General features: G+C 37.6%; 4 protein-coding genes across 15 annotated transcripts in view; 3 read left to right on the forward strand and 1 right to left on the reverse strand.

Annotated features, from left to right (window-relative positions):
• The window catches only part of LOC104103090 (translation machinery-associated protein 22-like), a 6655-nt gene extending 2667 nt beyond the window's left edge, over positions 1-3988 (forward strand). Inside the window, exons 3-7 of the mRNA XM_009610967.4 lie at positions 1028-1089; positions 2381-2462; positions 2586-2653; positions 2726-2809; positions 3604-3988. Coding sequence (XP_009609262.1) covers positions 1028-1089; positions 2381-2462; positions 2586-2653; positions 2726-2809; positions 3604-3660 — 353 coding nt within the window. The 3' untranslated portion in view covers positions 3661-3988. The remainder of the gene's footprint in view (positions 1-1027; positions 1090-2380; positions 2463-2585; positions 2654-2725; positions 2810-3603) is intronic.
• Positions 3989-36971: 32983 nt separating this feature from the next.
• LOC104097491 (cytokinin dehydrogenase 3-like) lies at positions 36972-42153 on the forward strand. The gene is made up of 5 exons (XM_009604060.4): positions 36972-37612; positions 39273-39400; positions 39519-39779; positions 40085-40353; positions 41775-42153. Exons 1-5 carry the CDS (start codon positions 36982-36984, stop codon positions 42061-42063), a joined length of 1578 nt encoding a protein of 525 aa, XP_009602355.1. The 5' UTR covers positions 36972-36981; the 3' UTR covers positions 42064-42153.
• A 518-nt stretch (positions 42154-42671) lies between these two features.
• Positions 42672-48267, forward strand: LOC104097490 (CRM-domain containing factor CFM3, chloroplastic/mitochondrial). 5 transcript variants are annotated; one of them, XR_011409442.1, is made up of 11 exons: positions 42672-43668; positions 44229-44685; positions 44779-44909; positions 45316-45666; positions 45743-45899; positions 45973-46265; positions 46371-46430; positions 46533-46619; positions 47053-47227; positions 47272-47806; positions 47935-48267. XR_011409442.1 is itself a non-coding variant. In XM_033656465.2 (9 exons), the coding sequence occupies exons 1-9, from the start codon at positions 42739-42741 to the stop codon at positions 47077-47079; spliced, it is 2493 nt and encodes an 830-aa protein (XP_033512356.1). In that variant the 5' UTR covers positions 42672-42738; the 3' UTR covers positions 47080-48267. The 5 variants fall into 5 exon arrangements, 1 of the variants encoding a protein (XP_033512356.1); XR_011409441.1 differs by having other exon boundaries at positions 47272-48267; XR_686553.4 differs by lacking the exon at positions 47272-47806 and having other exon boundaries at positions 47053-47135.
• A 2791-nt stretch (positions 48268-51058) lies between these two features.
• LOC104097489 (uncharacterized) lies at positions 51059-56785 on the reverse strand. 8 transcript variants are annotated; one of them, XM_070181211.1, is made up of 9 exons: positions 56752-56785; positions 56524-56593; positions 56005-56123; positions 55262-55344; positions 54817-54938; positions 53844-54008; positions 52995-53088; positions 51469-51667; positions 51059-51383 (listed from the first exon to the last, which is right to left on the reverse strand). In XM_070181211.1, the coding sequence occupies exons 2-8, from the start codon at positions 56537-56539 to the stop codon at positions 51481-51483; spliced, it is 786 nt and encodes a 261-aa protein (XP_070037312.1). In that variant the 5' UTR covers positions 56540-56593; positions 56752-56785; the 3' UTR covers positions 51059-51383; positions 51469-51480. The 8 variants fall into 8 exon arrangements, with proteins under 8 accessions (XP_070037312.1, XP_070037313.1, XP_070037311.1 ...); XM_070181212.1 differs by having other exon boundaries at positions 51059-51370; positions 56005-56120; positions 56752-56769; XM_070181210.1 differs by having other exon boundaries at positions 51059-51370; positions 56752-56769.
• Positions 56786-71846: the final 15061 nt, after the last annotated feature.

Genomic DNA, 71846 nt, shown 5'->3' on the forward strand with positions numbered 1-71846 from the left:
AGTGCTTTACTGGAGAAACTTCAAAGGGGTTTAACCACCCATAACCATTCCAAATCTTTTATCGAAAACGAATTATGGTCATTGCTATCAAGTTGAACTGGTTTGCTGGAGAAGTCAGAACACGAGCCGGTGGAGTTGAGGTTGTGAGTAGTGGTTAGAAATCAGTGATGCCCCAGAATTAGGGTGCATGTGTGAGATAGAGAGGGCCGAGAAAAGAGTGATTGAAGATGAAGGTGAAGGTAGGAGGAGATCAATGGTGAGATCAAAGGGTTTTGTTTCGTTGATCCAAGTATGTTTGTCACATTGTGAACTATGGTAAATCCTGTGTTCTAAGTTACCTGCAAAACATGAAAAACACGTTGGGGCCCTTTCTAAGCTGACTCCATAGTTTTACGAGTTTTTCCTGGAAATTCTCCTCCTTTTAGTCACTAAACAAGTTTTCCCTTTTTGTTCCCTTTCTCTGAAAATTGAGACAAAAATAGAACAATCTTGTCAACCAAGTTACCAAGCACTTCCCAAGTATTAAGAGCTTCAGATATGAGAAGCTTTTTTTTTTTAAGCAGGCTGGAAGCTTCTTTAAAGCACTGGAGCTTGCAAATAACTTTAAACATAGCCCCTAGATCATAAGTGTTAAAGGGAGAGGAACTGATATTCATCAGGGGGGAGAAAAGAGAAGAGGGATTGATGCATATGATTGTAAAGAGACATTGATTTCCTTTTTTCACATTAAAATTTTGTCTACTGCTTTGAGTTGAAAATTGTATGTTCTCGTTATTGAGCTGTGCTTGCTGGTTTATAAGTTACTATGTTCCATTTTCTTCTTGTTGTCTTTCTTGTTTCTTTTCCCTTTCTGGTATCTACTTAGAAAACCCTTTTGAACAGAGAACTCTAGGTTTGATTTTTCTATTTTGTTTAATCTGCCTTCTGATTTTTTTTTTTTTTTTTTTGAGAACGGTAACAAAAATCTGCCTTCTGAATTTGTATCTTCAAATTGTGCTTATCCTCTTTCTTCTCTTTGTTGGATCAGGTTCTTCAGCATCTAAACCAGAAGAAGTCAAACGCCTTCCTGGCGGAAAGATAAAAAAGAAAGTAAGAACTTTCAAGGACTTTTGTTGTTATCTGAAGCATGCAAATCTCTCTTTTAAAGTTTCTATTCCCCCCCGCGTCCAAATGATAAAACAAGCCATGGTACAAATTTTGTGTGGCTCTTGGAATTCCTCTTGTTAATTCCCTTTCCTATAAAATTTTGTATTACATCCCCGTCAGCTTCCTTCCCAGGTTATGCTAATTAGCGTCCTTATTGTTATACTTTTACTTACATATTGTGAATGTTGACGATGCTAATTAAAAGGTTAAACTCTTTTTCATCATGAAATATTAAGTTGCAATCATCTGTTTATTCTTCATTGTGTCATTTTCCTTGGATAATATTTTACCTGGTTGAACTTACTGGCTGGAACTATTGTGTTTCGTGAAGGTTTTTTTTCCTTGTCAGTAACCTTTCTTGTCTGAAGGCTGTGTATGAGGACTAAATAAAGCACTAAACAACGGAAAGCAATAGAGCTTATAAGAATCACTTTTACCCACAAAAATCCCTGTGAACTGGTACTCAGCAACTGCCAAAGACACTCTTTAGGCTAGCTGACAAAAATTCTCGTTAACTAGTATCCCCGTGAACTTACTCTTTAGGCTAGTGTTTCTCTTTGCACACTCAGTTTGCTGTTGTAGGCATTAGGCTAGAGTTTCATTTCATGGATGAAAATTATTAGTACCAGATAAGTGAGTTGAAATTGTTTGACTTAATGTATCGATCTTTTTTGGTCCTCTAAAGCGAGCATTTGATCTTTCAACTATAGTTATTAAACCTGTCGGAGAACCTGGAATGGAAGTGGTTGTCAAGGGTCCTCTGTTCTGGAACCCTCGGTGTAAAGATAAAAAACGTATGATCTTGAGGCTTTAGAGGAAATAAAGGTGTCACGTGGATAGAGCAAATGGCTGCTCCTTTTGGGTTTCTTTTCTTTCTATGTTCCTTTTCTTTTTGGTGATTGAGAATTTGAAATAGATATGTGGATATCTTAATGGAATAGAGTAGGTTTCCTAAAAGGTTTCTTATCTCAGATGCTTGAATCGATTTGGGCAACTAACTTAAGCAATGCAAAAGTCAGCTAATAAATTCAGGTACGATTTCAGAAGTGATAGCATGACTGAAAATCATTTGGCATGATGTAGTTTGCCATACAAATACGGTAGAAACAGCGAGTGACATATCTACAAGTGATACACAATGTTTCAACTTCCTACAATCAGCCTTTAACTGTGCCCAGGACCAGAGCTCCTAAACTAATCTACGATTGATGATAAGTTGTTGATTATTTTGTAGGACAAGCAAGAAATTATTATTGAAAAGGTGACACGGAACAAGCGGAAAAGTATCACTACCATCAAAGGCCTCGAACTCTTTGGTGAGCAAATACCTATATTTTAATCTGTATTATGTTGCATGATCTGTGCTCTTCTTTCTTTAGGTCCTTTTCAACTTCCAAGTTGCTGCAGTTCTTAGCTTGGCTAATTTTTTTACATTTAAGGTGTTAAACTAAGCGATGCTTCCAAAAAGCTTGGTAAAAAGTTTGCTACTGGAGCTTCTGTGGTGAAGGTGTGTTGAGTTATGGTTTTTATTTTCTCTGGTACATTTTTGCTGTATGCCTGACCTGCATTCACCCTTCAGGGCCCAACTGAGAAGGAGCAGATTGACGTTCAAGGAGACATATTTTACGACATTGTGGACTTTATTACAGAAACCTGGCGCGATGTAATGTTAATTTCTCTCTTATACTTAGTTTTTTGTCTTTAAATGTGTAGCTGGTTCTTTAATACTATTACAGAAAATTATGGCTGATTTTATAGCTGTATTTTTATAATTACCAGAGTGAGTCAAATTTCTCTCTTTATCTAAGAAAGGAACTGCAGTTGACAGAGATCAGGTCCCCCTATGTGGTCAAAAGGCAAAATTTTGATCTACTTGAGCCAAACCATGGACTTCTGAAGTTTAAATTATGCTTTAGAATTTGTCCTTTCATCTAAAACAGCTTATAAACTTCTGTTTTGTTGCTACTATATGTTGTCAAAGACTAGTGAGTTATAATTTTGAAATTTATTTTCCATTTCTTGTGTCCCCTCTATAGTCTGATAAGAGCTTAATCAGATCTGGAATTTATTCTATATTTGAGGTTTTGGTCCGTGTCTGTGCCTACATTATAGTAGCCTCAGGACTTCACATGTTTGGTATTGCTCTGAGCGTCCCCTCAAGTGTTAGATAAGAACTTAACCAGATTGAGATGAAATAACTGAGAGGCTAACCGGAACTTCCTCTTTCCTGCTATTTCTATTTTTGGAGCCTGTGGCTACTTTCTTTCAGAAGTATACTTTCTTTCATTGAACATCTACATTAAATGGATACCGAATTGTGCGTGGGGGAATATAGTGTTATTTAGGTTAGTTAGGTAGTTTAATTGAAAAGGTTAAAAATATTATATTAGTAAATACCCTTGTCTTACCCAATTTGTTAAGATGTTTGCTGAAGCTATTTTTCTTTGCGGTTCTCAGGTTCCAGAATCTGCAATATTCTTCATAGAAGATGGGAAAAAGGTTCCCGCTGCATAAGCTTGGGAGACTGGTTAGTCTTGTTTTCAGCAAGGTGTTTTATTTATTCTACATGCTCATAGCCAATCGACTAAATTTTGGGGTGAAATTTGTTTGGAGCTATTGAGGCTCCTAACCCGTCCAACACTTTTCCCTACAGCAACTAAGGAAACCCAAAAACAGAATGGGATTTTGCAGTTTAGATATGGTTTGGTTTGCAGCATATCTGCTTGTACGGTTGCTGCAATACTATTTTGTTTCTGAATTTGGACAAAGTGAAATTTTGTATTACACTGTAGTTAGTGATAGTTTCTCTCTTATAATTGAACGGCGTTGGTATTTCTTTTTATATCAATATTTGTGGATTAAATTCTAAGTTGGTTATCAGCGAGAAAAATAAATCTACAGCAATTGGGATAGAGTAATATGAAACAGCTTATTGCATCATCAATAAATTTCATACTTCTATATAAAAAAAAGTTCCTATTTTTGGAAGACTCTTCTCCAAATTTTTGAAATTAGCCCAACCTCTCTCTCTTCACTCTCCACCTCGTCGTGACATCCTTTCCAGAATAGTACCTGTAAAATTGTACCAAACTTGATCGATTGATACAAGTGAAATAGAGGTGGTCTTTACACATCCTAGTTGTCGTCCCAAAAAGACACTTCATTAGAAGATAAGTGTCTTTGCATTGTAATGTTCTACGAACTTTATCTAGTACATTTTATAGATGATATTGTACAAGTGAATGCTAGTCCTTTCGTTAAAATGACTTTAACATTTTATTTCATGAGGCACGCCTTTGCACTAGTTAGCCTGAGATAACAATCTGTAAACAATGGTACTATTTTAATTTCCTTAATGGACGGGTGAGTTCTTGGTATTGTTATTATAGCTATAACTTTGGAATCGAATGACTATTAAATGTGCTTTAACTACAAAACTGCGTTCAAATAATCGACTAGTAAATACGTCCTGAACATAATGTGAAGATGGTGAAAGGCAGTAGAAACAAATTCCTAGAGACTTTTTGTTTAAACGAATTGGTTAGCGACTATTTAGATTAATTCTTCTCCTTAAATTTTTGCACTCGTGTAGAAATTCAATTAATAACATTAATAACAAGATTATTTGACAGAATTATAAGTAAATACAACTAAGCATGGACAAATGATTGTTATATCATTTATTAGACGGCATATGTAACTTTGAAATAAAAAAAATTAATATCTTCTTAATTTGTACTAGTACCTTTTAAATATTTTGAATTGTTAATTATTATGTTATAATACTTTTACGTAATTTTTAAATATATAGTTTTTATTTTAAAAAACTTAAAGATTTTATTCCGAATTAATGATCAAAATTAAGAAGTTTGACTTTTAAAATTTGAAAAATATCATCTTTTTTGGGACATATGGAGTACAACGTCTTTATTCCTTTCCTTTATATTTTTAAGCTGGAATAGATAAAGAATATGAAAATTAAGGATAAAGCTGTTTTGAAATATTCGGTTTACCTCCCTTTGACTATTAAAGTTGGTATTGATTATAAAGTAACGATTGATATTTTTTTCTATTCATGCTAAAACAAATATATGCTATTTTATAAAATCATAAAGCACATGAGCTATAAAATTTAGAAGAAAGAAAAAGTGGCATGATATTTAATTCGGTGAATGAAGAGGTTGAAGAAAAGGGTTAGATGAAATTAAGAATTTGGCTATTAATAAGTAGGTCCCACAGGTAAGAGCTGCAATCCCTATGTGTTAAAAGGAAATGCAATTGGGGACCGCTTGTTCTGCCAGATTTTTACGCGTGTCTATAGAATTGAGCAAAAACAGTGTTGTGATAATGTCCAGCACAGAAATGGTACACGTACAGAAGTACAACAATTCTATACAGTAGTAAAGTAATAATAGTAGTATTTTCAGCTTATTCCAAAAATAACAAACTTTTTTTATTATTTTTTTATTTTATCATTTTAGCCGATCTAATTCTGAATTTAAATTTGAATATTTGACCAATTCTATTAGGCTTCTAAAAAATCTCCCGAATTTAAAAAAATCTTTCCTTTTTCTTTCATATTCCCAAACGTTATGTACTTCCTCCCATCTCTCTCTTTAATTTTTACACTGTTAAATACCATCATTATCTCATATATATAAATATTTATATACACACTATTATTAAATACACATTTTATACATACAATGACTGAAAATTTTTATGAATGACTGTATTATATTGTATGTGTATATCATAAATACGTCATATATATATATATATATATATATATATATATATATATATATATATATATATATATATATATACCATTAAGATACTATGAATATATACTAGTAATGTATATTCATATATAACATTACTATCATCATGTATTCACTAATTATACAACACAATGTATTATTAAAGTTAATATATTATAAGTATAACAATTAGATTTAAAAGCGGTTACATGAAAGAGAAACGAGAGCATCTTGAGGTAATGCATTAAATGAGGAGAGAAAGTTGTGGGAATGATTGTTCCTGTGTTATAGGTTTGTGTTAGAAATATAATTAATTAGCTGTCATGTTTGTTAATTACTTATTATTACTAGGACTCTATAAAAGTTTCTTAAATATTGACTAAATATGTTTTTTCCTCCAAAATGGATCCCAATAAGAACCCCCAATAAGTCATGTCATTTGGGGTAAAATTTGCATGCTAAGATTAAATAGTTTTCGAAAGAATAGCTGTATCATTCCCTTTTTATTTTTATATATAAATTAAAAATAGAAGTGTGTCACATAATTCATGAGTACTAATCACTAGGCGATAAAGTTGAATTTAACAGCGAAACAGAAACAATCCAAAAGAAAGCAAAAAAGAACCACATATATATTTTGGGGTCAGTTTTCACTTGTGAGGGAGAATGATGGTGTTGGTAGCCGCTACGTACCTTACCTCCACAAAAAAAGGAATCACAGCCAATCTTTCAAAACCAACAACAATAGTACTCCTATGTTTTGATTGTACTTGTCGAGTCAAAATTAAAAATTTGTGGGTTCTAAATTATGTCACAATTCATATTAATTACTGTGTTTCTAACTAAATATTTATACGTTCTGATAATTTTTTTAATATAAGTGTAGGGTTAAAGCAAAATTACGCTATTAAATTTATGTAAACCCTGTTTACCCGAAAAATCGGATATAGTTGAATTTATAAGTAGGTCTAAGGATATGTGATATAACCTGACATAAATCGTACGTAGAAGTGGAAATGTTTGGATTCTTGGCTATAGAAATGAGATATAAATTATTGAACTAGAAGAATGAGTATGTTGAGTAAAAAAGCTTAAGAGATTTACTCTTCAACAAATAGAAGTAGTCTTGTCTTACAATGTGTCCGCCTGTGTTTAAAAAATTCCCCTCTTTATAGTAGAGGGATCTTACTATTATTTACAATAAAAAACATATATAGTGGAGAACCCATGATGAATTGTCCATTCCTCGATTCCTGCCAAGATTCTCTCCCATAGTGCGGTTGCAATGGCTCCTGTCTACGAGCTCGATACTGGCTCGAGCTTGATGATGACTCGAGCTTGATACTGTCTCGAGCTCGATACTGGCTCGAGCTCGGTATTGGGTCGAGCCCTCAGCCTTGAGTTCGAGTTCGACATTCGGGGTGAGTGTCAATCGGCCTGTGCATTTCCGACAAGCTTCTCTTTGCCTTGCGGTTCAATTTGGTCATGTGCTTGACAATGATACCGAGCCGATTTCTCGACCGGTCTCGGAGCTCGAGGCTTGTATGCACTATCCTCGGAACTCGTCTCGATCTCTCACTTCGATTGCTTACCATTCGAACTCGATCAAACGTACGAAAGCCGAAACTTATTTCGACCGTATACAGATAGTCCCCTCGTTTCTCAGGAAGAATGTGATGAGAAGTGATATGATTTTCGACGGCTCGATCGGATTATAAGCTGACGTTCTCACTGGGCTCGATCGTGACGTATGTGATAGCTATCCCGTCGATTTAGTCTTTCAAGGTATTTAATGCACGTCAGGCGGTGGTCGGTCACCGCTGATACTGAACCACCACGGCATAAACCTTTAAATAGCCCTTCCATTTATCATTTACTACTTTTACTTCTTCAATCTCCCAATTTTTCTTACTCTTTCTGCCGCTATTTCGCCGCTTGTAGAGCCACTTTCATCAGCGTTTGGCACCATCAACCTTTCATCTTCCTTCGCTTTTCTTTCTCTTACATAAATGGCGAAAACTTTGAAAACTGTACCTCAGAAGGAGAAAGCTTCTTCTTCACGGCCGTCCGGCGATAAGGCGCCGGTGGAGCCACCTCCCCATGAGTATGTTCCTGGCCCGTGTACTCTAAAGATCGATTTTAAGGTTGAGAATCCTTCGTCTGTTCTGGGTCGATGTGAGCATGTGTCGATGTACATGTGCTCGATAACAGAGGGTCATCTCGAGGTTGTGAGGAAAGACTGCAACTGGGGTTCCGAGGTTGTGTTACAAATTTCCTCTCCCGAAGAGAGCGTCATCACTCATGTGGAGGGGTTTTTGAGTGTTTACACTTACCCTTTCACGTTGGGTCCCGTCGACCCAGTGATCATTGATTTTTGCAAGAGATATCAGGTCACCCTCGGTTAAATTCATCCTTCTCTATGGCGTATAGTAACCTTACTTCGCTTATTCTCCAACAAGGCCGGGGGGCTGGATTTTTTCCTGAATCGCTTCATACGATTGTATCGGCCTCAAATCTTTCGAGGACTAATCAGTCTTCATCGTCGGGCATCGAAGGCTTTGATGTCGAGCATCGACGAAGACAAGGATCGGGGTTGGATGGGCCGTTATATCCGGGTGAGGACCCGTGACCTCATTCTGGAAGAGAAGATGTCGTTCCCCGAGGAATGGAATTTTGCCCGTAAGTGGTTTTCATACGTCGTTGCTTTTTGCATCTTTCTCCGATTTTATCTGATGTCTTTCTCCGATATACAGCTGCCCCTTGGATGCCACAAGCGGTACCCGACCTCGAGGATTGGGTTCGGAGGTTAGCCTCGACTTCCTCTTATGCCGAACGCACTTGGCGTGATTTGGCAAAAGGTAGATGGGAGGCCAAGAATCACGGTAAGGGTCAGTTCTTGTGTTCTTCGAAATATTTTTTATGCTCCATTCATTACCGATTTCCTTTCATGCAGGTATGACCAAAGATGCTGTTTTGAGGCCTTCGAGTGGTGAGGAAGGAACCAAGTCCCCGGTCCCGGAACCGGGGAAAGATAAGAAGCGAAAAGCTATCTCTCGATCAGAGGACCCTAAGCCCAAAACTCGAAGGGTGAGGAGGAAGGCAATCTCTCTTTCGATGGACTCGGTCCAACGACTGAGAGAAGAAGAAGAAGAAGAAGAAGAAGAAGAAGAAGAAGAAGAAGAAGAAGAAGATGATGCCTCGGCTATGGTGATCCGATCTGCGAAAGCTATCGAGGTCCTCAGACCTTCTGAGCCAATGGCGGCTATACCGGTCGGGGTCGGTTCCGGTACCCCGAGTCTCGATCAGAGCATCCCGAGCGATTCGCTTGGGACTATGACAGTGGGTCATTTGCCTTCTCTTCCAACCTTTTCTGAGGAGGCGTTAAAGGAAGCTCGAGAATTGAAGACCCCCAATATGGGCGGAGGCTCTAGTGTAGGGGACCCTTTTCGGGATTTCTTGACTGGAGTCGATGATGCCTCTGACATTGGTGACGCTTCCCTTCTCCTAGAAGAGGCCCAACATTTCATTTCTCGGGTAATGATTTTACTGTGCTTGGTTTCTTCGTTCTTTTCCAAACTTGACTTGTGTTTTTTCCCTACTGTGCAGGCCATTAGCAGGTTTCGAGTCGACCTCAACCAGTGTGAGGTCGAGCTTCAGAAGGTCTCGGGGGAGAGAGATGCTCTTCGGCTTCTTTGCAGCCAAAAGGACGAGGCTATAAAGGACCTCCAAGCAGATTTGGCTAAGGCTCGTGAAGAAAAGATCGAGCTAGATAAGCAGGTGAGCCTCGTTCTGTTAGAGCATGGGTTTGACCCAACTGTGGAATCTAACCCTTCGTTATCTCATCTGCAGCAAAAGGTGGAAAATATCGGGTTGCTTCAGGAAGAAGTCGATCAAATCAAGGCCGAGTGTAACCAGTGGAAGGAGACTATCGACCGCCTGGCTGCAGAAAAAGAAACTATCTTGGCCAAATTATTATCGGCCGATGTTCATCTTCGAAGCGTCAAGCAAAAGGGTTCGACTCAGGCCAAGAGGATCGAGGACCTTGAAACACGGCTTGCTGAGGCTAAGGCGGAGGTTAAGTCGTCGAAAGTCATGGCGGACAACTCCATTGCCGTGTATCGGGCTGAGGCCGAGGCTGCTCAAATAGAGGCAAGAGAGGCAGCGGATACTGCCAACACTCGAGCACATTGGGTTGCCGAACTTTCTAAATGTCGGTCTCGGAGGGAGACCCTCGAGGAAATACACGCTCGAGGTATCGACCTTGCTGAAGAGATAAAAAGGGCTAAAGAGCTCGAAGCTGAAGCTGAAGCCTTGGCTTCCAATGACGATGATGATGATGAAGGTAGCAAGAGCGGGTCCAAATATGGGGGGGGGAGGGGGGAGAGCCCGGTGGAGAAGAGACCGCTCTCGATGATAATCCATAAGCTTAGCCCTTTTATGTTGCATTCAAATGTAAACCACCCTTGTATATCTATGGAAATATCCTTTTCTTTTATTGCCTTGCTTCGTGAAGATTTCATTCATGCCTTGCGGATGTTTTTATGAGGATTTAGGTGACTTCATCGAATTTGGCCTTCGTAGCCTTTATGGCCGAGTGAGTATTCGCTCGAGCTCGAAATAAAAGTAGCTCACAGTCTTAGTGGTCGAGTGAGTATTCGCTCGAGCTCGAAATAAAAGTAGCTCACAGGCTTAGTAGTCGAGTGAATGTTTGAACTCGAAGCAAGATAGCCTATAGGCTTTGATAATTAAATGAGTGATTGCTCGAACTCGAAGTAAGATAACCCTTAGGTTTTAATAATTGAGTGAGTGACTGTTTCGAACTCGGACTCAGAATATCTTAGCCCGTAAGCTTTTTATGACCGAGTGAGTGATTGCTCGAACTCGAAGTAAGATAGCCCTTAGGTTTTAATTTGAGTGAGTGATTGTTTCGAACTCGAACTCAGAATATCTTAGCCCGCAGGCCTTTTATGACCGAGTGAGTGATTGCTCGAACTCGAAGTAAGATAGCCCTTAGGCTTTAATTTGAGTGGGTGATTGTTTCGAACTCGAACTCAGAATATCTTGGCCCGTAGGCCTTTTATGACCGAGCGAGTGATTGCTCGAACTCGAAGTAAGATATCCCTTAGGCTTTAATTTGAGTGAGTGATTGTTTCGAACTCGAACTCAGAATATCCTAGCCCGTAGGCCTTTTATGACCGAAAGAGTGATTACTCGAACTCGAAGTAAGATAGACCTTAGGCTTTAATTTGATCGAGTGATTATTTCAAACTCGAACTCAGAATATCTTAGCCCGTAGGCTTTTTATGGTGGTTGGCCTTTAAGCCTGTTTGAATCATGAAGCAGGAAAATCTTTTCAAAGTGTGAGATATCTGAAAAAGAAGTTCTCCTTTATAAGTCATTACACATGTGTTTGTACCTTGTGCCAGAGTCCGAGCGAAACTACGTGGGCATGGTTCGTTTTGACAATTTGGCCCTTACACTTTTCTCTATCGAGTCCCTGTTTGTCATGAATTTGATATGGAACAACTTTCTTGTGCTGGACTTTGATTTATTCTCTTGGTAGCCCCCCAGTATTCGAGGTTGATTATGAAGGAGCCTCAGATACTATTGATTTGTCCCCGGATAGCACATAGTTGTTGTCTCGTTAAAAACCTTGTCGGAAAAACCCATTCAGGATAAAAGCCGAACTTGAGGGAAAAAGAGTACAACCTGTGCTTTGAAACCAGAGGTCTTGATGTTTTTCGTCGAATTCCTGCAATGATTTAGTGTCGAATGCACGTATATAGACGATATAGGAGAAATCATACCTTAACAGTAATATCGTTTGAGAAGCGATATGTTCCAATTGTTTGGTAACGGTTTTTCGTCTGTTGCTCCAAGTTTATAAGACCTTTTCCCGACTATATCGAGGACTTGATAGGGTCCTTCCCAATTTGGGCCGAGTTTCCCTTCATTAGGATCTCGAGTGTTAACGGTGACCTTCCTTAGGACCAAGTCCCCGGCCTTGAAATGGCGGAGGTTGGTTCTTCTGTTGTAGTACCTTTCGATTCGTTGTTTTTGTGCAGCCATTTGAACCAGTGCCGCCTCTCGTTTTTCATCTAATAGTTCGAGGCTAGTATTCATTGCCTCGTAGTTCGATTCTTCCGATGTATGTCGGAACCTTGCGCTTGGTTCCCCAACTTCGACCGGAATTAGGGCTTCGGATCCATACACTAGGGAAAATGGGGTTGCTCTTGTACTGGATTTAGATGTTGTCCGATATGCCCAAAGGACTTCGGGCAAAATTTCTCTCCACTTTCCTTTAGCTTCGTTCAATCTTTTCTTTATGTTTTGGATGATAATCTTGTTCGTTGATTCGGCCTGTCCGTTCCCGCTAGGATGATATGGTGTAGACAGTATTCTTTTTATTTTATGGTCTTCGAGGAATTTCGTCACTCTGCCACCGATAAACTGTCTACCATTGTCGCATGTTATCTCTGCTGGTATCCCAAATTGACACACGATGTGGTCCCAGATGAAATCTATAACCTCTTTTTCTCTCACCTTTTCGAACACCTGTGCTTCAACCCATTTAGAGAAATAGTCAGTCATAAACAAAATGAATTTAGCTTTACCTGGGGCCGATGGTAGAGGGCCGATGATATCCATTCCCTATTTCATGAATGGCCATAGAGAAATGACCGAATGGAGCTGCTCTCCGGGTTGGTGGATCATCGGTGAAAACCTTTGACATTTATCACATTTTCGAACGAACTCCTTAATATCCTTCTCCATGCTATCCCAGTAGTACCCTGCTCTGATGATTTTGCGAATTAATGGTTCTGCGCCGGAGTGGTTTCCACAAGTGCCTTCATGAACTTCTCGTAAAACATAATCGGTGTCTCCTGGTCCCAAACATACCGCCAGTGGCCCGTCGAACATCCTTCTGTATAATGTTTCATCTTCAACCAGCGTGAATCGAACAACCTTGGTTCGTAGAACCCTCGATTCTTTAGGGTTCGATGGGAGTTTTCCGTTCTTTAAATATTCAATATACTTATTCCTCCAATCCTAGATTAAGCTCGTGGAATTTATTACGGCATGTCCATCCTCAATTACAGATCTCGAGAGTTGAATGACAGTCCCCGAGTCGATCTTATCTTCCTCGACCGACGACCCCAAATTTGCGAGTGCGTCGGCCTCACAGTTTTGTTTTCGAGGCACATGTTGTAGGGTCCATTCTTTGAAACGGTGTAGAGTTACCTGTAATTTGTCCAAATACCTTTGTATCCTATCTTCCCGAACCTTGAAAGTTTTGTTTACTTGGTTCACCACTAGTAAAGAGTCACATTTGGCTTCAATGACTTCTGCTCCCAGGTTTCTAGCTAGCTCGAGACCTGCAATCATGGCCTCGTACTCGGCCTCATTGTTAGTTAATCTAGTGGTTTTGATGGATTTTCTAATAATGCCACATGTGGGAGGTTTCAGTACGATGCCAAGCCCGGACCCCTTCACATTTGAAGCACCATCCGTGTAGAGGGTCCAAACCCCTGACGACGTACCCGATTTTAACAAGAGTTCCTTTTCAACTTCGGGTACGAGGGTTGGTGTGAAATCGGCCACGAAGTCTGTTAAAATTTGGGAATTGATGGTCGTACGGGGTTGATATTCGATATCGTACCCAGTGAGTTAGACGACCCATTTGGCCAATCGACCCGATAGTTTGGGCTTGTGCAAAATATTGCGAAGTGGGTAAGTGGTCAAAACGCATATAGGGTGACATTTAAAGTATGGTCTTAAATTTTCTAGAGGCGCTTATTAGCGCAAGTGCTAATTTCTCTAAGTGAGGGTATCTAGCCTCTGCTTCCCCTAAGGTCCAACTTACGTAATAAATAGGAAACTGTGTACCTTGCTCTTCTCGAATTAGGACGCCACTTAGCGCGATCTTCGATACCGCCAAGTATAAGTACAACTTCTCATTTGCCCTCGGGGTGTGAAGTAGTGGTGGGCTCGATAGGTGCCGCTTCAATTGTTCTAGTGCTTGTTGGCATTCCGGGGTCCAGGCGAAATCGTTCTTTCTTTTGAGTGGGGAGAAGAATTTGTGGCTTCGATCTGATGACCTCGAAATAAATCGGCCTAAGGCAGCTATCCGCCCGGTTAGCCTTTGCACTGCTTTCACACTATCCACGACGGTGATGTCTTCCATGGCCTTAATTTTGTCGGGTTTGATCTCGATTCCCCGATTCGATACCATGAAACCAAGGAACTTGCCCGATCCAAACCCGAAAGCACATATCTCGGGGTTGAGCTTCATGTTGTATTCCCTTAAGATCTTGAACGTTTCCTGCAAATGAGTCAAATGGTCCTCTGCGCACAGGGACTTAACTAGCATGTCATCAATGTAAACTTCCATCGACTTACCTATTTGTTCTTCGAACATTTTATTCACTAGGCACTGGTAAGTAGCTCCTGCATTTTTTAGCCCAAATGGCATTACATTATAGCAATAGGTTCCGTACTTGGTGATAAATGAAGTCTTTTCCTGGTCCTCCGGGTTCATTCGAATTTGATTGTACCCAGAGTAAGCATCGAGAAAAGTAAGGATCTCGTGGCCGGCTGTGGCATCGATCATGCGATCGATGCTAGGCAGTGAAAAAGAATTTTTGAGGCATGCTTTGTTTAGATCTTTATAATCTATGCACATTCTAAATTTGTTCCCCTTTTTAGGTACTACAACTACGTTGGCTAACCACTCGGGATATTTTACCTCCCGAATTGATCCTATTTTGAAAAGTTTAGTTATCTCATCCTTTACAAATGCGTGTTTTACCTCGGACTGAGGTCTTCTTTTTTGCTTCACCGATTTGAACCTAGGGTCCAAGCTCAGCTGGTGCGTCGTTATTGATGGTGGGATCCCTGCCATGTCTAAATGGGACCAAGCAAAACAGTCTATGTTATCAATAAGAATCGAATGAGCTTTTCCCTGAGTTCGGGGGTCAATCCCATTCCTAGGTATACCTTTTTCTCGGGCAGATATTTGATTAATATAACTTGCTCCAGTTCTTCGATCGTAGATTTGGTGGTGTCGGAGTCTACGGGGATGATGAAAGCTCGAGGTGTCAGAAACTCTTCCTCGTCATCCTCTATTTCCTGTTCCACCGGTTCGGTTGAGACTAGTGGCTGTGATTGCTATTTGGTTTCTCGTCTATCTTTAGTGCTCAATCTTTCCGAGACCGATAGCATTTGGCATCGGTGTTACCTCATCGATTGCAAACATTTCCTTCGCAGCATGTTGCTCCCCGCGTACTGTTTTCATGCCGTCCGACATAGGAAATTTCATTACTTGGTGGAGGGTCGAAGACACCGCCTTCATGTTGTGGATCCAAGGTCTTCCGAGTAGGGAATTATACCTCATATCCCCTTCGATTACGTGGAATTTGGAATTTTGGATGGTTCCAGCTACATTCACTGGTAGAGTAATCTCCCCTTCAGTCGTTTCACTGGCCATATTGAAACCGTTCAAGACCCGAGCTGCAGGCACGACTTGATTCTGCAAACTGAGCTGCTCCACTACCCAAGATCGGATGATATTCGCAGAGCTACCTGAATCCACTAAAACACGCTTAACTTGAGCTTTATTTAGTAGGATAGAAATTACCAAAGCATCGTTGTGAGGTTGAGAGATGCCCCCGGCTTCTTCAATTTCGAATGATAAAGTGCCCTCGGGTACATAACTTCGAGTTCGTTTTTCCCCTGTGGTCGGTATCTTGTTGTACTTGAGCTCGGGCCCTTGCGGAGTATCGACTCCACCGATGATCATATAGATGATATGCAGAGGTTTCTCTTGTTTATCCTTTTTGTTGGCGTCCCTTTCTCTGAAGTGATTCCTGGCTCGGTCGCTGAGGAACTCTCGAAGGTGGCCCTCATTGAATAGGCGGGCTACCTCTTCTCTCAATTGTCTGCAATCATCGGTCCTGTGGCCATGCGTGCCATGATATTTGCACATCGAGTTCGGGTTTCTTTGGGAAGGGTCAGTTTGCATGGGTCTGGGCCACCTAGTATCTTTGATTCTTCCGATCGCCGATACAATGACCGATGCGTCGACGCTGAAATTGTACTCCGATAGCTGAGGTGCCTCTATAGGATCGCCATATTTATCAAAGCCACTCTTGCTCATAAGCCCCCGAGAATTTTGTCCTGGATCACTCCTTCGATTGTTCCGAGCGGAATTGTGCGCTGGGCCATTGTTCATTCGATCTACGACGTACGGTTGATATCAGTCTTTGTTCGACCTTCGTTCTCTGTCGATATCCCTCTGGTTTTTAATAGCTGCCCTGTTCCGGTGCACGGATCCGGAAGGAGCTCCCAACTGGTCGTCTTCGACCTTGATTTTTGACTAATATCGATTGTGTACATCCGCCCAAGTCATTGCTGGATACTCGATCAAATTTTGCTTCAGCCGACGTGATGCTATTGAACTTTGTTCGTTCAACCCTTGGGTGAAAGCTTGGACGGCCCAGTCGTCTGTGACCGGTGGCAATTCCATGCGTTCCATTTGAAATCGGGACACGAACTCCCTCAGCATTTCATTACCGCTTTGCTTTACTTTGAAGAGGCCTGATTTCCTTGTTGCAACCTTTATGGCACCAGCATGTGCCTTTACAAACGAATCCGCTAACATGGCAAAATAATCGATGGAATTTGGGGGCAAATTATGATACCAAATCATCGCTCCCTTCGAGAGGGTCTCTCCGAATTTCTTCAATAACACAGATTCGATCTCGTCGTCTTCCAAATCGTTACCCTTGATGGCACACGTGTAAGAGGTGACGTGTTCGTTGGGATCAGTCGTACTGTTATATTTGGGAATTTCGGGCATACAGAATTTTTTAAGGATTGGTTTTGGGGCTGCACTCGAGGGAAAAAGCTTTTGGATGAATTTCTTCGAATCCAGCCCTTTTATCATTGGTAGGGCTCCCGGGATCTGATCGACCTTGGAATTATATGTTTTTACTTTTTTATCGTTGGCTTTGACTCGTTTTGTGAGCTCCTCGAGCAATTTGGTAATTTCGGGAGTAGTCCCCGATTCTTGCTCGTTTGACTTCACTATGGATGGCTCTGTTCTGTGGGTGATTTCCCGGAGCGGATCGGGCTTCGGCCTGCTTTGTACTTGAGTTTGGCTCTGTAACTGAGATATCGCTATTTGCTAGGCTTGTAACATCTCGAAGATCATCCGTAAGCTGACTCCAATATCCTCCACGTTATGGGTGTCTCGAACTATGAATCGAGTACCGTCCTGAATGCTCTTTTCTGGTTCGGAACATTGGTTCGCCTCAAGAGCCACTTGTGAATTGACATCTAATGGTACTCCGACTCGAATTTCAGGTACTCCGACTCGAGCTTCAGTGACATCGTTTAGTGGCCTTCCGGCCCTGGGTATCAAGTTGTTGGTTTCATCCTGAATGTCGGCTTCGTGGTCGATAGGCAAAGCCATGAATCGAGGGTTTTCTATTGCTGATTCAGAGTTGTAAACTGGTGCGTATTGCGGATTTGTATCAAACAACCACCGTTATCCTTAGCCCCATGGTGGGTGCCAAACGGTTTACCCAAAAAATCGGATATAGTTGAATTTATAAGTAGTTCTAAGGATATGTGATATAGCCTGACATAAATCGTACGTAGAAGTGGAAATGTTTGGATTCTTGGCTATAGAAATGAGATATAAATTATTGAACTAGAAGAATGAGTATGTTGAGTAAAAAAGCTTAAGGGATTTACTCTTCAACAAATAGAAGTAGTGTTGTCTTACAATGTGTCTGCCTGTGTTTACAAGGATTCCCCCCTTTATAGTGGAGGGATCTTACTATTATTTATAATAAAAAATATATATAGTGGAGAACCCATGATGAATTGTCCCTTCTTCGATTCCTGCCAAGATTCTCTCCCCTAGTGCGGTTGCAACGGATCCTGTCTGCGAGCTCGATACCGGCTCGAGCTCGATGCTGACTTGAGCTCGATACTGGCTCGAGCTCGGTATTGGGTCGAGCCCTTGGCCTTGAGTTCGAGTTCGACATTCGGGGTGAGTGTCAATCGGCCTGTGCATTTCCGACAAGCTTCTCTTTGACTTGCGATTCGATTTGGTCATGGGCTTGACAATGTTACCGAGCCGATTCTTCGACCGGTCTCGGAGCTCGAGGCTTGTATGCACTATCCTCGGAACTCGTCTCGAGCTCTCACTTCGATCTCTTAACATTCGAACTCGATCAAACATACGAAGGCCGAAACCTATTTGACCAATTCTATTAGGCTTCTAAAAAATCTCCCGAATTTAAAAAAAATCTTTCCTTTTTCTTTCGTATTCCCATACGTTTTGTACTTCCTCCCATCTCTCTCTTTAATTTTTACACTGTTAAATACCATCATTATCTCATATATATAAATATTTATAACTTGTATATATATTTATATACACACTATTATTAAATACACATTTTATACATACAATGACCGAAAGTTTTTATGAATGACTGTATTATATTGTATGTGTATATCATAAATATGTCATACATGATAGTATTATATATATATATATATATATATATATATATATATATATATATATATATATATATATTCATATATAACATTACTATTCATCATGTATTTACTAATTATACAACACAATGTATTATTAAAGTTAATATATTATAAGTATAACAATTAGATTTAATAGCGGTTATATGAAAGAGAAACGAGAGCATCTTGGGGTAATGCATTAAATGAGGAGAGAAAGTTGTGGGAATAATTGTTCCTGTGTTATAGGTTTGTGTTAGAAATATAATTAATTAGCTGCCATGTTTATTAATTACTTATTATTGCTAGAACTCTGTAAAAATTTCTTAAATATTGACTAAATATGTTTTTTCCTCCAAAATGGATCCCAATAAGAACCCCCAATAAGTCATGTCATTTGGGGTAAAATTAGCATGCTAAGATTAAATAGTTTTCAAAAGAATAGCTGTATCATTCCCTTTTTATTTTTATATATAAATTAAAAATAGAAGTGTGTCACATAATTCATGAGTACTAATCACTAGACGATAAAGTTTAATTTAACAGCGAAACAGAAACAATCCAAAAGAAAGCAAAAAAGAACCACACATATATTTTGGGGTTAGTTTTCACTTGTGAGGGAGAATGATGGTGTTGGTGGCCGCTACGTACCTTACCTCCACAAAAAAAGAATCACAGTCAATCTTTCAAAACCAACAACAATAGTACTCCTATGTTTTGATTGTACTTGTCGAGTCAAAATTTAAAATTTGTGGGTTCTAAATTATCTCACAATTCATATTAATTACTGTATTTCTAACTAAATATTTATACGTTCTAATGATTTTTTTAAATATAAGTGTAGGGTTAAAAGCAAAATTACGCTATTAAATTTATGTAAATCCGTAACTAATACACTGTCACCCCAACCCACAGCATCTGCCGACAAGCTGTGTGATATGAAAGCCTGTTTCTTAACACACATCCAAATTTGGCTTCTTCTTCAGCCATATTTCAGCCTTTAGGGTCTAGGGATGCCTACTTTTGTAATATACACTATTCAAGATCTCTAATTTTCTTCAAAATTTTAAAAGTTGCTCGAAATTCTTCTATTATTCAAAATAGCTAACTAATATGTTCGATTATATTACTAATTATTTGCCTTTTTCCTCATTTAAAATTTTGATCTATTATACAAGTGAGTCATATAAGATCGATTAAAAAGAGAAAAGTATGATTATATTAAAATGTTACATAATGCAAGAAGTCATAGTTTAAAATTGAAAGTGGAGTTTGATTTTTCATATAAAGTTGGAGAAGAAGAATAATACATTCACTTTACCAAGTCTCCTGTTCTTTTCCTTTTTCTTTAATTGCTACAATAAGCACGTGTGTTAAAGAGAATATCTAGGACTTCTGTTGACATATGAATATTTATAATAATGATGGTACATACAATGATAATATTCTGGAGGTATCTGATTGTATTTGTTTGGTGCATTAAAGTTATCACTCAGCATATTGAGTACTTTTAATTAGTTGGCCGACCACAACCAACGTTCAGCACAATAAATTAAGAAAAGATATCTTTCAATCGTAATCATGGAGTTTAAAAGAGAAAAATATTTAAAAATTGTGTGATTTAAAATAAGTTAGAGACGTATTATATCGTCTTTTTAAAGAACAAAAAGTTTAAAGTTAAATTATTTTTAAATATAATTTTTGTTATTCTTTTTGATAGGATAAAAAAGAAAAACGTGCCTCCTGTAATAAGACAGAGGATGTAATTCCTATAATATTTATATATGACTATATTCTATATATTCTTAAGAAGAGAAAAACCTTTTCCCCTTCAACGTAGTTTTTAACAATCAGAATTTTCTTTTAACTTTGAACTGTGGAAATTTTCACAATTCCTGTCCTAGACATTCTCTATGTTGTTGTTTACCCGAAAAACAGATAACAATTAAATTTATACACGGTTCTAAGGATAAGTAGTATAATTTGGTACAAATTAAAAAAATATATAAATGAATATCAAAATTAACCGTAAAAGAAATAAATGCAAAGCAAACGGATCAATTAGCTTTAGCTTTCGAGTTAGATTACTCTCGAACCAAGTGAAAATTATGCTATGTATGAATATAGTAACAAGTTATTGAGAGCTGAAATAATGCAGTGTATTGCCTTTTCTTCTATTAATCTGAATGTCCTCCTTACAAATGATCAGACCCCCATTTATATAGTAGGTAAGTCAACAACAACAACAATGACCCAGTGAAATCCCACTAGTGGGGTCTGAGGAGGGTAGTGTGTACGCAGACCTTACCCCTACCCCGAGGGAGTAGAGAGACTGTTTCTGAAAGACCCTCGGCTCAAGAAGACGAAAAGAGACAATATCAGTATCACCAATAGAAACCATATAAAAAATAACATCATGAAAATAAGAAAGTAGATGCAAAGCAAAAGCGATAGACAATACATAGACCCGACATTATGGAAAATAAAAGCGTAGTAAGACACAACCTTGCCACTAGTTGACATCGACAAAACACTACCAGACTAGCCTCACAAAGGTACGAAGTAAGGGAGACTCAACTATGTACCTCCTAACCTACAACTCTAATACTCGACCTCCACAACTTCCTATCAAGAGCCATGTCCTCGAAAATCTGAAGCCTCACCATGTCCTACCTGATCACCTCTCCCCAATACTTCTTAGGCCGTCCTCTACCCCTTCTCATGCCCTCTAAAGCCAGCCGCTCACACTTCCTTACCGGGGCATCTGGGCTTCTCCTTTGTACGTGTCCGAACCATCTGAGTCGCGCTTCCCGCATCTTGTCATCAATGGGAGCCACGCCCACCTTCTCCCGAATATCTTCATTCCTAATATTATCCATCCTAGTGTATCCGCACATCCACCTCAACATCCTCATTTCTTATACTTTCATCTTCTGGATATGTGAGTTTTTAACATGCCAACACTCAACTCCATACACCATGGACGGTCTAACTACCGCTTTGTAAAACTTACCTTTGAGTATCGGCGGCACTCTCTTATCACACAAGACTCCAGATACTAACCTCCACTTTATCCACCCCACCCCAATACGGTGTGTGACATCCTCGTCAATCTCCTCTTCCCTCTGGATAATCGACCCAAGGTACTTGAATTTGCCACTACTTGGTATGACCTCTGATTCAATCCTCACTTCCACGCCCACTTCCCTCGGCTCAGTGCTGAACTTACACTCCAAGTATTCCATTTTTGTCCTGCTCAGCTTGAAACCCTTAGACTCAAGGGATTGTCTCTGGACCTCTAACCTCTCGTTAACACTGGTTCGCGACTCATCAATCAAAATTATGTTATCGGCGAATAACATACACCATGGCACCTCCCCTTGAATATGATGTGTTAACACGTCCATCACAGGGCAAATAAGAACGGGCTGAGTGCAGAATCTTGGTGTAACCCCAAAACAACTGGAAACTGCTCAGAGTCTCCTCCTATAGTCCTAACCCGAGTCTTAGCCCCATCATACATGTCCTTAATTACCCAAATATAGGCAGTCGGCATGCCTTTTGCCTCTAAGCATCTCCAGAGAACTTCTCTAGGAACCTTGTCGTACGCTTTCTCTATATCAATAAACACTATGTGCAGATCCTTCTTCCTCTCCCTGTACCGTTCCACCAACCTCCTAATAAGGTGTATAGCTTCCGTAGTAGAACGACCCGGCATGAACCCGAACTCGTTGTCGGATATAGACACTGTCCTCCCCACCCTCGCTTCAACCACCCTCTCCCAAACTTTCGTGGTATGACTCAGTAATTTGATACCCTATAATTGTTACAATTCTGGATATCACCTTTGTTCTTATACAACGAAACCACCGTACTCCACCTCCACTCTTCCGGCATCCTCTTCGTCCTAAAAATAATATTAAATAGTCCAGTCAGCCACTCCAAGCTTGCTCTACCCACACACTTCCAAAATTCAATCGGAATTTCGTCTGGCCCTGTCGCTCTACCCCTACTCATCTTACGCATAACTCCCACGACCTCCTCAACCTCGATGCGCCTGCAATCTCCAAAGTCACGGTGACTCTCGAAATGCTCCAGTTCACCTAGCACAATATCTCGATCCCTTTTTTCATTCAGAAGTTCATGAAAGTAAGTCTGCCATATCCTCTTAATCTGAGCATCTTCCATCAATACTCTACCATCTTTGTCTTTGATGCATCTCACTTGGTCAAAATCCTGGGCCTTCCTCTCTCTCGTCTTTGCCAGCTGGAATAACTTCTTCTCTCCGCGTTTTTCCCCCAGTTCCTCGTACATACGACCATAGGCTACAGTTTTAGCCTCCGTGACCGCCAGCTTTGCCTCCGTGGCCAAAATAGGTAAGTCATATTCTTAATATAATTTTTTAAATACAGCAAGGAATCTCGTGATAGATTAATTAATTGGTCTCTCATTGATATGCGCCGTGATTTCCGCCGAGATTCTCGTCCAATTGCGGATATTCCGGCTTTCTTTTTTTTATCGCGATATTACACCCTGTGCGTCCCAAGGTGACGTATAATGAATATAAGACTTGTTAATCATGATTTAATTGAGTTTAAAGTCATAATATGACTATATATGATGTTTGGATAAAACATATAAAGTTTGAGAAAAATCGGATTAAAGTTGCGGAAAAACCAACTAAAGATTTTTCCTGTAACAGAGCTTTTTGAGAAATAAATTTTGTGTGCTATATGAAGTCTTTTTGGGACATATTATATACCAAATTGAAGTTTTTGGAATGTAGTTTCCAATGCTCTTAACCGTTTGTTCAAACGACATACGGATAAAAAGATATAAGCGTCGGAATATGAGCGAATGAGAGGGTGCCAAGCTAGCATCTTTTGACTTTTCAAAAGTTGATATATATGTCTTAACTCGTCTCTCTCTTCATTTATACATAGAACCTGACCAAAGAACACCATAAAAATATTCCTTGAGCTCTCTAATAGTTCTTCAAATAATACTAACATCCCGGGTACGAAATCGAGAAGTGATAACATCAGAACGATCCCTACGACGTAAGTATCGCTATATCGCCTTTTTTTTTTTGTAGTTTGAGTTTTGGAATGTATTTAATAGTTAATAAAAATTTCTAATTTCTGTATTTAAGCTTTAAAATATCAAAAAAAATTGATAAATTCATTTTCTAATAGTTAGACCTCACGGGACGGTGATCGGAAGCCGTGAGTTCGTGTAATTTGACTTGTAGTGGAGTGTTTTGTGGGATGTTTTGTGTTTCTTTTGGTCTATATATTGTGCTACTGATTTATGGATTTTGAAAGGATAAAAAGGGCATGGAGAAACTCCACATGTGGTAGGGTAGTAGGTTGGTCGCTCGTAGTTGTAGTTACAGGCTAATTGATAACTTGTTGATTTGGTGTATTATGGTATATTTAGGGGTTTTGTTGTATTGAAGGTCCCGGATTTTAATTAGGTTGGTTTTGAGTTGCTGATTGTATTATGTTTGTATCTCGCCTATAGTAGGCTTGAGGGAGCAGTAAAACCATGGGAAGTGCTGCCCGTTTTATTTTAGAATCGAATTATCGTTTGAGATACGTAATATACTACCGCCATCTAAATTGTACACGTATTTCTTTGTTATAGGGTTGATGTTATTCATCTATTGACTCGATTAGTGGCCGCACAGGGTCGATGTCAGGAGGTAGGTATCGGTCATGCAGATAGGGCCATCAGTGCGAGGGTTCGCGATTTCATTAATTTGGACCCTCCTGTATTCACCGGAGCAGATCCAAACGAGGACCCTCAGGTATTTATCGATAGGATGCAGAGGACTTTGAGGGTAATGAAGGCCACTGTGACTGAGTCAGTTGAGCTAGCTTGCTATAGACTTCGGGATGTTGCAATTAATTGGTATGAGTCTTGGGAGTTGTCCAGAGGTGAGGATGATCTTCCAGCAATATGGCAGGAGTTTACAGAGTCTTGTTTTCGTAATTATTTGCCACCAAAGCTTAGACGGGCTAGAGTTGATATGTTCTTGACCCTTCGACAGGGTAATATGAGTGTTCGGGAGTACAACCTTCAGTTTGATTCTTTGGCTAGGTATGCTCCCACTATTGTAGCTAAGATGGAGGATCAGGTTCACCGATTCATGATGGGGTTGGAGCCGCACCTGCTCAATAACTGTATGTCGGTCTAACTTCATCCAGGCATTGATATTTCTCGTATTCAGGCATACGCTCAGGGTGTAGAGGAGTGTAGGCAGAAGCAGAGTGCCGATCGTGAGCATGATAGGGGCCAGAGTAAGAGAGTGAGATCTTCAAGTTCTTCTAGTGAGTTTCGAGGTGGTCAGAGACAGTAGTACCCGAGGTATTCAGTCCAGCCATCGGCTAGTGCACCCCCTCAGTTTGCCGGTAGGAGATTTGATCGTTCCCCATATTCAGGGCCCAGTCAGAGTTTCAGGGCCTCTAGTTCTCAGTATAGGGGTGAGTCAAGTCAGATGAGGCCACCCTTTCCACGATGTGCTCAGTGTGGTAAGCAGCATGTCGGGCAGTGCCTTGTAGGGTTGGGTGTTTGTTATACTTGTGGTTATCCAGGCCACGTTATGAGAGATTGTCCGACGAGAAGTGGTGCAGGTTTAGTTCAGCCAGCTAGATCTGTAGCCAGTTCGTCATCATCAGTACGCCCCCTTGGGCAAGGTTCACATGCACCAGCTGGTCGTGGTAGAGGCAGAAGTGGAGCATCTAGCTCGAGCTGTCCTCAGAACCGTATCTATGCCTTAGCGGGTCAACATGATCATGAGTCATCACCTGATGTTGTTACAGGTATCTTATCAGTCTCCTCATCTGATGTATATGTATTGATTGATCTAGGTTCCACCTTATCATACGTCACTCCGTTGGTTGCTAATAAGTTTGGGATAGAACCTGAGTTGATTGAACCTTTTGAGGTGTCTACACCTATTGGGGATCCAGTAATAGCTAGACGGGTATATAAAAACCGTATAGTAGTAGTTCATAGTCGTTCTACAGTAACAGATCCGATTGAAGTTAGATATGGTGGGATTTGATATTATAATGGGTATGGATTGGTTTGCTTCTTGTTATGCTAATGTTGATTGTAGATCAAAGATGGTTCGGTTCCAGTTTCCAGGGGATCCAATTCTAGAGTGGAAAGGTAATACTGCATCGCCGAGAGGTAGGTTTATTTCCTATCTCAAGGCAAGAAAGATGATCAGAAAGGGCTATATTTATCACTTAGTTCGGGTATAGGATGTGAAAGCAGAGTCACCGACCCTTTAATCTATCCTGGTGGTTAATGAGTTTCTTGATATCTTTTCCGATGAGCTTCCAGGCCTTCCGCCAGAGCGGGAGATTGAGTTTGCTATTGACACATTACCAGATACTCAGCCGAGATCTATTCTTCCTTATAGAATAGCACCTGCAGAGCTAAGAGAATTGAAAGAACAACTGAGGGATTTGCGTGAAGAAGGCTTTATCAGACATAGTACATCACCGTGGGGAGCACCTGTGTTATTTGTGAGAAAGAAGGATGGTTCCTTGCGGATGTGTATTGATTACAGATAGTTGAATAAGGCTACGATCAAGAATAAGTACCCGCTCCCGAGGATTGATGATTTATTTGATCAGTTGCAGGGTGCCAGGTGTATCTCGAGATAGACTTGAGGTCGGGGTACCATCAGGTAAGGTTTAGAGAGAAAGATATTTCGAAGACAACATTCAGGACCATATACGGGCACTTTGAATTTCATGTTATGTCGTTCGGCTTGACCAATGCCCCAGCGGTATTCATGGACTTGATGAACCGTGTGTTCATGCCCTTTCTAGATCTGTTCGTGATTGTATTTATAGATAATATTTTGGTTTATTCTCGTTCAGAGGTTGAGCATGCAGATCATTTGCGTACTGTGCTCAGAGATCTACAAGAAAGGAAGTTGTATGCAAAATTCTCTAAATGTGAATTCTGGTTGAATTATGTAGCCTTCCTTGGTCATATTATTTCGGGTGAGGGTATCTGGGTCGATACATAGAAGATTGAGGCAGTGAAGACTTGGCCTAGACCCACGACACCGACAGAGGCTCGTAGCTTCCTGGGTTTGGCAGGTTATTACAGGAGGTTTGTAGAGGGAGTTTCTTCCCTTTCAGCACCATTGACAAAGTTGACTCAGAAGGCAACCAAGTTTCAGTGGACTGATGCTTGTGAGCGGAGTTTCCAGGCATTGAAGGACAGATTGACTTCAGCACCAGTTCTAACACTTCCAGAAGGGAACAATGGTTATGCTATCTATTGTGACGCTTCGGGCGTTGGATTGGGTTGTATATTGATGTAACATGGTAAGGTTATCGCTTATGCTTCTAGACAACTAAGAAACCACGAGAAGAATTACCCGACCCATGATTTAGAGTTAGCCGCAGTGATTTATGCACTAAAGATGTGGAGGCACTATTTGTGTGGCATTCATGTTGATATCTATACAGACCATAAGAGCCTTCAGTATATATTCAAGCAAAAGGAATTGAATTTACGTCAGAGGCGATGGTTGGAGCTACTAAAAGACTATGATGTTGATATTTTAAACCATCCAGGAAAGGCGAATGTAGTAGCCGACGCCCTCAGCCGTAGATCTATGGGTAGATTATCATATTTACAGCCATAGAAGAGTGAGATAGCTTGTGAGATTCATCAGCTAGCTAATCTTGGAGTTCGATTATTAGATTCAAGTGGTACCGGAGTTACTATTCAGGACACGGCAACATCCTCTCTAGTAACTGAAGTGAAGGAATGTCAGTATGAAGATCCTGTGCTAGCTCACTACAGAGATACAACCCCTCAAAAGGAGAAGACACCATTGGAGATTACAGGAGATGGAGTCCTCAGATATCGAGGTCGATTATGTGTTCCTAATATAGCAAGGTTGCGCTAGCAGGTTATGGTAGAAGCTCACTATTCTCGTTATTCTATTCATCCAGGAGCAACGAAGATGTATCATGATATCAGGGGAATATACTGGTGGGACGGAATGAAGAAGGATATAGCAGAGTTTGTTGCTCAGTGCCCTAATTGTCAGCAGGTTAAGATTGAGCATCAGAAACACGGTGGATTATTGCAAGCTATAGAGATTCCAACTTGGAAATGGAAAATGATTAACATGGATTTCATCATAGGCTTACCTCGTACCCAGCGTAAGTTTGATTCTATATGGGTTATTATTGATAGACCTACAAAATCAGTCCATTTTCTGCCTGTCGGGACTACGTATTCAACAGAGAATTATGCAATGATTTACATTAAGGAGATAGTACGACTTCATGGTGTCCCTATATCTATTATCTCAGATAGAGGTGCTCAGTTTACAACTAATTTTTGGAGGTCCTTCCAAAAATGATTGGGGACTCAGGTGAGTCTTAGTACAACATTTCATCCCCAGATAGACGGTCAGGCTGAGCGTACTATTCATACACTGGAAGATATGTTACGGGGACTCAGGAAGATATGTTCAGGGGTAGCTGGGATGATCATCTTCCACTTATTGAGTTCGCATATAATAATATTTATCATTCCAGCATTCAGATGGCTCCATACGAAGCTCTTTATGGACGAAAGTGTAGGTCACCTATCGGATGGTTCTAGGTTGGGGAAACTAAGTTAGTAGGACCAGAGTTGGTAGAACAGGCAGTTGAGAAGATTAAGCTTATACGGGAAAGGCTATTAGCATCTCATAGTCATCAGAAATCATATGCAGATAATCGATGACGAGACTTGGAGTTTCAGGTAGATGACTGGGTATTCCTAGAGGTATCACTAATGAAAGGCATTATGAGATTCGGTAAGAAAGGAAAGCTTATCCCTCGGTACATTGGACCTTATAAGATCATACGCTGAGTAGGCCAAGTAGCATATGAGTTAGACTTGCCTTCCAACTTGGAGTTAGTACATCCAGTTTTTCACGTTTCTATGCTCCGCAAGTGTATTGAAGATCCTTCTAGAGTCATTACAGTTGACGATGTTCAGGTCAGAGAGCAACTATCATATGAGGAAGCTCCCATTGCTATACTAGATAGACAAGTTCGAAGATTGTGAACTAAGGACATAGCTTCAGTTAAAGTACTTTGGAGGAATAATAATGTGGAGGAGATGACTTGGAAAGCTGAAGAAGACATGGAGTCTAGGTATCCTCACATGTTTCCGCTTCTGGAGGAGGATCGGACTGAGACATCATAGCCTTAGGTACGCATATGGTACTTGATTCTTATGTTAGTTATTGTCATTGGTCGTGTGAGACCATTGGTGTTATTGTTGATTGTGGCCCTGTGTGGCTTTATATTGTTGGGTTTTCTGTCTGACAGGTTGATAGTGGCACCATTACAGAGGAGACTCCACCAAAATGTCTATAAATATCTCGGAGTTTAATATTCGAGGACGAATATTTCTAGGGGGAGGGGGGAGGAGATTGTTACACCCTGTGTGTCCCAAGGTGACATATAATGAATATGAGACTTTTTAATCATGATTTAAATGCGTTTAAAGTCATAATATGACTATATATGATGTTTGGATAAAACATATAAAGTTTGGGAAAAAACGGATTAAAGTTGCAGAAAAAACAACTAAGGATTTGCCCTGTAACAGAGGTTTTTGAGAAATAAATTTCGTGTACTATATGAGGTCTTTTGGGGACATATTATATACCAAATTAAAGGTCTTGGAATGTAGTTTCCAATGCTCTTAACCGTTTGTTCATACGACATCCAGATAAAATGATATAAGCATCGGAAGATGGGCGAATGAGAGGGTGCCAAGCTATCACCTTTTGACTTTCCAAAAGTTGATATATATATGTCTTAACTCGTCTCTCTCTTCATTTCTACATAGAACCTGACCATAGAACACCATAAAAACATTCCTTGAGCTCTCTAATAGTTCTTCAAATAATACTAACATCCTGGGTACGAAATCGAGAAGTGATAACATCAGAATGATCCCTACTACGTAAGTATCGCTATATCGCCTCTCTTTTTCTTTGTAATTTGAGTTTTGAAATGTATTTAATAGTTAATAAAAAATTTTAATTTCTGTATTTAATCTTTAAAATATCACGAAAAATTGATAAATTTGTTTTCTAATAGTTAGACCTCATGGAACGGTGATCGGAAGCCGTGAGTTCGAGTTATTTGACTTGTAGTGGACTGTTTTGTGGGTTGTTTCGTGTTGCTTTTGGGCTGTTTATTGTGCTTCTGATTTATGGAGTATGGAAGGATAAAAAGGGTGTGGAGAAACACCACATGTGGTAGGGTAGCAGGTTGGTCGCTCGTCATTGTAGTTGCATACTAATTGATAACTTGTTGATTGGGTGTATTATGGTATATTTGGGGGTTTTGTTGTATTGAAGGTCCCGAATTGTAATTAGGTTGGTTTAGAGTTGCTGATTGTATTATGTTTGTATCTCGCCTATTGTAGGCTTGAGGGAGCAGTAAAATCAGGGAAAATGCTGCCCGTTTTATTTTAGAATCGAGTTATCATTTGAGATACGTAATATACTACCGTCATCTAAATTGTACACGTATTTCTTTGTTATAGGGTTGGCGCGCTAGTTGTCATAAGCTTGTTGTTGAGTTGCATTGACGACTTGAGGTATGTTAAGGCTATCCCTTCTTTCTTTTTGGCATGATCCAAATGATACAAATGAAACACGCAAAATATCCAACTTTCATAAATGAATCTATTCATAGAAATACTAGGGGTGTCTATATTCTTGATTCCCCATGTGAATTATTATAATATCCTTTGTTCATGGGTCTAAGAAAAATACGTATTTGATAAAGTTTGTCCGAAAGGCATATTGATTTTATGATATTTGAGAAATCTTATTAACGTATTTCTTATGCATTTCATGCATTTATACATGTACATTGACCCATGACCAGAAGGCGTTATATACGCGTATATTATATGTATATGGGATATGAAAAAAGGTTACGGCGTTATATACGCACCACCACCTGGTCAGCTGGTATACGTTGATAATTTGCCCACAGCGGCCGAGATGATATGATGGGATGCCCTCAGAGACTTGATGATGTTATGTACACCTATACCTATGCATGATATGACATTTACACGCACGTGCATGATATTATAAATGTTTCAGGATTCACAAAGTTATTTAGACTCACAGGTGGAATTTTTTACTCCATGTTTCATCTATGTCCTTTATGTACTGATTTTCATACCTTACATACTCAGTACATTATTCGTACTGACATCCCTTTTTGCCCGGGGACGCTGCGTTTCATGCCCGCAGGTGCAGGTAGAAAGGCTGACGGTCCCCCTTCTTAGGATCCTTGATCAGCGAGAGTTGGCGTGCTCCATTTGATCCGGAGCTGCTTTGAGTTTTGGTACGATGTGTTTGCATACATATATGGGTACGACGGGGCGCAGTCCCGTCCTTTATACAGTTGTATACTCTATTAGAGGTCTGTAGACAGTCATGTATAGTTATATAGTATGTGGCCTTGTCGACTCGCCCTACCGTATTCTGTATATATATATATATATATATATATATATATATATATATATATATATATATATATATATATATTCAATTATGTTCTTTTGGGCATGTTTTCTCACGTAGGTTGTTCATATGAATTAGTAGTTTATTTCCAGATGTTATGCATGACTTACACTTATTTCATGTTTATATCTTAGACGAATGCTTGGGGGTGTTCGATAGGTAGAACTCGGGCATTCGTCACGGCCCATCGGTTTGGGTCGTGAAACGCGACCTCGATCGGTCTCTATTTTGCTTGACCTCGATCTTGATCGGTCTCTATTTTGCTCGACCTCGATCTTGGCCGATCTTCGATCTTGATCGGTCTCTGGGTCTCGAGCTCAGTAACCTAACTTCGCATCATGACTCGATATTATACAAAGTTGAACATTGGTCTATATATCATGTTCCAATCTCGATTAGTCATACGAAGGGCAAACTCGATTTTGACCGTATACAGTTGTCCTTATGTATTAATTACCAACCCCATTTAAATTTATTGTTGTTATAAATAGAGATTTTGAGTTGATTCAAAGTATAAATAGAAAATTCCTATTATAATAAATTTTGTTATAAAATCTTATACTATATATACTGCATATGAATGGTTATTTTTAACATGATAAATTAAGTATTTGAGTTGCAGCCTCTCTTTTAGAATTCTCATGCAAAACCTACGGATGACCATTAATTATTTACCAGTAGAAGAATCTAGTAGTCGTGGAGGCGTTTAGGACCATGCACTCCCAATGATATTCCCATAAAGATATGTATAGTGTCTTTGAGGCAAATATATAGCTCGATTTGAAACTTACGGATTCGGGATTCTAGTTATTTTATGTTGCTAGTTCTAAATTAATAACTTATATATATTTAGTGAATTTTTTAAGACAAATACAAAATTTAATAAATCCGTAAGCAGACGGATATATGTCCATCCTCAAATCATATGGAGTACTTCAATAATTAAATGAAAGTACTCCAATTTTTAATGGATTTTTTACTTATTTATATTATTTTTGAAATTTATTTACCTTCGATATTGAAGTTTTAACTTAATTACAAGTTGATATAAGCTTTACAATTATATATAAAATAATATATTAAAATCTAATTTTTCCCTGTTTTTTCTCCCTCTTCTCCCCTCTCATTCCACCCAACTCATTTCCACATACGTATAGATATGCGAGAGTAGAAAATACTGTATTGAAAAGAAAAGAACACTTGAAAAAAAAAAATTACTGCGACGGTGTAGTGCACATACATGATTTTCAAACTAATCAAGTTCATTTTAATATTTTGCAAATTAAGATTTTCTGATTTTTTTAAATAGTCCACTTTATTTTAAAAAAGAAGAACATTGTTGAAGATGAGAGTGAAAGCTTTGTAGCTTTGAATTCGAAAATCAATTTTTGCAAAATTGTTATTTGTTTGGATTGAGTGTTATTGTAAATAATTGAGAATATCCTTTAGAGTTGATATCTTAATTTTGAGAGAATTTGGTGAAGATTCGAGGTGATTTTGGTTAGAGTTTTCAGATTGAAACTCGAAGAAGAAGACATAAACTAATTATATATATTTTGTATGTCGGGTGTAGAAACGACCCGGCATACAAAAATATATACAACTAACATAATTGTATACAATATAAATTATACGTAAATTATAATTTTTGACCGAATTCTGTATAAAAAATTTGTATTTAAGTTATAGATAAATTATAAATTTTTACCAAATTTTGTATATAGTTTGTAAAAAAAAAACTTTAGTTACTTTCTATAAATAAAAAAACTTAAATAAATCGGGTAAATAAGTTTTAAATTTCGTATATATACGAAAAAGTCCCATTTTCAATTACATACTCTTAATTTGCACGGGTCCTGTTACCCCTCTGGACTATTTTAAAATAGAGAATGTACCCATGGATAGGGGTGTATATGGACCGGGTTGGTTCGATTTTTTATCAAAACCAAATCAAACCAACTATATCGGTTTGGATTGGTTCGGTTTTGTCGGGTTTTTCGGGTTTTTTGTTACTTAAATACTATTTCAATCTTACTTTGTTAAATATTTGATAAGTAAATATATATTTAGTAAAAGTATAAAAAATTGACAAACATATTATCGATTAAAATATTCTTATGGGAGAATTCTATTAGTAATACATAATAGTTATTTTTTTAGTCGTCTGACAATAATTTTTCGTTGATGTACACTTTCAGGTTAACCGAATTTAGTAATTAAACATAAAAATCAATATAATACATAAATATTAATAATCAATTCACATTCGAAAAAGATATAAGAATTTAATAAATTTTAACATATGATATGAATATGGAAGAACAAAGACATAGATGCATTTCAGTAACACTTGATAAGAAAGTAATGATACAACCCATTATTTAAGGTCAATAAATATGGAACACTTCATATTCTATTAAAATTTATATTCCGCAAGAGAATCCCAAATATTTCTAGACATTTTTTAAAGAAAATTCTATATAAAATCTTAAAAGTATATATAAAAATTATATTTTTATTTGTCGGGTTGGTTCGGATTTTTTTACTCAATACCAAACCAAATTAAACCAAACCAAGTCAGATTTTTTAATCGGTTTGGTGCGGTTTTTCGGTTCGGTTTGTACACCCCTACCCATGGATGATGAGATGACCCCGAGAGTTCAAATTTTGCAAAGAAAGACTTTGGATACTAGCGAGGTTAAACGCATCATAATATTTGTGTGACTATAAAAACTTGTCATTAATAATAAAATAAAATAAATTATTTTGAAATTTAGAAAGTTTGTCATTCCTTTAAAACAATACAATAATAACTATGCAGGCACTACTAGAAAACTAGCATATTTCGTCCAAGGCATACCGACCGAAATCGATCGAAAATTGCTAAATTGGTCGCAAAAGTCAACAAAAATATTTCTGACAACGGAAATAGTGGTCCCACAGCAAAAAAATAAAAATTCCGACCAATTTCGGTAGGAAATTGGTCAATATTTGGCCAACACCTCGTCATACTTGTATATAATGTACAAAAATAATTTCTTATTAAATTTTTTCTAAATTTCCGACCGAATTCGGTCGGAAATTTTGAAATTATTATTTCCCGCCCAAGGCAATTGGTTTTTAATATAACAAAAATTATATATATTTAATTAACCAACCGGAATAAGTTATAATTAAATATTTCCGACCGACTTCGGTCGGTAAAATAATTTTAAAATAATTAAAATATAACTTTAATAATATTATCGACCGAAGTCGGTCGGTTTTTGTCACCCTTTATATAAATAGCTTTTAAATAAACAATATTTAATATATATATATATATATATATATATATATATATATATATATATATATATATATATATATAGCTTATATATTATATACTATACTATATATACACGAATGCTTGATCGGTGGATCAATTAAAAATTCAATTATGTTCGATTAAAACTTACTATAATTGAATTAAATTGTATTAATACACCTTAATATAATTGGATACAACTCAATATAATTGGATCAATTGAAAATTTAATTTTATATATATATATATATATATATATATATATATATATATATATATATATATATACACACACACACATCTTTATGTAGCTAATGTTATATCGAATATAGCTTATATATATAAACTATACTATATATACACGAATGCTTGATCGGTGGATCAATTGAAAATTCAATTATGTTCGATTAAAACTTACTATAATTGAATTAAATTGTATTAATATAACTTAATATAATTGGATACAACTCAATATAATTGGATCAATTAAAAATTTAATTATGTTCGATTAAACTTATAATAGTTTTGAAGGGGAGCCTTGGTGTAACTGGTAAAGTTGTTGCCATGTGATATATATATTGAATATAGCTTATAGCTTATATACCAATTACTTAACCAATGTACGATATATTTAATTCTGGTTAGTTAATATATTTTTTTATATAAAATAATTAATGTGTTATTTCAGGATTATAAATGAAATTTTAGAAAAAATAACTAAGCATATTTTTACATTAAAATGTAATCTTAATTTTATTCACTTGAAATAATTTTTTATTGATTTATGGAATCCTTATTTAATGCACTCTTTTTTTCATAAAAAAGAAAAGAAATAAACAAATAATAAAATGGATAGATTAGTAAATAAATATTCCATGGGAAGAAAAGTAGTGGGTTTTTCCATGGGAAAATAATTTTTTATTAAAACATTTCAAAAATTCCGACCGATTTCGATCGGAAATTGGGAAATACTCTTGTCTCACATCAGCTGAAGATGTGAGCTTTTACATCTTATAAATTGAGTTTTGATGCATAGAGTCCAACAGTTGTGGACTAACAAAAAAATAAGCAAATATAGGACGGGTCGTAGTTAGTGCTTAGTAATAAGATTTAATATTCTATATTTAGAATTAGAATTCAATAAAATAATAATGATAATATATACTAATACTAATTAGTAATATAGTAATAAAATATAATATTGTGGTGCTATCATATCTCGGGCTGGGGAGTATACATGCGATACAAAAAAATATATATCTGGAATATTTCTAAAATTATTATATATTTAAAATTCCGACCGATTTCGGTCGGTATTTTAAAAATTAAATAAATAAAAATTAATTAATACCGACCGATTTCGGTCGGTATTTTGAAAAATAATAAAAAAATTAATTAATTCCGACCGATTTCAGTCGGTATTTTGAAAATTAAATAAAAAAAATTAATTAATACCGACCGATTTCGGTCAGTAAATGAAGTTTGACTGTTAGTCAACGCATTGAAATTTCGGTCGGAAATTTCCCTTAGCGACCATCATTTTTCCGACTAATTAAAAGCGATCGGAAATTGATCGCTTTTTCTCAATTTTCGACCAATTTCGGTCGGTTTTCTTGGACGAAATTAGCCAGTTTTTTAGTAGTGAGGTCTCAGTTCCCAACAATGTCGGGTCTGTGATATGAATCGTCACTTCTTTCTTTAAACTCAACTCATATCATTATTATTTTTTCTCTATTATTTTTTCAAAAATGGACTTAAAAAATATTGCCGTATTACTTTCAGTTAAATAGCTAAATACAGATTCTTCTACTCTTCATCATTCAAAGATATTTACAGGACAGTTAAGATTGTACCAAACAGAACAGTTATTTCCAAATATGGTGTGTTATGTACTTAATTGTGATTGTGATATTCTTCATTCATATAAAAAAACAAAAGTTTAACGCCAAACCTTTTCCATCTAACAGTAGTGGATATTGATCAAAGTAGAAATAACACAGCCGACAAGAAATGTTTTTCAAAGAAAAAAGCATACAAAAAAACTAAAACAGTGGGTGGCCTTTGAGAATGTTGTGGACGAGAAGGTGAAATTTTGATCTCATCTCCATCGCATAGAAAGTAATGACATTTTGTGAACATAAAGTTCAAAAATATCAGAAAATTCATGTCCTTTAATATCTTGACGATTGAAAATTTCTCCCTCATCAAAGATTCCCATCGTGTACTGCTAGCTACTCCCTCCGTCCCAAATTAGTTGTCATATTGTGTTTCTTAAGAGTCAATTTGATTGTTCTTCAAAGTTAAATTAGATTACATCAACTCATCAATTTTAAAACTATAATTTAGATATTCAAAAAATTATATGAAAAGTAGTATATGTTGTAATTTCCCTCATATCAATATGAGAAACAGTATATTTTAAAATGTTGATAAAATTTGACTTTCAAGAAGTGAAATATGACAACTAATTTGGGAAAGAGGAAGTACTAATATTCCAATCTCTCTATATATACAGCTTCTTGTTCCTAGCTAGCTTCACAACAACCAACTTATTACTCCTATTTAATTCTCCTTTTTTTCCCCACTTTCTCTTATAGTCAGTCTAATTAATATAAATGGCTAAACTTTATTCCCTAGGTTACTTAGTTATTTTCTTCACTATTAGCCGTTTAGTGTCCATCATAGGTAAACCTTCAATTACAAATGAAGTTCTTTCCCACCTTGATATTGCAACAAGACTTAGTGTAAATATTTCAGATGCCACTATAGCAACTTCCACTGATTTTGGAAAACTTGTTCAAGAAATCCCAGCTGCAGTTCTTTACCCTTCCTCCATTCATGACATTGTTAAGCTCATAAACTACTCCAACAATGGCGCCATTTCTGCCCCTATTGGCGTCGCGGCGAGAGGACATGGCCATTCAGTGAGGGGACAAGCCATGTCACCAAATGGGGTTGTGGTGGTCATGAGTTCTTTGAATAATAATAATAATAATAATAATAATAATGGAAAAATTAGGGTTTTTTGGGAGAGTAGTTTAGGGTTTTATTATGCAGATGTGGGAGGTGAGCAGCTTTGGATTGATGTTTTGCATGCCACTTTAGAGCATGGACTTGCACCTGTCTCTTGGACTGATTATTTATATCTCTCCGTTGGAGGAACTCTCTCTAATGCTGGAATTAGTGGCCAAACTTTCAAATATGGTCCTCAGATTAGTAATGTTCTTGAAATGGATGTTATCACAGGTAAATATAGGCAGTAATTACATCTAGATAATTAAATAGTTAAGGGCTCTTGATAGTAAGGTGTGAAGGTCGATTATTAGGGTTGTAGGTTAGGGGGGAGTCGAAGCGTTTCTATGTTGTGCCGGGGGCGGGGCTAGGCTGGTAATGTTTCGCCTTGGGGTTGTTAGTGGTTTATGTAGTTTCCACACTATTTTCTATGACATTATTACTGGTTATTGTTATTGTTTTTCATCTATTTTATGTTTCTTACTATGTTGATATTATTTTTCTCGCTTCTGTTGCTGTCACCGACCCATTGTCTATTGTTTTTTTCTTCTTTTTGAGCCGAGGGTCTTTCGGAAACAGCCTACCCCAGAGGGGTAGGGATAAGGACTGGGTACACTCTACCCTTCCCAGACCGTACTTGTGGAATTTTGCTGGGTTATTGTGGGTTTCCAATAATGTCTTAACACCTACTCCTTCTGTTCTAATTTATGTGAATCCGTTTGACTGAACCGAAGTTTTAAGGAAAAAAATGAAGATTTTTGAATTTTGTGGTCCTAAATAAGTGAGAATATTTGTATGGCTATAAATCTTTCGAAACTTGTGATAAAAGTAGTATTTGTATAGTTATAAAAGTTTCTCATTAAGAGTATAATTAGAAGTTTAAGCTAAATTGTTTCCAAATTTAGGAATGAGTTATTTTTTTTTAAACGGACCAAAAGAGAAATAGGTTCACATAAAGGGGAACAGAGGGAGTGGTAATTATTTGTGTGAATTTAGGAATTGATTGATTCAAGTTTTTTATTTACATATTTATAAATTATGTGAAAAGTATCATTCTCTTCAATATTTCCTTTTACTTGTTCAGAATACATTATGCAATGCTCTTAAGAAAAATATTAACAATTATTTATTTTACTAAATTACCCTTATTAATGGTAATTATTCTATTCTTTGAAAATCTGAATTTGACTACTAGTACTCCAATAAGTCTCGAAAATAGTTACTTAATGAAAATGATATATAAATTTCGAAAAATAATTAATTCTCTTTTGATTTTCTGCAATGCACAAGTAAATCGAAAAATCTATTTTCAGTATAAGTTAACATAATTAATAATTTAAATAAAAAATATTTGATTTCCCAAATAGTAATATTGTGACATAACTTGTAGCAGTATTCTTTTCTTTTAAAATTACCTTTTTCCTTTTACATTATGTTTTGGGTAATTTCACTTTCCTATTTAGGGTGTCCCGTATATATATTTGTTTGTTTTGAAAAAGTCAAAATCCAGTTATCAGTTTTCATTTTGTTTTCCATGTAAAAGATGTGTGTAGCATCCAATGATCGGATGTGATGCTTCTGAGAAACCCAGTTTTTTTTTCCCCGGAAGATCTTGTAGGTAGGAAAAATAATGTACTGCCTTATTATAATCTGTCAGAGGTAATGTGAGTTTAGGTTATATACTTATATATATAAGGGAAGTATGTATAAAGAATTTTTTTTGCGTCAGCCAAATAATATTTCTAGGTGAATATCCTTCAAATACGAAATTTAGAATAATGAAAATAAGATATGTTACATGTTAACGTATGTATATAAATGTGACTTGACGGTGTAAAAATTATTTACTTAAATACTCATCATGTTCAATATCTTGTTTCTTGTTTTATTTCAGGTAAAGGGGAACTTGTCACTTGTTCCAAGCGGACAAATTCGGAGCTGTTTTTTGCAGTTTTAGGAAGTCTAGGCCAGTTTGGGATCATAATCAGAGCAAGAATTGTCTTAGAGAAAGCACCAACAAGAGTACTCGTCTTCTTCAAACATTTTCATGTCCTTTTTCTTGTTTTTTTTGGGGTTCGGGGGGGGGGAGGGGGGTGGGGGGGGGAGAGAGAATTTCTAATTTTTATTTAATTTCTTGCAGGTGAAATGGGTTAGAGTATTGTATAGTGATTTTTCAAAATTCACAAGAGACCAAGAAAAACTGATCTCCATTAATGATGGCATGGACTATGTGGAAGGCTCTCTAATGATGAATCAAAGTCCTCCAAATAATTGGAGATCTTCTTTTTTCTCAACTTCCAACCAATCTAAAATACTTTCCTTGATATCCAAATATGGAATTATCTACTGTTTGGAAATGGTCAAGTACTATGATGATCAGACTGCTAATACAGTTGATAAGGTACCATTTATTACTCCACTAGATTGTGTAACTCTGGCAACTTTACGTAAGGCAGAGTTGGTTTATCAAAACGGGCAGCCTAGCCCAAGCCTTGTGGGCTTTTAAATTTGGTGGGCTAGGATGGTCCGGCCCACCATTTGAATGGGCCTTAACATGGATAGCCCAACCCTGCCCTAAGAGGATCGTGGGTTAGGACAGGTCTGTCCTTCAATTTTTTTAGAAAAATAAATTTCTTTAAATCTTTAAATATTTTTTCGTGACATAGTCTCTTAACTAGATATATATATACGTATGTTTTTATTCAGGAATTGCAGAAGATGATGAGAGGTTTGAACTTTGTGTTTGGACACATATTCAAGAAAGATACAGCCTTTGTACATTTTCTGAATAGAGTGAGAAGTGGTGAGCTAATGTTGCAATCAAAGGGAATGTGGGATGTTCCTCACCCTTGGCTCAATCTCTTTGTACCAAAGTCCAGTATTATGGACTTTAATGTTGGTGTCTTTTTGGACATCATTCTCAGACAAAACAAGTCCACAGGACCTATTCTTGTGTACCCAACAACCAGAAAAAGGTACTCACTTCTGATACTTTCTTTTAATTTCTCCTCACTATATAGCATATTTCTGTGGTTAAATCAGTTTCAATGACGGGTTAGCGATGGGTTATCAAAAAATACCATCAACTAGGGTAGCAACAAATAATAATAAATTTCGTAGTTAATTCATGTTTTTTGTACAAACCCCTCCTCTTCTCTTACTGCATATGGGGATACCTCTAGTGAAATTTGTCCCTTTAATGTCCACAACGTAATATTTTATAGCAAAATGGGATGTGGTAAAGACGGATCTAGGATTCTGGGAAGACGGGTGCACCATTTCGGGATGAAAAAATCGAGTAATTAAACTTCAGACATGTGAAAACTGGGAAGTTGCATGGAAATTAATTGGTTTAGTGATTTAAAGAATAAAAAGGAAAGTTAAGTTAGTAGAAATAGAAAGAAAAGAAATATTTAAGAAAAAAATTAAACAAAACATTTGGTTGGGGATTTGATCCCTTATGTAAAAATTAAACAAAACATTTGGTTGGGGATTTGATCCCTTGACATAAGGGGACAAAACCAGTGAACCACTTCACCTCTTTTGATCATGGATTCCATTAAATATGAATACGTAGTTTTGCCAAATTGTACATCATATATATACTTTTACCCGAGGATCACGGGTTCACGTGAACCACATTTTATACCGTGGATCCGCCCTTGGGATGGGGTATCAGAATACAAAAATATCTTTTTCATTGTGCTTTATCCTAGTTTTTGCTAGTACTCCATCCGCTACTTGTAGCCTATTTGGCCAAGCTGCAAAAATCGGCTTATTTTGAAGAGTAATTTTCCTCAAAAGTATTTTTTTGGTGAGAAACAGTTTGTGTTTGACTAACTTATTTGAAAAACACTTACGAGCAGCAATTATATTTGGTCAAAAACTTTTAAAAACTGCTTCTAAGTGTAGTTTTCTCAAAAGTACTTTCGGAGTGAAGTTACTTTTTCTACTCCTCCAAAATTATTTCTGCTTCCGCTCAAAAGTACTTTTTTTTTCTCAAAAAGCTTGGCCAAACACTTCAACTTTGAAAAAAAAAATATTTAAAAAGAAATATTTTTGGCTTGAAAAAGCTTGGCCAAACATGCTATTAGTTACCTTGTATATAATGCATTTTCTTGTAGGCTTTGAAACTAGTCATCATTAGGTACCTTCTTTCACGTAGATACTTGACTCTTTTTTGTGAGTCAAACATGCGAAAATTGCTTTTGATAATGAGTAAGTCAAGATCTCTCTCGGTCTACTTTGATACCATATATATATATATATATATATATATATATATATATTGAACTGCGTAACCATCTTCTGTTAGAGAGATCATACTTTTATTTAATTAATTATATCTTCAATGGTCTCTATTTGAAACTGATTAGTAGTTTATGAATACTTTCAGATGGGATGATCGGATGTCTGTTGTGATACCAGAAGAGGACACATTCTACTGCGTAGGGCTATTGCATTCTAGTAGATTCAATGACTGGGAAGTTTTGGATGGACAAAATGAAGAAATCATAAACTGCTGTGAAAAAGCTGGTCTCAACGTCAAGCAGTATCTTCCGCATTACAAAACCAAGGAAGCTTGGATGAATCATTTTGGCAAAAAATGGAAAATATTTCAACAAAGGAAAAGTCAGTTTGATCCAAAGATGATTCTGTCACCAGGACAAAAGATTTTCATTTAGCTCATTTTAGTGAGGGCAAGATGATAATAATAGTATAGGAATGGGGATAATTAATTACTGCCTGCAGAGGATATATATTGAGTATAGTTTACCGGTCGAATCCACTGGGTTTTTTTGTCCAAATTGATCGAAGGTATATAAATTATTAATTTAGAACCCAATAACTTAAAAAGATTAGAATTTTAAACTCATAAATTTCAAATACTGACTAAGCTTGTGTACAGGACATCAAATTTTTCATCTTTTATATTACACGACTTTTTATGTCATCCAAAAATAGAAATTAAGTCCATTATATGACAATACTGTCTCATCGCTTCATTACACAAACATCTGGTCGGATTCATTTTTAACTTTTTCTAGCCGATAAATATAACTTATATACTAACTATACATATATTATGCATCCGCTTGCTATTTTTAATTTAAGTTGTTGATTCAACGGCTATTTAAGTTAATTCTTGGTAGAATTTTTTGAATTTTTGACCCATCTAGTCGGGCTACAGTTTGGGCCTCACATGATAATTCAGAATAGAGAAAACTACAGCCCAATTAATCCTACAACGTGAGTAACATGTATGGGCCAGAGGCTGGCCCATTGTCCAAATGCCTTTCTCTTTGTTCAAGCTATGGCGATTTGGCGATAAGAATTGACCAAGATACGTTTAGTTGTTCATGGCCGCTATGGCCTCTACGCAATTATCGTTTGATTATATTTCTCCTCCTTTCACTTATCCTTCTTCAAAACCACTTCAACTTCCCATTCCATTACCCAAAATTCAATCTTTGCACAACTTTAGAGCTAAAAATATCAGAATTTACTGTTCTTCCCAAACAATTCATTCAGATAAAGAAAATCAAACCAATCAGTCAAAAAAGAAGCAAAAACCCAGACCAAGCTTTCTTGAACAAGTTCAAAATAAATGGTCTGTTAAAACCACTTCATTAAGGGAAAAATTCCCTTGGCAAGAACTAAATTCAGTATCAATAGAAGAAGTTGCAGAACAAGACCTCCAGTTTTCTGTGGCAAAAACTGAAGAAAATCCAGTAGTAAATGAGTCAGTGAGTTCTGGTTCAAGAATTAAGGTAAATTTAGCTCCTTGGGTTCATGGAAATCAACCCAAAAAATCTCAACTTGATTCTTTTGAGGCTAGAAATTTTGAAAAGAATGCTAATTGGGAAAATAATGTTTCTCAAGAATTGGATATTGAACCAGGAAAGGATGAAAAAGATATCAAACTGGAAACAAAGGTTTTACATAGATATGAGGTTCAAGACAATAAAGGTGGTTCCTTTACTGAGAGTTCCTCTAAAAATTCAGTTAGATTGCCATGGCAAGGTGAGAGAGATGTGGGACCCGTAGGGGGAGACAAGCTGAGAAAAAGCAATGCAGAAATGGCAGAGAAAATGATACCTGAGCCTCAACTGAAGAAGCTAAGAAATGCAGCATTGAGGTTGGTGGAGAGAATAAAGGTTGGATCAGCTGGTATAACACAGGAATTAGTTGACTCAATTCATGAGAAGTGGAAAGTGGATGAGATTGTTAAATTGAGATTTGAAGGTCCTCCTTCACATAATATGAAGAGGACTCATGAGATTCTAGAGGTTGGTTCTTGTTAATATTAGATAGATGTCTTGTACATACATTTATGTTTCATTTCTTGTATTGGCAAATGGCACCTAGATTGTTGTCAGCTGATTTAACTCTGTATATAAATCTTTTTTGTTCTTTAAATTTCTTCAGATAATATCTTGAATCATTTATAAGTCTGGCTTTGAAGTTTTCTTCTCGCGATATGCGTTGAATATGTTCCACTTTGAAGTTTTTGGTTCTAATATTTTGTCGATCCACACAGTTAGTCCCTCTGTCCCAATTTATCTGGCACTCTTTCCTTTTCAAAAAAAGAATGTGTATCTTTCATTATTTAGAAACAATTTATCTTTAGAATTTCTACTTTGCCCTTAATGAATTGTTTTACAGCCGCACAATAATCTAAGGTTTTCTTTAGACCACAAGTTTCAAAACTCTTCCTTTCTTTTTTAAACTCCGTGCCGAGTCAAATGCCGCCACATAAAATGGGACGGAGGGACTACATTTTTCCAGTTTTCTGTGTAGATTGTAATATTGTGAATTCTTATGTGTATCATACTTTGACCATTGTTAGCATAGAACTGGAGGATTAGTGATCTGGAGATCAGGCAGTTCCATAGTGTTATACAGAGGAATATCATACAAGCTTCCTTGTGTACAATCTTTTACGACAAGAAACGACGATATTGACGAATCAGAGTCTTCAAAGAATGCTAACGGTCAAAGCTTTGGAGTCAAATCCTTAAATGAAGCTACTGAAAGACCGAGAAATGGTTTCAGTAATCTGTCTGGTGCAGAAATAATGGATTTAAGCGAGCTCAACATGCTGCTAGATGAAGTTGGTCCACGATTCAAAGATTGGTCAGGTCGTGAACCACTGCCTGTTGATGCTGATCTGTTGCCTGCTGTTGTTCCTGGCTATAGACCTCCTTTTCGGCGTCTTCCTTATGGAGCTAAACTCAACCTAAAAAACAAAGAAATGACGTACCTGCGCAGAACTGCGAGAATTATGCCCCCTCATTTTGCTTTAGGTATTTGGAAAGGGTTTCTAATGTTTCGTTGTCTTTTGAAAATTGGTAACTTTGAACTCTTTTGACCTCCAAACTGTTGTCTGCATTGTTCAGGAAGGAACAGAGAACTGCAAGGTTTAGCCGCAGCCATGGCGAAGCTATGGAGAAGAAATGCTATTGCGAAGATAGCGATAAAACGTGGTGTGCACAATACAAGCAATGAAAGAATGGCAGAAGAACTTAAGGTAAACAGATAAAGCTCGCTAAACACTCTTAGAAAGTTAAGACTGCATGATAAGTACACACAGCATTAGTAAGTGTTAGCAAGAACGAAAAGAAGACAGAAGTATACTAAGAAATAAGATTATGACAAAAAAGTAAAATTTTCCTTGGCTTTTTCTTTGAACTTGCACCTCATTCTGGCACTTAGATATCCCAGCCACTAAATTGTTGGCTGCTTTTGCAAGTTATCATTTTCTGGATTTTGTTTTTGGAATCTGTACTGGTGTAGAGTATACTCCATAATCGTTCCATCAAAGTTGCAGTTGAGTTCGCGAGTTCGCTTCCTGATTCACAGGCATTCTTTCTTCTTTAGAAAAAATGTTAGTGAAAGTTTAATGAATCTGACAATAGATCCTTGTTGTTCAACAGGTATTGACTGGAGGGACGCTGGTCTCCAGGAATAAGGATTATATTGTCTTTTACAGGGGTAATGATTTCTTGCCACCTCGTGTCACGGAAGCCCTAGTAGAAGCAGAGAGCAAAAGTGCTTTCTTACAGGATCAAGAAGAACAAGCACGGCAAAGAGCAGCAACCCTTATTCATTCTGATACTAAAGCTCCTAAAAGGCCATTGATTGCTGGAACTCTTTCTGAAACTATAGCAGCCACCTCACGCTGGGGAAACCAACCTAGTATTGAAGAGAGGGAGAAAATGATGAGAGACGCTGCTGTAGCAAGGCATGCTTCTCTTGTCAAGCATCTTGAACAGAAGCTAGCCCATGTAAGTTTTTTGTAAATAAAGGTGAAAATACTGCCGCAAATGTGCAAATGAATAATTGTTGGATTGGTTCCTGCAGGCAAAAGGCAAGATCAAAAAGGCAGAAAATATGTTACGGAAATTGCAGGAAAATCGGGAACCATCTGAGCTGCCAACTGATTTGGAAATATTATCTGCTGAGGAAAGGTTTCTGTTTCGTAAGATGGGTCTCAGCATGAAACCTTTTCTGCTTCTAGGTAAGGGTTGCTACTTGCTGAATCCCATAGTTTCTCTAAGGATAGAGCGCATAACTAACACATTTCTGTTCAGGGAGGCGAGATGTTTTTGATGGAACTATAGAGAACATACATTTACATTGGAAATACCGGGAGCTAGTAAAGATCATTGCAGAGAGGAGAAATGCAGCACAAATAAAACACATTGCAGTTACTCTTGAGACTGAAAGTGGTGGCCTTTTGGTATCTATAGACAAGACTACCCAAGGCTACGCAATTATACTCTATCGTGGGAAAAATTACCAGCGTCCTAGTGAATTCAGGCCCAAAAATCTTTTGACTAAGAGGCAGGCTTTGACCCGTTCAATTGAACTTCAGAGACGTGAGGTAACATGTTCATGATTGTCATTTTCTTTTGCAGATAGATGTATTTGATGTCTCAGATATCTTGAGATTCACCTTATGGATGTCCACCACTGAAAAATTTTGCAGGCACTAAAGCATCATATAACGGAGTTGCAGGATAAGCTTCAGAATTTGAAGTCTGATCTAGTATGAAATTCCTGCTTTTTTGGAGATATATTTTCCGTATCGTTCAACTTGCATATCACCTCTTGCTTTCATTTTTATTTACTTCTGCTGAAAAATCTACAGGAAGATATGAACATGGTTGAGGAGATTGATGAGGAGACCTTATACTCGAGATTAGATCCATCTGATGATGAGGATGACATGGAAGAGGTAAGAGGAGGCTCTAGAAACTTCTTTATAAAAGTAGAGTAGGAAATATTTCTTGAATCAATACCCTGGAACAAGAATGGAATGTTGATCCAATCACTGGAGGTTGGGAAGGAGGAACAAAACCACTAATTGACGGTCTTCCCCACCCCTCAGCCCTCTTTTTTCGTTTTCGTGAAACTGGAAAAAACACAATATAACAGCATAAGAAGCTGTGCAATTATGGGTCAAACTGCCGGTTTGCTGGAGTTTATGCAAGTGGTGTACTCAGTTGGGAGTTGAGGACATCAGAGTCTGGTGTCTGCTATGTGAATTGTCTGAATTCATCTCGCTCTATTCAGTTTAGACCAGACAATTGAAATATTTATTGAAATGTGTTACTTGGATTACTATAATGGGCCATTTTTACGTTTGTTAAATTTTGATTCGTTTGCAGAATTTCGAGGAGAAAGATCAGAACTAGTAATAGCCGAATGCTATTGAGGATGGTGTTGCTCTGTTGCTCAACTGAGGCTACGGGTAAGATATGGATATAAGGTGTCAGCACATCTGAAGCAGAAGATGTTTCTTTGCGCGCTTTTGTCACTGGAATTGTTGGGTTATCGCCATAGGCGGATCTAGGATTTCTAGAGCATGAGTGTACCACTGAAGAAAGGATTTAGTGGAAATTAATCCTTCTTTCTTTGAGTAAATAACTCAACATTCAACCAAGTGCACTGTACAACCTTTTTAGAGCATAGGGGCCAGGAAATAATATTAGATTAATTCTAGGAAATATGTATATAAAACATCTAGTTTAGCGGAAAGACCATGGGTTCACGTGCACCATAATTTAGGCCTAAATTTGCCCCTGGTTATCACTAAACTTTTATTTCATTAAACAGTAGATCCGTCTACATTATACAGGTGCAGACGATCCTTCTATGAACTAGTTTGTGAAATCGCTTATCACGCAAAAAAGAAAAGAATCTTTTGGTGATATGTGAAGTTATCTAGTAAGCTCTATGACAATAAACTGGGACTGGCTAGTTTCATTTCTGTGTTTGAAGTGATAACTGTAACGAATACATTGTCGGGCTCTTACTTTTTCTAACAACTTTTATGTTAGAGTTGTGACCCTTTTATTTGTTTGTTTTTAAAGTGTTTCTTTTGCATCATCTGTTATGTGAACAATCGCCGCCTACATTCCGGTGAGTTAAGTCTTCTGTTTCTGCATAACCTTTTCGTCGTGCTAGTTTTCTTAGACACTTTAATCAACTGTGACTGCCAAAAGCTTTCCAACTCATATTATTTATAATTTTATGGGTTATTTCTCCAGAGGAACAACATTTTTTCCATTCAGGGTGAAGCAAAGGTGTACCTGCAGAGGGAGTAGAGTAGCAGTGAAGGAGTGGTATTCACGTCGATGTCTCATTATATCCCTACCAACTAGTTCAATCTTCCAGAAAGCAATTTACAGAAACGTGTATTTTCCAGGATATCACCATGATATGTTATCATTGGTAAAATTTGCCAGTTCTTATTTTAGCTGGGAGGCCTTGTATATATAAGACATTTTTTACTGCTCTGTATAATACAGCGGTCCGTAAATGTGAATAACGTTTTTAGCCTGAAAGTAAAATATATTGTTATTGTTGTTGTTCTGTTTAAATTTATACAGCATTTTCTCATTTTGAAACGTTCCAAAATATTCGATACTACCTTATAACTTTCACAACAACCTAGTAAAATCTCACAAGTGAGGTATGGAGAGGGTAGAATGTACGCAGACCTTACTCCTACCCCGGAGGAATAGAGAATATGTGACAACAAAAATTAGAGAGATAATATTAGCATCGTAGGAAACAAAAAATGGATAGAAAAGCAATAACAACAACCAGTAATAGAGCTACTGAACTATGGAAAAACGGAAAAATAGTGTGGACATAAACTTACACTGCTAATAACCCAAAGACAACAACATGTTAGCTCCACCTCCGATACGAAGGAAGAAAAGTGCTCGACTCCCTCCTAACCATCCACCCTAATGCTCGATCTCCACACCTTCCTATCTAGAGTCATGTCCTCAAAAATTTGAAGTCGTGTCATGTCCTGCCTGATCACCTTACCCCAATACTTCTTAGGCCGCCCTCTTCGTCTTCTCATACCCGTCAAAGCTACTCGCTCACACCTCCTAACCGGGGCATCTTGGCTTCTCCTCCGCACGTGCCCGAACCATCTAAGCCTCGCTTCCCGCATCTTGTCGTCTATGGGAGCGACGTCCACCTTCTTCCAAATATATTCATTCCTAATTTTATCCAGCCTAGTGTGCCCACACATCCATCTCAACATCCTCTTTTCTACTACTTTCATCATCTGGATATGGAAATTCTTAACTGGCCAACACTCAACCACATATAACATTTGTGGTCTAACTACCGCTCGATAAAACTTGCCCTTAAGTTTTGGTGACACCAGACGCTAACCTCCATTTCATCCACCCCATCCCAATACGATGCGTGACATCCTCGTCAATCCCCCCTTCCCCCCCGGATAATTGACCCGAGGTACTTGAAACTTCCTCTCTTGGAGATGACTTGAGAGTCAAGCCTCACGTCCAAATCTGCTTCCCCCGTCATGTCGCTGAACTTGCACTCCAGATATTCTGTCTTAGTCCTACTCAATTTGAAACCCTTAGGTTCAGCCTCTCGTTAACGTCGCCTCGCGTCTCATCAATCAGAACTCTATTATCAGCAAACAACATACAACCAAGGCACCTCCCCTTGAATATGGTATATGAGTGCATCCATCGCCATGGCAAATAAGAACGGGTTGAGCGCAGATCCTTGGTGCAACCCCATATCAACCGGAAACTGCTACGAGTCACCACCCACAGTCTTAACCCGAGTCTTAGCTCCATCATACATGTCCTTTTATCACCTTAATGTAAGCTACTGGCACACCTTTCACCTCCAGGCATTTCCAAAACACCTCCCTGGGAACCTTGTCATACGCTTTCTCAAGGTCAATAAATACCATGTGCAAGTTCTTCCTATCCATGTACTATTCCACCAACCTCCTGATAAGGTGGATAGCCTCCGTAGTCGAACGACCCGGCATGAACCCGAATTGGTTGTCAGAAATAGACGTTGCCCTCCTCAACCTTCCGTCTACCATTCTCTCACAAACTTTCATAGTATGATTTAGTAACTTGATACCCCTATAGTTGTTACAGCTCTGGATATCACCTTTATTCTTTTACAATGGTATCATCGTGCTCCACCTCCATTCATCTGGCATTTTCTTCGTCCTAAAAATAACATTAAACGGCGCAGTCGGCCATTCCAAGCCTGCTTTACCCACCCACTTCCACAATTCTACCGGAATCTCGTCGCGCCCGGTAGCTCTGCCCCGACTCATCTTGCGCAAAGCACCCCACGACCTTCTCAACCTTAATACGCCTACATTACATAAAGTCTCGGTGACTCTCGGAGTGCCCTAATTCCCCTAGAACAATGTCTCTATCTCCCTTTTCATTCAGAAGTTTATGAAAGTAAGCCTGCCATCTCCGCTTAATCTGGGCATCCTCTGTTAGTACTCTGTCATCCTCGTTTTTGATGCACCTCACTTGGTCCAGTTCACGAGCCTTCCTCTCTCTCGCCTTGGCCAGCCGAAATAACTTCTTATTCCCTCCTCTGGCCCCTAGATCCTCGTACAAACAATCAAACGCAGCAGTCTTAGCCTCAGTAATCGCTAACTTCGCCTTCTTCCTAGCTTCCTTATATATTCCTCTGTTTGTTCTCTTCTCATCCTCGTCTGTGCTCTCCACTAACTTAAGGTACGACATTTTCTTTGCTTCAACTTTACTTTGGACCACGTCATTCCACCACCAGTCGCCTCGGTGCCTACCTGGGGTAACCTTTCGAGACCCCTAATACCTCTCTCGCCGCCTCTCTAATACAGTCTGCCGTCGTCGTCCACATCTCGCTTGCATCCCCACTACTCCGCCAGGCTCCCAAAGCCAATAACCTCCTCTCCATCTCCTGAGCTTTAACCTTCGTCAAGGCTCCCCATCTGATCCTCGGTTGACCCCGAACAAACCTTTTTTTCCTTGTTATCATGACACCGACGTCCATCACAAAGAGCCTATGTTATGACGCAAGGGTCTCGCTCGAGATAACCTTGCAATCCTCGCACAACCCCCTCTCGCTCCTCGTGAGAAGAAGATAATCAATCTGAGTCTTAGCCACCATACTTTTGAAAGTAACCAAATGCTCTTCCCTCTTCTGAAAGAGTTCGCGCGATCACAACTTCCAAAAATTCAAATTCATAAAACTATTTAAATTTTGAACTTTGTTCTGATTTTTGTCTATAAAATTAACTTTTCAACCACTACTTTAATGTCTTCACTAATAAAATGTGAAGTCAAATTAACAACTTAACATATATGTTCAATCAAATACTGTCATAAAAAACAAAACGAGTATTATTACTGATCTCAATTTGACTTCAGAAACCCTGTCAACACAGAAAAAGGAAAACATGGGCTTCTACAATTTTACAATTCTTCATTTTGCAAGCTCGAGATACAAATTCAAATGCATTGGGAACGCAAGAGACGTTCATCCTCTCGTTCATCTTGTTATATGTCTAGCTCATACTGAATATGCAGAATTTTCACTCTAGTATGAAGTACATAAAGAATTCCCCATGTAGTAAAGCCCGATATGATGCCAAACAAGCTCTGAATTACACTGAGAAGTACAGTTAAGACCCTGCCAATAGTTTCTTTCATTTGCGCAAGTTAGATTGTAACAACCAGCTCACATTTTATCTAAAACCAGAATTTCAATGATAGCGGCATCCACAGTACCTGCCTAGTATCCTAGTTCTTCTGCAGACCTTCCTTTATGAATGGCAAGATTACAGGCGTTAACTCAGCTTGATGTGAGGTATAACAATGATTGGCTCCTTCGATGATATGTAACTTGTGGTTTGGTATGATCTTATCGAACTCCAAAGCATCTTCCACAGGAATAATTTCATCCGCAGATCCATGAATTGTCAATACCCTGTACAAGTGAAAATTCAGCAGTTAGTACCTTAGATCACATCGAGTCAATGGTGTATTTAAGGTGAAAAGATCAGACTAGAGATATAATGCCAACAGTCGAGATGGCAGTGAGGTTAGAATGCTATCATACAACAATCTCAATTGTGAGGTAGAACCTTCACCATCAGTTTTCAATAGTTCAATAAAATTGCAACTCAAATATATTTATTAAATTTTTTTACTATGTTCAACCTCCAAAGTTTCTATAACTTAAAGAAATTATCTTTATTATAGTTTCTTAAAGTCCATTGATCATACGATCTAAAATAGTCTATTCCAAGGAAACTGCCTTCTATGTAATGTCGTGAATGTCAAAATTGTCCCCATTCCGCAAACCAAAGAATTTCACCTATTTGGTGGCATAGTCTAGGCATCTTGACTTTAAAGCTTAGACCTCTTCTTTTCCCAGAATTTGCTCCCCATATTCTAAGAAAATGACGAGAGAGGATGAGAGAAAACACATAAAATTGAACTTAAACTCTAATAAAGCGGTTAAAGAAAAATTAAATTTTAGAATTTATTATAATAAAATATAGCCAATATTTTTATACGTTAAATAAAGATTTATATTGAAAAATATAATTTAATTATTTTTTAATATTAGAACTTTAAATCAACTAAAAAATTTCAGGTAAACTGTTAGATCAATTTTTATCTTTTGAACATAGAATTCTCAAATAACAAGAAATAACATTTTAACAAGTAAATTCTCAAATTTGAACATAGAATTCTCAAATTTTTATCTGCAGTAGATTTTGGTCATACAAAGAAATAGCAAGTTAACATAAAGGACAGCTTCAGGCTTCTCGAGTTCAACATTTTAACATATCTCGTTCTTCTGTGTTTCCAAATTTCCGTCTACATCTCCATCTTCCCCAAAAGATCATGCGTCTCATTATTTTGTTTAGTTGAAAACTAGAAGAATAGGTATAGACGAGCAACTAGGATTTTGAGATAACATTTTAAGATGGATTAATTGTTCATGAGTGTAACAACTCTGTTGAAAGGAAGACTGATATTCTCCTAATATCTTTCCTTTGAAGAGGTTAAATTGCTGTTGAGAGCAAAGTTTTCTGAGTATTTCCTTTCTAAAGTTGCATTAAATAGAACTTAACTTAAGAAAAACCATTTGCATGAGTGCTAATGAAACTGCACAAAGTTCTTCAGTGGCTTTATTTTCCTTTTCTTTTGACTTTTAACTTTGCAGATGAGTCTGTTTCACCTGGATAAATGACAACGAGAACAAAGAGAAGGTAATGACATAATGGAAGTAACATAAATCGAACCTGCATCCTTTGTCAATTTGGAGGCATGCATCATGCATGTTTGTATGAAGTCGATCCATTAAACTTTCCTCGGTAACACGGTAATCAACGTCTCCTACAAATAGAGAAGCATATTTTCAGTTCTCCAAAGAAAAAGAAAACCCTGTGCATTTTCATTGTCCAAAAACCTAATGGTTATGGAAGCCTAAGCAATCATACAGCATATTGAGCAAGAGGTAATACTTCTCATTAGAGCCTTACCCTGTTTAAGCTAATATTGTAGTTCATCTGCATCTTGGTCTCAAGAACTAAAGAGAGACCAAGGTAATACTAGATACAAGGTCTCATGGCTTTTTTGATCAGGTAACGTGAATCTCACTGCACGTGCATCCAGTAGATGCATTCAAGATACAAAAAACGAGAATAGCGCCTGTACAATTGACTCATACCTCATATAAAAAAATTGAGGAGCTTACAAAATCCCATAATAATATAGAACTATTTACAAAGCCTCTTAGCTAAGGGGGTATCTACATTATTAGTTTTCACAACTATTAGTCAGAAAAGTAAAGAAAACAATTGCATAAGAAACTATAGATATTGTGCCTTTTGACTCTTATCTCTCTTGACACGTCAAATTTGTTAAAATATAGGCCCTGATAGAGAAGCCAAGAAAAATTAGGGACAGTTGTGGCATTCCATATTGAGATTTGTCTTCTACCAGATTTCACATATTCTCGGCAATTTGAATAGAAATTAACTATATAAATAAGGAAAACGACAAAAGGGGAAATGTTTATATGCATAAGCTGAATACAGATTTACTTTCATTGCCTGCTTTTTCTTTTTTTTCTTTTGAGAAGTCATTACCAGCTGTATTTTTAACATCAATGAAGCCGTCTTTCTTGATAATTTCCAGGAAGTCCTCCCCCAAGCGCTCTGCAATGCCTTTCTCTAGATTATAACGGCCAGACAAATTGACGACTGTGTGAACATCATGATACTTAGAAGCATATAGAAGCACAACATCCCCTCCTGCAACAGTTCATTTCTGATAATTAATCAACAAACTCTTACATGACAAATGCAAATATTTATTTTAATGTCATTTACAGAGGAAGAGAGAGCACAAAGTAAAGTACATCATTGTTGACCTACCTTAATTGATATGCAGGGATAATTTCCATTCTTCGCATTGAGTTAACAAACTCTTTGTATTATATTTTATTTAAGTAGAAACTTTTTAGTCAAACCTTAAGTAATTAAGTCCTTCTTGCTTGACCTTTTACCCTTGTGGCATGTGGGTTAGGACTTAGGACTTAGGAGCAGGGAATTCATCGAAAGGAGTTCTCGCAGCTGATATTTCTCCCTGTGTATGGCCCAAGAAATGAAAATATAATCTAGTTCTTCATCTGTTCTCTTTTTCTCATCTGCCCAAACCTTGTTGGGTAGAGTTACCCGGGAATAGTCAAGGTGCATGCACGCTGACCCAGACACCATCGTTATCAAAAACAAATTTGTCTGTTCTCGGGACAGCTAATTTGAAAATTAATACTTTAGCACATTTTAGCACCTTGAGAATGCTTCTTCCCTTTTCTCTTTCTTCTTGAACTTTCATTTTGCAGTTACACCTTAATGGATTTCATGAAGGAAGAGCCATAATGTGATTATGTGGGAGAAGAAAGATGCAGGTCTGATATCAAAAGGTAATATTATCACACCCAGAGAACACCCCAAAAAAGGAACCTAAAGCATAATAGTTCTCGTGCAAAACCTCTTTCTTCACCATAGTGCGCAAAATACTCTCAATATATTATACAACTATTGGCAAAAGTTGACACACCTTTACTATGTCCAAGGACTGCTGTTACTTTGCGGTTTGCTCCATTGAAATATTCAACCACAGAATGCAAGTCATCCGCCTCTCTACGGTAGTTACCATACTGAAATGAACCTTCGCTTTCACTAGAAAATAGTTGATAATGTACAACCAAGAATGGCGAAAGAACTAATGTTAGTCATTGCAAACAGAAATTTGGTGAAAGCTAAGATGATGAGAGAGAAAGTTAATCAACGAGAATTTGAAGAGTAATGATGTAAAATCTTGCTCTTTGACCCATTGCATTGACCTCTAGTTAGGTCCGTATTGCACGGTACTTTACTATCTCCACAAGCACCAATAACAATAGTCTGCCTATAGAGCATTTGGTATAATAAATAAAAAGCTATCCCTTTATCTAGACATTGCCCGAACAATATAGATTGTCCTTTTAATACCAAGGGCTTACCCATTTCCAGGAAAATCAAAGCGAAATACACTGATTCCTTCTTTCTCCATAGCAACAGCAAGGTTCACCATAGCGTAGAAGTCCTATCAACAGAAACACAATGAAAAAGTTAGATGCTTCATCTGCAACTCTCCCACAATCAAACAGATTACATATATACTAATAAAGAAGTATGGAGAAATAATCATCTGCTGTTAACCAATGAGATAGCCAATGAGCCAGTAATTGCTTCAGTCAAAACTTAAGGATACTTTTAACTTTCTTCCATACTGTCCATCTATAATAGCTCTATACTGATCATATATAACATTTGACTTCAATTTTATTCAAACCCGAAAAGTCAAATAAGAAATTTGCTAATAGTTCAGAGTTCCATTCTAAATATAGCCAAATCAAAGTTGTTAAGTTTTTTTTTTCCTTTTGAGAAGGAAATCAAAGTTGTAACTTTTCCATAGATATCTAGAGCATCACTTGATAATATAGTCATAACTATTTGCTCGACAGAGTGGAACTAGATCTATTTTCCTCAAAAAGAGCCTAAAATTGATATCAAGAAACCCCATTCTGGGTCAAGTCAACATGGAAAATCACCAATCAATTAAAAATAAATGCAAAACTTTGCTAAACAGAGATGTGAAACAGCAATGGATGCTGAAAACAATCCAAATAGTAGAAAATTCAAGGGTGCAATATAACAGCTAATGTAGCACAAGAAACATAGTAGAAATGGTAATAGTTCAAACCTTCGAGGATCTGAATCCATGACACAAAACCACGATCTCCACCGATCCAGTATCATGCAACACACCAACTAGTTTCTCATTGTGTTGGTTCAGCACTGTAATTTTCTTCTGCACAGCTGCTGAACATTAGGACGCGTGCATCAGTAAATAGACAGAACAATGTCACAACATATGTTATAAGTTGTCAAGGAATCTGCACTGCCTCTTTCACCAGTATAAGCAGATTGATGAATATACTATAGCGCTTTTTGTTGGCATCAGGCTTTCATACTGAAAATGAAGAGGAGTATTTAAGCTTTCACCAAAAAATTGTCAAAAAAAACTCGGATTATGTTTGCTGCAGATAATTCTGTACTAGCTACAACACAACAGCATAGAGCTGTTTGCAAACGAAGGGCCACTTTTTCCGTAGTAATTATAGATCATATGTAATGAAACTCGAAAACTATCAAAAATAAGCATTTTTCTTCATATTGTAATTCTGTTTTTTTTTAATAAAAGCAAGCTAAAATTTGTCACCTGGGTTTTGTGCCATACTGAAAGCAACTCTGAATCTGATATTGGGCTTGCGTGAAAGATTGACGCGCACCTGCGGAAGAGGAAATTCTGAGAAAAGAGATCTTTTTTTAAGAACAAAATTTGGGGATACCACATTGAAATTGTACGCTAAAATTCCCATATTGATTTTATTGAATCTAATTGGATAATTGGATTATACACAGAATAAAAGTCAAAAGAGGTTCTTACTTGGGTCTGGACTATTGGTTGCTACTACTACTGACTATCACTGAATCAGACAAAAGAGTAGGAACTTGAGATGAAAGTCAAAATTACGTAAAGGTCCTCCTTTCTGATACTTTTTCTGTTTTGGTCCTTGATGTTTTCTATGTAGAAATTTCAATCACATAAAGAAAAATGACGCTCCTATATTATGTTTTTGTTATAAATAGAATTGTATTTAAGGTGAATGTCTATATGTTAGAGAGATTTTAGGGTTTGTTACTTTGTGGCTAAGTCACTTTTCTCCTATAAATAGAGGGATTTTATTCCATTGTAATTGATCCCAAATCAATAAGAATTCACTCTCTACTTTTCTCTGCAATACTCTTCTTCTTCTTTTATTATTTTATAACACGTTATCGGCACCAGACTCTAACCAACGGAGTAGAGGCATATGCTTTGGTCGCTAGTGTTACACCCTGTGCGTCCCAAGGTGACGTATAATGAATATGAGACTTGTTAATCATGATTTAAATGAGTTTAAAGTCATAATATGATTATATATGATGTTTGGATAAAACATATAAAGTTTGGAAAATATCGGATTAAAGTTGCGGAAAAACTAACAAAGGATTTACCCTGTAACAGAGCTTTTTGAGAAATAAATTTTGTGTGCTATATGAGGTCTTTTTGGGACATATTATATACCAAATTGAAGGTCTTGAAATGTAGTTTCCAACACTCTTAATCGTTCATTCATACGACATCCGGACAAAAAGATATAAGTGTCGGAAAATTGGCGAATTAAAGGGTGCCAAGATAGCACCTCTTGACTTTTCAAAAGTTGATATATATGTCTTAACTCATCTCTCTCTTCATTTCTACATAGAACCTGACCAGAGAACACCATAAAAACAGTCCTTGAGCTCTCTAATAGTGTTTCAAAGAATAGTATCATCCCGGGCACGGAATCAAGAAGCGATAACATTAAAACGATCCCTACGACGTAAGTATCGCTATATCGCCTCTCTTTTTCTTTGTAGTTTGAGTTTTGGAATGTATTTAATAGTTAATAAAATTTCTACTTTCTGTATTTAAATGTTTAAATATCAAGAAATTTTGATAAATTCATTTCCTAATAGTTAGAACTCACGGGATGGTGATCGGAAGCCGTGAGTTCGAGTTATTTGACTTGTAGCGAACTGTTTTGTGGGCTGTTTCATGTTGCCTTTGGGCTGAATATTTTTCTACTATTTAATGGAGTTTTGGAGGATAAATGGTGTGGAGAAACACCACATAATGACGGAATGGTGGGCTTGTCGTTCGTCGTTATATTTTTAAAGTTGTTTGATACTACTTTGGTTGTTATTTTATGTATGAAGTGATTAGGGTGTGTGGGCTACTTTGTGGTATATTGTGATGGAGATAAGGTTGAAAAATGATGCTTATATGTTGTTATTGTTGTGTTCTTGTTGTTGTTGGTATATGGTATTGGAGGAGAGCCTAGTAGCAGGGGAGATGCTGCCCAAATTTACGTAAACGAGCTACTAGTTTAAGTTGCGGACTTAGCCTTTACTCGGCACTGATTTTGAATCTCCTTATGATGTGGTAGATTGAATTGAGTTGTTTGAAGAATTTCTTGGAAGGTATTAAGGACTCAATGGAGTTAAGGTATGTTAAGGTTATCCCTTCTTTCTTTTTGGCATGATCCAAATGATACAAACGAAACGAGCAAAATACGCAACTTTCATAAATGACTCTATTCATAGAAATACTAGGGGTGTCTATATTCTTGATTCCCGATGTGAATTATTATTATATCCTCTATTCATGAGTCTCAGAAAAATACGTATTTGATAAAGTTTGTCCCAAAGGCATATTGATTTTATGATATTCAAGAAATCTTATTAACGTATTTTTTTATGCATTTCATGCATTTATACATGTACCTTGACCCATGACCAGAAGGCGTTATATACGCGTATATTATATGTATATAGGATATGGGAAAAGGTTAAGGCGTTATATAGGCACCACCACCTGATCAGCTGATATATGTTGATGATTTTGCCCACAGTGGCCGAGATGATACGATAGGATGCCCTTAGAGGCTTGATGATGTTATGTACACCTATACCTATGCATGATATGGCATTTACACGCACGTGCATGACATTATAACTGTTTCAGGATTCACAAAGTTATTTAAACTCACAGGTGGAATTCTTTACCCCGTGTTTCATCTATGTCTTTTATGTACTGATTTTCATGCTTTACATACTCAGTATATTATTCGTACTGACGTCCCTTTTTGCCTGGGGATGCTGCATTTCATGCCCGCAGGTGCAGGTAGACAGACTGACGGCCCCCCTTCTTAGGATCCTTGATCAGCGAGAGTTGGTGTGCTCCATTTGATCCGGAGCTGCTTTGAGTTTTGGTACGATGTGTTTGCATACATATATGGGTACGACGGGTCCTAGTCCCGTCCTTTATACAGTTGTACACTCTAATAGAGGTCTTTAGACAGTCATATATAGTTAGATAGTATGTGGCCTTGTCGGGTCACCCTACCGTATTCCATATATATATATATATATATATATATATATATATATATATATATATATATATGTCTTTTGGGCATATTTTCCCACATAAGTTGTTCATATGAATTAGTAGTTTATTTCCAGACGTTATACATGACCTACACTTATTTCATGTTTATATCTTAGACGAATGCTTAGGGGTGTTCGATAGGTAGAACTCGGGCACTCGTCACGGCCCATCAGTTTGGGTCGTGAGAAAAGTGGTATCAGAGCAGTTCTGTCCTAGGGTTGTCTACAGACCGTGTCTAGTAGAGTCTTGTTTATGGGTGTGTTGTGCACCACACTTATAGACATGAGGCTACAAGATATTTAGGATGGTTACTTTTCTTTCTTATCTTAGATCGTGCGATATAAGAAATCATTTTTCTAACGACATGTTATGTTTTCAGCGATGCCCAAGAAGGCTACAGCCGCCCAAAAGGGCAAGTCTGTGGATGATAAGACTACAAGTAGAGTGCCACGAGTTACCAGGTCTCGAGGAGAGTCGCATAGTGAGACTTCATCTCAGACTTCACATACCCTTCCCTCTCCAGAGGAGATCCGAGGGGAACCAACTCCAACACCCGCTCCAGTACCCCCAGTTCCTCATCCAGATGCACCGGGTCAGGAGATGAGAGATGTTATTCAGCTATTGACTCGATTAGTGGCCGCACAAGCTCGACGCCAGGAGGTTGGTATTAGTCATGCAGATAGGGCCATTAGTGCGAGGGTTCGTGATTTCATTAATTTGGACCCTCTGATATTCACTGGAGCAGATCCAAATGAGGACCCTCGGGTATTTATCGATAGGATGTAGAGGACTTTGAGGGTAATGAAGGCCACTGCGACTGAGTCAATTGAGCTAGCTTCTTATAGACTTCGGGATATTGCAATTAATTGGTACGAGTCTTGGGAGTTGTCCAGAAGTGAGGATGCCCTTCCAACAGTATGGCAGGATTTTACAGAGGCTTTTCTTCGTCATTATTTGCCACCAGAGCTTAGACGGGCCAGAGTTGATAGGTTCTTAACCCTTCGACAGGGTAATATGAGTGTTTGGGAGTACAGCCTTCAGTTTGATTCTTTGGCTAGGTATGCTCCCACTATTGTAGCTAAGATGGAGGATCGAGTTCACTGGTTCGTGATGAGGATCGGGTTCTCGTATTTAGGCATACGCTCAGGGTGTAGAGGAGCGTAAGCAAAAGCCGAGGGCCGATCGTGAGCATAATAGGGGCCAGAGTAAGAGAGCGAGATCTTCAGGTCCTTCTGGTGAGTTTCGAGGTGGTTAGAGACAACAGTACCTGAGGTATCCAGCTCAGCCATCAGCTAGTGTACCCCTGATATTTGGCATATTTTGATATGTGTTGATGTTACTTTACCCATGTTTTAACCGCTTTTTGATGCTATTCGATCTTTAAAATGCCCAACATGGTTTAATTATTGGTTTTATAACTAATTGAGTTGTGTGTGGTGAATTAGGGTGTGTGGAGTGCAAAAATATGAAGAAAAGGTGCTCTAGGGAGAGGAAGAGAGATTGGATGCGTCGCATCCAATCTAGAAAAAGATCAGATTTCGCGCACCCTTAGCAGTGAAGTCAGCCCATAGCATCCGCCATAGCATCCGCACCTGGGCAAAGCTGAGATGGAGGAACTAGGGGTGGACGCGTCGCATCCACCCTCGCATGCAAAGCTGAGAAATAGAGGACAAGGTGGATGCGTCGCATCCACCTTCGCAGGCAAAATTGAAATAGAGGACGAGGTGGATGCGTCGCATCCACCTTAGCATCAATCCCTGAAGCCGAATTGGACTAGGAATAGGAGAGCTTTGGCCCACGACTTTTGTACGCAATATATAAGCTAAAAACGCCTCTTTTAGGTTATCGAACATATTGGGAAGGGGAAAAAAAGCCACGACAAAGCTGTGGAGGCCGGAATTCATCAAGTTCCATCTTTCTCCCACCAAACTTAGTAATTTTTATGTTTCCGTATATGATTTGTTGTTTGGCTACCATGTCTATGTGGAGCTAAACTTCACGTTCTAGGGTTGTGGTTCTTTCATGACTATTGTTATTCGGATATTGATTTTGACTTCTTGATTTATCATATTAGTTTATTTATTCAATCTTACACTTAATTATTTAATTGCTTGATCACCAATTGAATATTATCTACGAATCTAGAATTGAACTCGAAAGTGGGAATTCTATATTGCATATAGGATTGAGTAGGGCAAGTTCTTGAACTCGGGCATCGGGGAACGGATTCGTGGTTAGGATAGACATATACCTAATTGCCTTGCTTGGTTGATTTACAGGAATTATAAATGCGTTCTTGTTGATTCTAACTCCATAGACATATAGGCGTTAGGTTAGCTTGAATAGGTAAGTAAGAACTCGACAGATTCTTATGAGCATTAACCCTATCAACCAATAAGCTAGATAAATTAGTCGGTCAATTCAATTGAAGAATACAATAGGATTGTTAGATAGCCCATAACCCTAGATCGTTTTCATTACATTGATATCATTAAAATCTGCTCTTTCTCTGTTCAAAGTTTATTATTTATATTTTTCTTATTTAATTAGTTGGAATAAAATATTTTTAGATTTAATTCTTGTTTAGATAATTAGGATAGTCTAATTTAGTTAATAGCTAATCATAAGTCCTCGTGGGTTCGACATCCGACTTTTAGTCACTTTATTACTTGACGACCGCGTATACTTGCGTGAGTGTGTTTGGTCGCAACAAGTTTTTGGCGCCGTTGCCGGGGACTTAGAAATTTGCTATTTTTCTAGATTAGACATTTTTTATCTATTCATGTTTTTTTTTATTATTTTATTTTAGTTAGTATTTTTTATTTATTTTAGCATGGCATCTTGGAATAAAAATTGTTTGAATGATGGTTATTCTTATTTTGATGATCCTTGTCCATATTGTGGAGGACCCCACTGGTGGAAAAATTGTCAGAATGTTCCCAGGAGCGAGTTGTGCGCACAATCTCAATCCTTTGAGTGGAATATTTGTAATATGTGTGGTGGTCAAGATGGCCATTGGGATGGTTGTCCTAATTTTGTTCATCCTTCTCTGAGCCCTTATTATGATCTTTCTAATGATATTTCTGAGTTTGATAGGGGCAATGAAGTGCAGGATATGGAGCCTGATGCATATATTAGGGATATTCTGAGGCAAGTAGCAGAGCAACAGGATGAACTCAAAAAAGATATGAAAAGAATGAGGGCAGCAATCACAAGAATGAAGGCCAATATGGAAGAATTGAATGAAGAGAGCGAGTACCAGCAAGAGAAAATTTTTGAAAAAGAGGAGATTTTGAGCCAAACTTGGCTGGCAGAACAGGCTGAAAAGTTAGAAATATATGAAGCTCAACATGAGGAACTTACTGATGGGATGAGACACTTTATAGAGGGAAGATCTAAACTGGTACAAGGGATCTATAAATTTGTCACTACTATTCACGACTTGCAAGATAAATTAAATGCAAAGGTTGTTGCGTCTATCGCCCAACAAAATAGTAATGAGTTGTCAGAAGCTGAAAATGAGCTTATACGCCAAATTGAGGAGCTAAAAGTGGAGAGCCAATCATTCGAGCATATTTCTGTTGATGATGCCCATGTTGAGAAAAGTACACTAGAGCCATGCGAGGTAGCAGATAATGTTATATTTGAAGACTCTAATGTGTGCACATATGAGGATATAAATAGTAATACAATTCTAAAGTTGGGGCGTGTTGGTCCTCATTCTAAATATTTTTCGACATTGTATTTGGATGATGACATGGAAATCGAGTCATCTAAGCCTTTGGAGGAGTCAATGGAAGAGGAAGATGATGCCTATATTTTTGAATTTGTCATGCCAAAAAGCAAAAAATACATTCCTCATCTAAAGGCCGAGAAGTGTAGAGTGAAAAATTTATTACTTGGCCTGGTTATCTTTGTAGCCCCACCACTGGAGCATAGCCGCAAACTGGATGCCATGTTAGGGGCTCAATTCATAAGTTCGAGGTGGAGGCAAAAAGTGGTTCACGTCGTGCCGCTACGTTAAATCAGGCGCTTGTTGGGAGGCAACCCAGCGTTACTGCTTTCTTTTATTTTTGTTTACTTTTTATTTTATTTTATTTTTATTATTTTGTAGTATTTATTTTTGTTTTGTAGGATTATGAGCATAGGAAGCAAAGCCATTAGAAGAGTGCAAAAGCGAGCTAGATGGTGAGGACTAAGTGTGGGGTGCCCACACAAAGGACGATGCCTGGGGGAAGTCTGAGTACCTCGTGAGCCGCTATTGCTTCAGCCTTTGGCCTACCAAGGAGTCTCGTTTACCCTCTTATTATTTATAATGTGCATTGAGGACATTGCAAAATTTTAAGTGTGGGGTGAGGAGATCGTTTGGATGAGTTTATGTGCTATTTTAGCTTAGTTGTAGTACTCATTCTTAAGTGTAGTAGCTTTTGTGAAAAAAAAAACGAAAAAGTAGAAAAATTGGACAACAAAAATTCAAAATATGTCTTTTAGCTTTCTTTAGGTAGTAATAATCCCCTGTGGTTTTTCTTTGTGCCTCGGTTCTTTTCCATGGGATGTAGTTTGAACCGGGTAGTTTTTTTCTTTCCGAGTAGATTAGGAATTTAGGGAATAAAAGGAGCAAGAATGATGAACCTAGGCGCCCTTGACTTGTTTGATAGTAACATATTTATACTTTCGCATGTGTAGTATCTTCTGTATGATTTGAATTTATTGATGATGCCTTGTTAAATTGGATAGCATGTTTTGTGGCGCCTATGTCTCGTTTACATGACTTATGTTCACCTTGTGTTTAATACTTAATATCTCGTGGCTCCGTGAATACTTGCATTACTTGAGAGTCGGAATGTGATCGTCCTTAGTGAGTCATGTGCCATATGTGGTGAGGTTTTTTGTGTTGTCCATGTAGTGTACTTGTGTCTAGAACTTACCCAGTATGTGAGTTGAAGCGAAATTTTAGGTGATGCTCGGTTTGAAAAATGATTTTAGGCTTTCTTTGATCTTTTTGAGCTTATTGCTTATCACAAATAAAATCTATCCCTAGTTAACCCTTTTGAGCCTGTAGACCTTTTATTTGGTACCCACATTACAAGCCTATACCCTTTTTATTCTTAATTGACATTGTTTTGATCCTTTTACCTCTTAAAGCACTTTAATTGTTAGATGAGCGCTAAAAGAAGTAAGAAGGGACTAAGTGTGGGGTGACTTTTGAGTGGAACCAATGAAAGAAAGAAGGGTGCACTTATTTTGTAAAATAATACACCACTAGCGGAAATTGAAAAAAAAAAAAGAGAAAAATCTGGAAAAAAAAGAAAGAAAGAAAAATATAAATGAATAAATTGTTGTCTTGTTCTTGCTAGTGGGTATGAATTAAAGTAGTGCTTAAAGAAAAAGGGACTGTTTTGGGGGTGATATTGTTTGTGAAATTGAAGTGGTGTTGAAGAAAATACGCTTAAAGTAATTTTGTGATGTATTAAAGTGCTTAAGAGGGTGAGTCACTATTCCTTAAATATATCCTACCCGTCCCTTAGCCCACATTACAATCATGAAAAAGTCCTAATTGATTTTAGATTGAGCGAGCTTACATTAGTAGAGATTTATATTAAGGGCAAGCCTATGGTACCAATTGCATGCATATGACTTCTTTGTGAGAGTGAGCGATTTTCTTTGATATATGTGAGTCATTAAAATATATTTGATCATGAGATTCGAATGTGTGGATTGAACTCGCTCTCTTGTTCTTGTTGTGAGGGCACATGATTTCACGAGGGATAGGTAACGTTATTAGACTTCTCTATGATGTTGGGTGTTCAAGCCATGAGTGCATTGTGACATTGAGTCGGTTTTTGAGGTTAGGATTATTGTGAGCATATTGTCTTTGTTTGAATATTTTTAAAGAATGACATAAGTAAAGGGAAGTGTATGTGATGCATATTCTAGAGCCTAATTGTAGCAAATAACCATGGTCATATGTGTAGTGTGCTTTGAATGATAAGAGCTTAATTTTGTTTCGTTTACTATAGGATGGTTTGTTCGAGGACGAACAAAGGTTTAAGTGTGGGGTAGTGATGTTTGGCATATTTCGATATGTGTTGATATTACTTTACCCATGTTTTAACCGCTTTTTGATGCTATTTGATCTTTAAAATACCCAACATGGTTTAATTATTGGTTTTATAACTAATTGAGTTGTGTGTGGTGAATTAGGGTGTGTGGAGTGCAAAAATATGAAGAAAAGGTGCTCTAGGTAGAGGAAGAGAGATTGGATGCGTCGCATCCAATCTAGAAAAAGACCAGTTCGCGCACCCTTAGCAGTGAAGTCAGCCCATAGCATCCGCCATAGCATCCGCACCTGGGCAAAGCTGAGATGGAGGAACTAGGGGTGGACGCGTCGCATCCACCCTCGCATGCAAAGCTGAGAAATAGAGGACAAGGTGGATGCGTCGCATCCACCTTCGCAGGCAAAATTGAAATGGAGGACGAGGTGGATGCGTCGCATCCACCTTAGCATCAATCCCTGAAGCCGAATTGGACTAGGAAAAGGAGAGCTTTGGCCCACGACTTTTGTACGCAATATATAAGCTAAAAACGCCTCTTTTAGGTTATCGAACATATTGGGAAGGGGAAAAAAAGCCACGACAAAGCTGTGGAGGCCGGAATTCATCAAGTTCCATCTTTCTCCCACCAAACTTAGTAATTTTTATGTTTCCGTATATGATTTGTTGTTTGGCTACCATGTCTATGTGGAGCTAAACTTTAGGTTCTAGGGTTGTGGTTCTTTCATGACTATTGTTATTCGGATATTGATTTTGACTTCTTGATTTATCATATTAGTTTATTTATTCAATCTTGCACTTAATTATTTAATTGCTTGATCACCAATTGAATATTATCTACGAATCTAGAATTGAACTCGAAAGTGGGAATTCTATATTGCATATAGGATTGAGTAGGGCAAGTTCTTGAACTCGGGCATCGGGGAACGGATTCGTGGTTAGGATAGACATATACCTAATTGCCTTGCTTGGTTGATTTACAGGAATTATAAATGCGTTCTTGTTGATTCTAACTCCATAGACATATAGGCGTTAGGTTAGCTTGAATAGGCAAGTAAGAACTCGACAGATTCTTATGAGCATTAACCCTGTCAACCAATAAGCTAGATAAATTAGTCGGTCAATTCAATTGAAGAATACAATAGGATTGTTAGATAGCCCATAACCCTAGATCGTTTTCATTACATTGATATCATTAAAATCTGCTCTTTCTCTGTTCAAAGTTTATTATTTATATTTTTCTTATTTAATTAGTTGGAATAAAATATTTTTAGATTTAATTCTTGTTTAGATAATTAGGATAGTCTAATTTAGTTAATAGCTAATCATAAGTCCTCGTGGGTTCGACATCCGACTTTTAGTCACTTTATTACTTGACGACCGCGTATACTTGCGTGAGTGTGTTTGGTCGCAACAACCCCCTTAGTTTTTCGGTAGGAGATTTGATCGTTCCACATATTCAGGGCCCAGTCAAAGTTCCAGGGCCTCTCGTTCTCAGTATAGGGGTGAGTCAAGTCAGATGAGGCCACCCTTGCCACGATGTGCTCAGTGTGGTAAGCAGCATGTCGAGCAGTGCCTCGTGGGGTTAGGTGTTTGTTATACTTGTGGTTATCCAAGCCACGTTATGAGAGATTATCCGACAAGAGGTGGTGCAGGTATAGTTCAGCTAGCGGGATCTATAGTTGGTTCGTCATCATCAGTACGCCCCCTGGGCAAGGATCATAGGCACCAGCCGACCGTAGTAGAGGCATAAGTGGAGCATCTAGCTCGAGCGATCCTCAGAACTGTATTTATGCATTAGCGGGTCGACAGGATCAAGAGTCATCACCTGATGTTATTACAGGTATATTATCAGTCTCCTAATATGATGTATATGTATTGATTGATTTAGGTTCCACCTTATTGTATGGCACTCCGTTAGTTGCTAGTAAGTTTGGGATAAAACCTGAGTTGATTAAACCTTTTGAGGTGTCTACACCTGTTGGGGATCCAGTGATAGATAGACAGGTATATAGAAATTGTATAGTAGTAGTTCTTAGTCGTTATACAGTAGCAGACCTGATTGAGCTAGATATGGTAGAATTTGATGTTATAATGGGTATGGATTGGTTGGCTTCTTGTTATGCTAACGTTGATTGTAGATCAAAGATGGTTCGGTTCCAGTTTCCAGGGGAGCCAGTTCTAGAGTGGAAAGGTAATACTGCATCGCCGAGAGGTAGGTTTATTTCCTATCTCAAGGCAAGGAAGATGATCAGAAAGGGCTATATTTATCACTTAGTTTGGGTACAGGATGTGAAAGCAGAGTCACCGGCCCTTCAATCTATTTTGGTGGTTAATGAGTTTCCCGATGAGCTTCCAGGCCTTCTGCCAGAGCGAGAGGTTGAGTTTGCTATTGACACATTACGAGATACTCAGCCTATATCTATCCCTCCTTATAGAATGGCACCTGCAAAGCTGAGAGAGTTGAAAGAACAACTGAGGGATTTACTTGAAAAAGGCTTTATCAGACCCAGTACATCACCGTGGGGAGCACCTGTGTTATTTGTGAGAAAGAAAGATGGTTCCTTGCGGATAAGTATTGATTACAAACAGTTGAATAAGGTGACGATCAAGAATAAGTACCCACTCCCGAGGATTGATGATTTATTTGATCAGTTGCAGGGTAACATGTGTTTCTCAAAGATAGACTTGAGGTCGAGGTACCATCAGATAAAGGTTAGAGAGAAGGATATTCCGAAGACAGCATTCAGGACAAGATACGAGCACTTTGAGTTTCGGGTTATGTCGTTCGGTTTGACCAATGCCCCAGCGGTATTCATAGACTTGATGAACCGTGTGTTCAGACCCTTTCTAGATATGTTCGTGATTGTATTTATAGATGAAATTTTGGTTTATTCTCGTTCAGAGGCTAAGCATGCAGATCATTTGCGTACTGTGCTCAGAGATCTACAAGAAAAGAAGTTATATGCAAAATTCTCTAAATGTGAATTCTGGTTGAATTCTGTAGCCTTCCTTGGTCATATTATTTCGGGTGAGGGTATCCGGGTCAATACTGTTGCGACCAAACACACTCACGCAAGTATACGTGGTCGTCAAGTAATATAGTAATGAGTAGAGTATCGTTCCCACGAAAACTTATGATTAACTTTTGACTAACTCAAACTCAAATAACTTATCGATTCAAGCGATTTCTCACAAAATAGATAATTTTCTAATTTACTACCTAAAAACTATCAAGTAATGAAATACTAAAGATCAACCACAACTTAAATGATTTCGAATAACAATCAATAGGAGATAATATTCCAGTGTCACGGGTTATCTAACAATCATGTTGCATTCTTAGCTTAAAATAACTAATTAATTTATCTGGATTATTGATTGACAGGGTTGATATTATTCATAAGAATCTGTCGAGTTCTTACTCGCCTATTCAAGCTAACTTGATGCCTATATGTCTATGGAATTAAGATTAACAAGAATGCATTTACACTTCCTGTATTTCAACCGAGCAAAACAATTAGGTATATTTCTATCCTAATTGCGAATCCGTTCCCCGATGTCCGGGTTCAAGAACTTGCTCTATTTAATTCTATATGTAATCTAGAATTCCCACTTTCGAGTTCAACTCTAGATTCATAGATAGTAATTCACTATTAGCTACTCAAAAAATTAATTAAAAACAGAATTAAATAAACAACCCAATATTATAAAATCAACTTTGTCATATTAAACTTCAAACATCAACATTCATGTATCGCCTATGACCCTAGAATAATAGGGTTCTTAGCTACTCATGTTCATGCAATCATCAAATAATTCACAAGAGTGCATAATAATCAATAAAAAAAGGAAAAATAAGAACTCAAGATGAATTCCGTGGTTCCCCAGCTTTGTCGTGGCTTTTTCCCCTTCCCAATCTCTTAGATGCCCTAAAAGAGGCATTTTTGGCTTATATATTGCGTACAAAAGTCGTGGGCCAAAGTTCTCCCATTCCTAATCTGACTCAGCTTCAGAGATTGATGCTGGGGTGGATGCGTTGCATCCACCTCGTCCTCCACTTCTCAGCTTCACATGCTAGGGTGAATGCTTCGCATCCACCCTTTGTTCCTCCATCTCAGCTTTGCCCAGGTGCGGATGCTAAGGCGGATGCTATGGGCCGACTTCACTGCTAAAGATGCACGAAATCTGACTTTTTTCTAGATTGGATGCGACTCATCCAACCCCTCTTCCTCTAGCTAGAGCACCTTTTCTTCATAATTTTGCACTCCAAACACCCTAAATCATCACACATAACTCAATTAGTCATAAAACCAATAATTAAACTATGTTGGGCATTTTAAAGATCAAATAGCATCAAAAAGCGATTAAAACATGGGTAAAGTAACATCAACACATATCGAAATATGCCCAACATCACCACCCCATACTTAAACCTTTGTTCGTCCTCGAACAAACCATCAATATAGTAGACGAAACAAAATTAAGCTCTTATCATTCAAAGCACACTACACATATGACCATGGTTATTTGCTACAATTAGGCTCTAGAATATGCATCACATACACTTCCCTTTACTTATGTCATTCTTTAAAAATATTCAAACAAAGACAATATGCTCACAATAATCCTAACCTCAAAAACCGACTCAATGTCACAATGCACTCATGGCTTGAACACCCAACATCATAGAGAAGTCTAATAACGTTACCTATCCCTCGTGAAATCATGTGCCCTCACAACAAGAACAAGAGAGCGAGTTCAATCCACACATTCGAATCTCATGATCAAATATATTTTAATGACTCACATATATCAAAGAAAATCGCTCACTCTCACAAAGAAGTCATATGCATGCAATTGGTACCATAGGCTTGCCCTTAATATAAATCTCTACTAATGTAAGCTCGCTCAATCTAAAATCAATTAGGACTTTTTCATGATTGTAATGTGGGCTAAGGGACGGGTAGGATATATTTAAGGAATAGTGACTCACCCTCTTAAGCACTTTAATACATCACAAAATTACTTTAAGCGTATTTTCTTCAACACCACTTCAATTTCACAAACAATATCACCCTCAAAAATAGTTCCTTCTTCTTTAAGCACTACTTTAGTTCATACCCACTAGCAAGAACAAGACAACAATTTATTCATTTCTATTTTTCCTTCTTTTTTTCTTCTTTTTTTTCTTCAATTTTCGCTAGTGGTGTAGTATTTTACAAAACAAGTGCACCTTTCATCCTTTCATTGGTTCCACTCAAAAGTCACCCCACACTTAGTCTCTTCTTACTTATTTTAGTGCTCATCTAACAATTAAAGTACTTTAACAGGTAAAAGGATCAAAACAATATCAATTAAGAATAAAAAAGGTATAGGCTTGTAATGTGTGTACCAAATAACAGGTCTACAGGCTCAAAAGGGTTAACTAGGGATAAATTTTATTTGTGATAAGCAATTAAGCTCAAAAAGATCAAATAAAGCCTAAAATCAATTCTCATACCGAGCGTCACCTAAAATTTCGCTTCAACTCACATACCGGGGAAGTTCTAGACACAAGTACAATGACATGGACTACATAAAAAATCTCACCACACATGGCACATGACTCACTAAGGGACGGTCCCATTCCGACTCTCAAATAATGTAAGTATTCACGGAGCCACGAGATATTAAGTATTAAGCGCAAAGTGAATACAAGTCAAGAAAACGAGAAATAGTCGTCACAAAATATGCTATCCAATATATAAAGGCATCAAGATTAATATCAAAATATAGGGGAGATACTACACATGCCAAAGCATAAATATGCTACTATGAAACAAGTCAAGGGCGCTTAGGTTCATCATTCTTCCTCCTTTTATTTCCTAAATTCCTAATCTACTCGGAAAGAAAAAAGCTACCTGGTTCAAACTACATCCCATGGAAAAGAACCGAGGCACAAAGAAAAACCATAGGGGATTATTACTACCTAAAGAAAGCTAAAAGATATATTTTTGGATTTTGTTTAGACTTTAATCCCTCAAGAAAATTGTCTAGGAGATCAATCGTTGGGAAAAGTCCAATTTTTCTACTTTTTTCATTTTTTTTTCTTCACAAAAGCTACTACACTTAAGAATGAGTACTACAACTAAGCTAAAATAGCACAGAAACTCATCCAAACGATCTCCTCACCCCACACTTAAAATTTTACAATGTCCTCAATGCACACTATAAATAATAATAGGGTAAACGAGACTCCCTGGTAGGCCAAAGGCCGAAGCAATAGCGGCTCACGAGGTACTCAGACTTCCCCCAGGCATCGTCCTTTGTGTGGGCACCCCACACTTAGTCCTCACCATCTAGCTCACTTTTGCACTCTTCTAATGGCTTTACTTCATATGCTCATAATCCTACAAAACAAAAATAAATACTACAAAATAATAAAAATAAAATAAAATAAAAAGTAAACAA

This window comes from Nicotiana tomentosiformis, chromosome 7 (genome assembly GCF_000390325.3).
Source record: "Nicotiana tomentosiformis chromosome 7, ASM39032v3, whole genome shotgun sequence".
In the NCBI taxonomy this organism is placed as follows: Eukaryota; Viridiplantae; Streptophyta; class Magnoliopsida; order Solanales; family Solanaceae; genus Nicotiana; species Nicotiana tomentosiformis.

What these genes read in the sequence shown, in the direction of transcription:
- LOC104097491 (XM_009604060.4), top strand. Translation starts at nt 36,982, where the DNA reads ATGGCTAAACTTTATTCCCTAGGTTACTTAGTTATTTTCTTCACTATT. An exon ending in TGAAATGGATGTTATCACAG is followed by an intron (nt 37,613 to 39,272) that starts GTAAATATAGGC and finishes GTTTTATTTCAG; the next exon opens with GTAAAGGGGAACTTGTCACT. An exon ending in TACCCAACAACCAGAAAAAG is followed by an intron (nt 40,354 to 41,774) that starts GTACTCACTTCT and finishes GAATACTTTCAG; the next exon opens with ATGGGATGATCGGATGTCTG.
- LOC104097490 (XM_033656465.2), top strand. Translation starts at nt 42,739, where the DNA reads ATGGCCGCTATGGCCTCTACGCAATTATCGTTTGATTATATTTCTCCT. An exon ending in GCCCCCTCATTTTGCTTTAG is followed by an intron (nt 44,686 to 44,778) that starts GTATTTGGAAAG and finishes TGCATTGTTCAG; the next exon opens with GAAGGAACAGAGAACTGCAA. An exon ending in AGAATTTGAAGTCTGATCTA is followed by an intron (nt 46,431 to 46,532) that starts GTATGAAATTCC and finishes AAAAATCTACAG; the next exon opens with GAAGATATGAACATGGTTGA.
- LOC104097489 (XM_009604053.4), bottom strand. Translation starts at nt 56,683, where the DNA reads ATGGGAATTTTAGCGTACAATTTCAATGTGGTATCCCCAAATTTTGTT. An exon ending in AGTCCTTGGACATAGTAAAG is followed by an intron (nt 54,009 to 54,816) that starts GTGTGTCAACTT and finishes GAACTGTTGCAG; the next exon opens with GAGGGGATGTTGTGCTTCTA. An exon ending in TGATGTTAAAAATACAGCTG is followed by an intron (nt 53,089 to 53,843) that starts GTAATGACTTCT and finishes CTCTATTTGTAG; the next exon opens with GAGACGTTGATTACCGTGTT.